Here is a 68,324-nt window from a genome sequence, read left to right as displayed (position 1 = left end):
AAATATGAGGTAAAAAAAACTGGGTTCGGGCCAAATTCCGAGCTTGGAGCACTCCCCCTGATTCCGAACTTGAAGCTCTCCCCTTGAACAGCACGGCAAATATGCATAGTCTTTACTCCACACGATTATACTGTATATAAATGTGAGCTTGTGAAAAGATCAATAACATGCATAGAAAAAAGAATTTTAATTTTGGACTGTTGATAACAGAATGTTCAACTTCAGTATCTCAGAAATGAGAGTGAAATTTCATAGGCAAATGTCAGTGTTTTTATATTCTCTATTATCATTAATGGTTATCAAATTGCAATTGAAGCAAGAGAGAGTCAAAAAGTCCCAGGACTTCAGGAAGGAATACATTAACCCCCATGAAATATAATTAAAAAAGTACATGAAATGCTTTTCAACACCTTTAGCATTTTCATCTTCCCTGTTTTACATGCAAACATAAAAGCCGTGCTGCTATTGTTGGTCAAGTTGAAGTCTGCGAGGGAGCAGATGATTTGCGATAATATCTTCGCCTCTGGCCATGTGGAATGACTTGCATAGCAATGTGTTTTTATAGGAGGAGCAGATCAAAGCATTCTCAGAAGAAACATCAGCGGCCTGCCTTTGATTGTCAATCAAAAGATCACTGTCATATTTTCTCAGACTAAGTTATTGCCATGGAAGCCAAATACACTACCAACAGGAAATATATAACGGGACAAATGCAATTTCCTCCATATTTCATTACTGCTACAAATTTTTTTTTTTTATATCTGAATTTTGGTGTTACCATTCCAGACTTAGGTTGTTTATATTTTAACTGAAAATATTGTAGGTCATAAAATCTGAAACAGAAATGTTAAGGTTCTTGACTATTCAAGTTTCTATGTCTTCTCAAAGCTACTCGCTCTCACTATTACTGTAATCAATACTTGGGTACAATTTTGTGCTCTCAGAGAATCAGGACTGTTCATTTTAAACACATTCTCTATAATAAACCAAACTGCAACATCAAAACCCATAGTCTATTCAGATTAATAGTCTGCATATACACAGTTAAAAGCAGCTTCTTAGTATGAGGAAATTATTTAAGGATTCACTAGCTGACCTCCAAACCGTGAAGCCCTTTATTTGAATTGAATAGTCTGATTAAATAGCATTGGAACAATCAAAAGCAAATTGACTGAGAGGATTTTATTTTGACTCTAAATTTCTTGAAAGAACAATTAGCTGTGATTTGGTCTGTGCGTCTGAAGTGTCTGGAAATATAAAATCACATTAATATTGCTTTAGGTGGCCCAGGGTTTACTGCTGTCAGAGACTGACACTAAACTATTTACGGACACACTTTGGATGAGAAATTCATACAGCTTGTGTTATATAAAAGTCTTCTATGGAAGAATATCAGTTCAGCAGTCACTTGGCTTAATTACATTTAGAATATATTTTTTATTACCTCTGAAAGGCTCACTTTAAATGATTTAGTTTTTGCTTCTGCTCTACTGGAAAATCAAATAATAATACAACATTCTTTTGATTATAAATACAATATGGTTTCACTTCATTTTGATGGTCCCTTTAACATTCTGTTGACTGTAAGTAACGTTGCACCTACATGTCTACTAACTCTCATTAGAGTGTTAGTAGAGTATTAGTAGACAGGTAGGGTTAGAATAAGTTGACATGTACTTGCAAAGTTACTTATATTCAGTATAATGTCTGTTGGGGACCGTCACAATAAAGAGTAAGCAGATATCAAGCAGACAGTCTACTAATACTTTAATGAGAGCTAGTTGACATGTAGTTGCAAAGTTACTTATAGTCAACAGAATGTTCAAAAGGAACCATCAAAATAAAGTGTTACCTATTTGAATCATAAAATCATTATATAAATCAAATATAAGCCATTTGATTGTCCTATATGCTGTATGTGGGTAATGATAAAAGATGATCCTTTTTTGTCTTAGATATACAAAAAAAAGAGGGCCGTTGCATAAGTCTATGCTGTTGCTCTCCTCTGCAATCCATAACGTCAACCGATCAAATTCTTTACTAATTAACCCGCGTCCAATTATCTGAAGATGTTCTGCTGTTTAAACCTTAAAAGCATAACCAAACACATAGTTCACGCGTGTTTGTGTAAGGGGTGAGGTTCTGTCTGGATCTCAAGACACAGCTTGTTCAGGAATAATGACCTAAGAACATGCCCGGACTGGACCAGATCGTACCTGTTCTGTAGTCTCTATATGTGTGTGTGTGTGTGTGTGTGTGTGTGTGTGTGTGTGTGTGTGTGTGTGTGTGATTGAGGCACATCTTTCCTGGAAGGAGTGAGCTTGTGTGTGTTGAAATGTCTGCAGCCCTACAGGCAGCAAATCTGACAGAGTCAGCAGTCCCTCTGGACAACCGCTCTGACAGCATTGATCTATTCTACCTGCTGCACAAACTACAGGCTCACAGAAAAGACTGTTTTGCCTCATGCAGAGCAATTATAGTGGAGGTCTGACTGAATGACAGGTTTATGTTGTGTGTGATAACAAACAGAGTTATTAAAACCAATTCCAAAGACACCTGTTTAGAGACAGAATTTATATTAGCTTTTCCATCCATTTTCCAAACCTATGTCCTATGTCAATTGACTGCTGGAGCCTTTCCCAGCAGGGGAAACACCCTGGATAGATGGCCAGTACATCACAGGTCTATAACACACACACTTTCACTCCTACAGGCATTGTATCTGTTTCCAATTTCCATGTCCTGAAATTCTATGTCTTGTAGTGGACACCAGAGCACCCAGAAGAAACCCTCGACAACACAGAGAGAACATGCAAGCTCCACACAAATAAGACTCAGACCAAAGACCTTACAGTGCTAGCCACCATGGCTCATGTTAGCATTTTTGTATAACTAAATCAAAGATATGAATTAATACATTTCTGCTAAATGAATACTTGTCATGTAAATTTCATTGATCAGTAGTTTTCAACTGGTTGGTTGCAACCTCAAAGTGTTGCAGGCCTGTTTTACACATTCACAGACAGCAGAAAAAAAGAAAAAAAGAAGAAGAAAAAAAAACAGTACTAAATGCACATAATAAAATGCAATTTGAGGGGAGACAATATTTTCTTCATAATTTGTTGTTGACATCCAATAAAACTTGGAATTCCTTATAACTTGGATTTTTTTAAAAACTATTTTGGATTTTAATTTGGATAGGTTTCATGGCATGGCCTCACCGTTGAAAAACAAGAAGAAACCTATGCAAATTCAAATTTCTTCCCTATTGTGACGTATATATACGGAGCCCCTAAAGGGATAAGCTGGTGGAAAAAATATGGGATGGGAGAATTTTTTTTCCAAAGCTTTTGCATTCCCCTGATATGCGTTCTCTCGCAAACTTGATTCAAGTTCGAATCTGTGAACATATTGCCGTACGGAGCTGTATGTAACACTGCCAGCGGTTCATTAAACAGGAAGTGTCTGTCTGAACTCACAACAAGTTTTGCGAGAGAACGCAGAGTTTCTCGAGAGAACACAAAAGCTTGCCAGCGAATGAAAATATCTTTGCTAGGGAACGCAAAATATATGAAAAATATATATATATATTTGATATATATATTTGAAAAATATTATTTCCTCTCATCCCATATTTTTTCCACAACCATGTCCCCTTAAGTTTAGGGGCTCCATATATATCAGAGTGAAACAGCTTCTCGAACAAGAAGAAATTTTTAGGCCGGGACTTGATTGTGTCCATCAGGAATTTACTGGATTGTTGTATCATTGTAGATTGCTATGCTGTAACATGTGAGTGAAAGATACAAGAGGGAGGGGAAGTTCTTTTGTTTGAAGATTATGAGTGCACACAAATAAAAAGATAAATAATTCATAATAAATACTGAAATATTCCATAAAAAATGTGCAGGAGGGAAATGACCAGCTGAATGAATGAATGAATGAATGAATGAATGAATGAATGAATGAATGAATGAACGAATGAATGAATGAATGAATGAGCAAACAAATTAACATATGAACGAAAGGACGGCTGGATGGTTTGCCAGTTATATTTGTGTATGAAATGATCATTTTTCATATAAGGTCAGAGGTTTGTTCTGCTCTCAGTGCATTAAATGATAAAATCTTGCCTGTGTGGTTCAGCTCCAGGTTGCTGGGGCAACAATTTTCACCTTTTCATTACTAGCTGATATTTAGCTGTTAAATATCAAAATGCCAAAAGGAACAGGACCTGACTTTCTAGAACATGGCTTTGTTAAAAGGGGGCTTGATACTCAGGGACATGCCTGACCATGAATGTATAGCCACAGCTAGGGATTAATGTGATGGAAAGTCACGTTACAGGAGCTCTATCAAAACCTTTGAGCTACATCATTTATGTTGATGCACTGACGGACACACTGGTGACAAGAGTTTGCTCTGGAACACATCATTGTACCACACAGATTAAGCAGGAATGCCACATACAGTGTGCTTCTGTGAGTTCTCCCTCACAGTACAAGAACAATCTGGAATATTGATTCAATATCTAAATAATGCACGTGGAAAAACCATAAAAGAAAATCTTTTCTGTGCTGACACGTCATATCAACTGCTGTGTGTTCACACACGCTGAGCATAATGCTGAAGTTCTTTTAATCTATAGATCATTTTTTATTATCTGACCTTTTCTGAGTCTTGGTTTATCACACTCAAAACTCACTTAAAAAAATTTGAGAATTAAAATGTTTTTTTTCCTGTTTGCTGCTTGCAACACTTGCAGGGCTCTAGAAACCCTTACAAAAACATAAGTCTCCTTCTATAGTTCATTTTAAGTATACTTAAGTAAAGTTCAAGCATATTAATTATACTTTATGTAGTAAGTATACTAATATCAATGTACAAGTAGTATACTACTTGGTGTAAGTGTACCACTTATTAGCCAGCTAATAACTACAACCACATCCACAAAGATTGTAATTTAGACAAAAGATTAGTTGTCATAAAATTGTTATTGGTGTCAGTAAAACCTATATAATTGAACAGCTCGATTGTGGTCTCAGCCTTGATAACTTGCGCAAGTAGCCGTGATACACAACTATGCAGCACGATGAAGTCGTTTTGCAATTTCAACATGTCCAAGCATCCAGAATTATAGCCATGTTAATAACGTTTGTAAGAAACCAAACCGTTTGTAAATCCGTCAAGATTTCAGCGAGATAAGAGTATTTGTGTTCGTGCAGATCACTCACCTTACATCAGGTACCACTGTCTGCCAGAAAGCTTGCCTGTGACAAGATGGCCGCCGGTGATGACGTTAGAGACTCCGCCGTAAGACATCTAGCCTTTATTTTGTATATCTATGTTTCTAACCGGCATGCATCTCGCGGTGATCACCGGTGATCAGTTCTGCGCAGATTTTCCTCATCTCAAACCATAGATATATACACTAGATGTTGCCTTGGCTACGGCAGTTCATTGGAACGAATGCGTCAATAGAGCCGCCATCTTGGAACAGGGGAGCTCCTCCTCTTTAATGCATCAGCGTCAATGTAGGCAAAGGTCTAACGGAAATAAATTCACCATAAATCGTCATGAATGCGATTTTCTAGTTTTTTTGGTTCATTCCAATGGTCAGACATGTATTTATCATTGAGTCCAGAGAAAATTTAAGGTTTTGATATTAAGATAATCTACTTCTTTTTCAAAATATAATGCATAGTGCTAGTAGGCCTAAGTTTATTAGTCACATTCTTCCACTTGAGTAAACTTAGAATGAACTATCGCTACTTACCTTAGCCTACTGCATGCAAAATGGCTACAATGGTGTGACTATACATGTTTAAACATTTAAATTGTATTGGTTTATTAAATATGATACACAAAGCAATTTGCCGGTGGAAGCAAATCAAAAATTTTAGAGGAACATAATGTGAAAGTTAGATAGTTGAGGTGCCAAAGACTTTTCTTTTCATCTTTTCTTTATTCCTGTCCAGCAATACTTTTGCCACATTAAATAAGTATGTACTAAAGTAGTAAATACATCTTAAATAGCTAAACAGTTGACATTTTCACAAATTCCAGTGTCCTTCCACACCTCCATCCCCAGTTTGCAAGGAAGAAACAAGCCCTTGAGCCCACTGTATCCTTGTGCAAAACTCACACATACAAAAAGATTTGTGGAATTCTATGTATAATAATCATGGATGTACTGATTGAAGATTGACAGGGAGAGGACAAGCATACTATTAGGACTGTACTTACAGGTTACAAGCGCAACACTGTTTTTTTTCCATTAAAAGGTTTGAGTACAATCGGTAAAAAATCGAGTGCACATTTCATACGGATTACATAAGCAGAGAGCAGAGCAGTCTGTTTTCTTTCGTTTTGAATTGTTCTGTTTAAAAGTAGGCTAAACATTTCAAGCTTTCTATATATTTATGAGGTCTGTGAGACAAGTAGGCTACCTTATACGCTGAGTTTCAGTTCATTTATGAGACGAGCTCCAGTTCACACGCCGGCGCCTCCGTGTCGTGATTATCTATTGTCTGCTATATTTACTTCTTATTTATTAAATCCAGGCAATTGGTTTATGAAACATTGATTAAAATTAAGATACAATTAATACAAAACGAAATTCACTTTAAAGAAAGGCTGCTGTTCTGTTTGAGGTCTCTGTGAGAGTTTTAAAGCAGTCTTTTAGTGCCGCTTTCAGAGCGGTCACATCCATAACCGAGAACTGACACGTTGTTTTTTCCCTCATAAATGCACACACGAAAAAATTTAATAAAATGAATATTATAATGGATTTTTGTTGGGTCAGACCCATCTGTTAGCGATGGGGGGGCCGAGACTGAGAGAGCTGCATGGAGCTACATGGACAAATATGCACCAAACAATACTTTTTTTAGTCTAGGGGAGGGTCACCTGTTGAAATCAGCATTACCTAGCTACTTCCTATGACAAGACCCATGTTCCAAGATGGCGGCGGTTTTGACGCATGCTTAGAACCTCAATGCAACATCTAGTGTGTATATCTATGATCTCAAACAAGCCTGCTATTTTCAATGACTCTCTCGTCAAATGAATCAATCTATCTAAATCCCTCCTTTCCGCGATATACTCTGCTCTGATTGGCCAGACAGCTCAGTCTGTTGTGATTGGCATACCGTGTACAGAGCGTCGAAAACAAAACCGCCCATTGCCATAACAACGTCAGCTCTGCTTGTCCTGAGGCTTCCTACACCGTAAACTAAACACAGTAACGAACACTGTCGATTTAACCATATCAATGCGAGCGCGAGTCCGATGATGAAACATTGGAAGAACTGTTATTCGACCCGAACAGGACGTTTCTCAGTAAAACACTACTCAGTTTGAGGTACATTATACGAGATGTTGCAACTGTAATTCCTCACCATCAGGATTAACAAGTGCATGTCCATCAACAAACCGATTATTTTACTTGTACTAATTTATTTACTGAGTATTTTTCGAATATATTATATTACATACACGTACATGCGGTGAAACTGTATCAATAACAGTGCATGTATACATTAGCCGAGCTCTAGAGTGAATGATCTGATGTAACATAAACGTTGGTAAAACAAATATTTCCTCAAAGTAGTGAGAACGACAGACAATCTGCATTAATAGACACAGTTATAGGTAATCGTGGCCCACAACTGATTAGCAGAAGTATTTCCGTAAGACAGTAATGTGAGTTAGCCAGTTAGCAGGAAACCTACACAATATAAAACTCAAAACTAAGTATTTTGAATATCTTTCAAGAGCAAACGGTTTGCGAATCCTACATTGAACTTCGAGATTTGAGGAGCAGTCGTCAGTGAAATAAAAGGAACACAGCAAAAGTTTAGGATTATACTGCTGTGATATCGGAGTAAAGACTTTAACCACCGATTCTTCACATGCTCGGGCAGTGAAAAATAAAAATTGGCTTTACCTTCACATTATAGAGCACAGCGCCGTCTTCTCGACATGATGCTATCCAGTATCCACAGGAATCAGCTGCTGGTTTGAGGTTCAAGTTTTCCCTGGTGTCTGCACGCGCAATATGCTAATGTTTCGTCTTGACGTCTCAACGAAACGGCTTATAAATGACTCGTTTGAAAAACAATTCATTTAAAGGGATAGTTCACTTTGAAATTAAATTTTGGTATGTTTTAGCTTACCTCAAGGGCATCCAAGATGTAGGTGTCTTTTTTTCCGCAGTAGTTTCAATTTTGATATTTTTAGGTCAAACCGTTCTTGTCTGTCAGTCATATAATGCAGGTCTATGGTCACTATCTCAAAGAGCATGCACAGAGTCCAAATTAAATTACATATTGCAGCCCTTCTGTCGTGCCCTGGAGGATGTCTGCTGCATTACTCCAAAACCAATCACTTATACCAATAGCAATAGGTATGGAGCTCAACCCAGCCATGGCTATGTGTCTGGTTCTCAATTGTTTGACGGGCGTAGTAACAATAACTAGGGGGCGTGGCTTTTGCGAACGGTCAAATGACTCAGAGTCGACTCTTACTTTTGAAAGACAATAACTTTATATACGGTGCACTTTCAGATTTAAAACTTTGCAGGATGTTTTCATTCACTTAGAGCTATGTTACACACTACATGAAAGGTCATTTTCAAAAATCCATACTTATAGATTACTATTTATTTATTATTTTTGCACTTTAAGTATACTTCTATGTTCCTGTTCCTAAGGCCGAAAATACTTTTCTGTAAGTATAGAAGTACATAAAAAGTAGACTGAAAGTATGCTTTCTTATTTTTAGTTTAAAGACGTATAGCCTACTTGTATAACCACAATACATTCTTTCATCCATTCATTCTTTCATTCATTCATGTGAAAACTTCCTGCTTCAAATTCAATCATCTAATTTATAATATGTTTCCTTTTGTTACTGTTGTGTCGGGTCAGAAATTAATGGGGGATTGTATAAAAAAAAGTCTCAAATTACTACTAATACAATTTAACATATGATAAAAAAAAATTATGAAAAAAAGCATACCGTCTGGTTGTTAACCATCACAGAAGTCATGAAAATACCAGGTATGAATATTATGCTCTTGGACTGCGAGTGCAAGAGACCGCTCAAACAATGAGAATCGTTTCCGACTGGATGCAAATACATTAGGTATACCAAGATGGTATTATTGTGGAATAAGTCCCACCTTCTAAATAAAAGAGTCAATCGCCAGTTGATAAAGTCATTGCATTAATGCATTGATTTGTCATTAGAAGCTCCAGTTGCTATAGACTGGTCAGTGTCCTGAAACATGCGCTTAAGACATGGCACAGCCAGTTTTTCAGAGAACATTAAAAAATAGCGTTCCCAGAGGCACTTTGATTGGATGTGTGTTATGAGTGATTGTTTCTTATCACACTTGCGTTCGGTTAATTTCTTGAGTCTGTAATCTTAGCCCTGGATTTTGTGTTACGTCTAAATTATGTCTATTTTATTCCCTGAAGAACTCATTCTCAAGTACCAGCAGCACTCAATGAGTCTCACAGTGCATTGCTGTCCCAATTTTCAGGCCCCAATTATCTGTTTCAATGAATCTCTCACTTTCTCTCCCCCTGCCTTCCTCTCTCTTTGTAGGACTCATATCTATTTCTTCCTTACCTTTTATTTTACCTGTCCAACTCTTTGACTGGCAGGTCATTATCTCATATCCCATTTTTAGAGGCAAGACAGTGATCCACTGTAGGCGTCTTGTGGCAGCTCTGTGAACTTCCTCTCTGTCACCTGTGGAGAGTTGCGATCTGCCCTTGGCGTCATGCTCAGAGAAGCTGAAAGAGAAACATGCTCCTGATTCTTATCACAGTATCTCAAAGCTGATGATTCTTTCTCTTTCTCTCTCTCTCTCTCTGGCTGAAGATTGATGGTTCTACTGAGAGTAACAGTAGTGGAATTTATCAGAGCGACGAGAGGCTAAAAACATGTTATTGTTGGTGGAGACGTCAGGCCTGTGACTGTGTTTGGAGGTCTTGTCTATTGACAGTTTGGAGTGTTACTGAGCAGACAACACAGGGATATAAGGAAACAGCATGTACAGTTAAACTGATCAAAAACAAAATTGTGTTGGTGGCTTGCTTACTATTTCTACTTTACTTTCTATTTGTCCTGGTTGCCCCACCTACACAGAAAACTTATTGGACCAAAGTACTTGTCCTCATGCAAATAAAAAATCAAGCATGAATGCAGAGAGACTGATTGTAGAAGTTTATAACTGGATATTACATAATAATAAATGAGCATATAAAGAGGTGAAATTTATCAGACCAACGAGAGGCTAAAAACAGGTTATTGTTGGAGGAAATGTCAGGCCTGTTGACTCTTTAGTGGTCTTGTCTAATGATAGTTTAGAGTGTAAAAGAGAAGACAACACAGGGATATAAGTAAACAGCATGTACGTTCAGTTAAACTGATCATTACACTATGGTAGCTTCGCTACTAAATCGCTTCATTATATTTCTCAGCAATGAGGGGGTAATATTGCTGTTTTTGAAGTAATTAAACTCGCAGCTTCATTGTTAGTGTAGAGAGACACTGCACAGATGCAGATCATTCACACACTCATCTCTCATCTCTCTCTCTCTCTCTCTCTCTCTCTCTCTCTCTCTCTCTCTCTCCTGTGACACATGTGGCCATGTTATAAGCGGGATAATCCACTGCCAGCTGTGCACTGAACGATTTGAATGCACTCCGCTTTGGTTCTTTGACTCCATGTCGTGCTTTAAAATAGTTTAATGCACAGCTAGCCATGGATTTTTTGTTTCAAACATATATGACTTGGGCAGGGCCCATTGGGAGGTTTCAGTAAACTTTGAATATTGTGTTAGAGAATGGGGGGGGCCTTCAAGTCAAAAAGTGTACCACTGTTTTAGACATTCGGCTAAATTTCTCCTTTTGTGTTCCACTTCCAGAAAAAAGTCAAATGACAAAATGGTGACAAAATTAGAAATTTTGGGTGAATTATTCCATGTATTTAAATGTGGATGATTGTGGATATGATTTATATTTTATGAAAACAGTAGTACGCCACATACTGTGGCCTGAAAAACATCCAAAACAAAAATCTGTTAACATCTTTTGTACTTCTAATGAGTCTTTATTTAAAGCAGTCATTATTTAACCTACAGGCTCTGTTTAACCTGGCTTGTCTCTTGTAGTCTAACACTTTATTGATTTGTGTACTCATGATTGGTTGACATGAGGGTAAATAAACAGCCTTTGTGTTTGGCAGGCCTGGCTTCCTGTGCTGTTGTTTGCCTAGGCATGGGGTTCCTGTATTCTGGGCTGTGCTGTGTACAACAGGGCTCTTGTTCCATGTCCCCTCATGACCACACGGCCTCATTTGTCTCCGTCAACACATTAACACATCAGAGAAGCCCCCTGCTGCTCTAAAATGCTGGAGAAAGCTCTCCTGCTCCCCCTCCTCCCTCGCTCTCCAGTCATGTTATTATACTGTGCTTTATGGTGGTCATGTTTACTGTAGCCTCTCTGCAAGATGAATAGGAAGTTGTGTTAAGGTACTCTGAGGCAGTCTCCCTCCCTTATCTTGGGCTGACAGATCATTTGGCTATCCACTCTTATGTAACAGTCGGGGTTGTTGGTTTTGTGTCCCACCCAGAGAGACTCCTCAAGTCTCTCATTTAAGCTTGTTCATAAATAATCTAAGTCTGCACAGTGACGCAGTCAGACAGAAATATAGTTGTGTGGTTTTTTCCCAGCGAGACACTCGCCCATTACCCGCACTCACCCCAATGTCACGCCCACTGACGCTTGTGTGCACCAGGCTTGCCAGCTCACAGACAGAGGGTTTAGGAAGTCGGATGTCTCAGACATAGTCACAGCTCTCTCTCTCTCACTTTCTCATTTGGTCCCAGAAAGAGTCCAAAATGCAATTTCCACTGTAGAATATCTTTATTATGTATAATATCCCCAGGCTGTATGGGATTTTCATTTTCTCTTTAATATAGAATCATAAATTTTTAGCTTAATGGGATTTTGTCATCATTTACTCATTTGCACAATTTACGTTCCAAACCTGTATGACTTTCTGTTTTCTGTGAAACACAAAAGAAGATATTCTGAAAAATCCCTCTGTTTTTCCTCAATCTTGCTTTGGACCCCACTGACTTCTTTTGTGTTCCAAAGAAGTAAAAAAGTCATACAGGTTTAACCCGATCTCACCGCAATTCGTACGTATTTTACGAGGTGGCTAATTCGTACGAATTCATACAACCTCCCTCCCTCGTAAGAATTCGTGTGATTTTTTGCTAAATCGTACATATTTTATGAGTTGCCCAATTCGTATGAATTCATATGAATGACCTACCCCTGACCCCGCCCCTAAACCTACCCATCACTGGGGTTTAGACAAATCATGTGAGGTCATACTAATTTATACGAGTTGGTCGTGAGATAGCGTTGGGTTTGGAACAACATGAGGGTGAGTAAATGGGAATGCAATTTTGGACAATTATTTTTTTGGTGAACCTCTTTAAAATGACAGATTTTTTTTTTCACAAAACTTGATTCCATTTAGGATTTGTGGATTGGATGGAGGCAGATCTGAGTACAATCAACTGGCAGTTGATTGTAAGAAAGGGGTGGGGTTTAAGCAAACTAAATGATTGGAGAAGTCTGGAATACGTCACCAGAAAGAAGTCTGTTGTCTCACAGGTAGATCCAGCTATGACAATTTAATTTAAATTATGAGATCAAAATAAATAAATAAATTAATTAATTAATTAATACATATATGAAAAAAAATATGCATGGAGGAACTGTTCACATTAAGATCAATAAGATGCATTTAGATTAGAAAATAAATAGAATTTTCATTTTATGCCAACTTTAAGACTGTCTTATTTGCCTTAGAGTTTGTTTTAAATAATTTGTGTGACTTATTACAGCTGAGTTGAATAAATCATATAAAACTGTCTTTTAGATATTCAGATGATAAATATATCACAACCATAAATGATTGAATGATCTGATAGTTGTTATTGAAGTGAAAAGCTTCAGTCGTTCATACATTAACTGTCATGAATCATCTAAGTGACTTTTTTTTTTGTCAGTCAGTCGCTGCACTCTGCATATCAGATCTCATTTACAAGGTCTGACAGTGCGGTCTGGATCTAAAGACGTCTCAGCAACAGTCATCTCACAACAGGAAAGACCTTTATGTTACATTCACTTGCAGTGTTTCTCAGGATTTCGTTTAAGGTCAGCGCTTTCCTGTTCAGACATAAACAAATAGAGTTGTGTTGTGTATTTGTTGGTCTGACACAATGACCTTTGGAATGCTAAAACATATAATGTCAACTTTGCTATTGTGTTTCACAATGTAGTGCAACATAGATTACCTTTACTCCACTCAACTGTATAGTTTTTGATTCAAGTTTTAAACAGTATGAGAGGTTTTGGTCAGTTTTATCGATTATAAAGTTCATGCCATTTACTAATATGTAGCGTGTGCATTAAGTACATAAGCTATACATCAGCAAGTTAAAGTCTGTAATCACACACACACACACACACACACACACACACACACACACACACACACACACACACACACACACACACACACACACACACACACACACACACACACACACACACACACACACACACACACACACACACACACACACACACACACACACACACACACACACACACACACACACACACACACACACACACACTTGTATCTGTAGTCTAATAGTGCCAGAAAATTCTAGTGTCCATATAATAAATTTTAACTTCAAATAATTAGGCACAGAGTGATTAGACACAAGCCACACCCCCACCTCATTCCCCAGTAAGCCTAATCAACAGCACAATAAAAAACTTGCTTAATTAAAACTCATTAATCTGCCAAATGATGCATCAATGGTTCCAATTAATTATGTAAGGAACTGATGCAGTGTAAATAATGAATGGACGGATCATCTGGAAATACGGAAGTACAGCAGTGCTTGGGGGCTCAGCAGCCACTGAAGCAACTTACACCATTTTTATTTGATAAGACAAGAAACACTGGCCTTCTATCAGCTTAGGTCAAGGGTCAAGCAAATTATTCTCAAAGTCTGTCATCTAGTATTTAAGTCTGCTGTAGTGACCGCTCTAGATGCTGTAAAGCAATTCATTCCTTTTTTCTTTGAACAAGTGAACGTGGGGTAAGATGTGCCAATGGGGAAATTGAACCACTTGTAAAGAACTGCACAGATTTTATTATGTGACTATATAGCCAATTTATACATATCTTTCAGTGACTGAAATGGGCACACGAGAAAAAGTAAAATGTAAAATTTTAATAAAATTATTTATTTATGAAACACGATTATGGTGTTGATGATTTGCCAGCGTATGAAATCTTAAATAAATAGTTTAGCTAGTGATTAACCCTGAGTTAGATAATGAGACTCCTTTATACAAACAATAAAGGCAATGGAAATTGAGTACATTTTGCCAACATACTTCATACATATAATTATCCTGTGTAGTGCTGTATTGATATTCTTTGAACATTTGATAGGACTTTGTTCTAAAGTTCAACCCCTAACAGCAAGTTTAAACTCAATACAACTCTGTCTATGCCTACTTATACTTAATACTTAAGTATTCCAATTAATTCAGATCGAACTACCAAAAATCAAGACTCAAATCAGACTTTTGCACACTTAATTATGATTGGTCTTGTTCCATATATTTAACTATGTATAGCTACCTTTAGGCTTACTCTGTAACTTTTGCTGTGTCCAAATTTTCAATCTAATGAAGTACATTCCTTTGGTATGGAGGTGTGTAAGAACACATTCTTGGACACACAACATCTGCTATGGTAGCATTGTCCTTTGACCCATGTGTTCTTTGACATATGGTGTGCTAACAACAACCATGAAAATAATTTACTTGAGTGAATGTACTTTAAACAAGTACATTTTAACTACAAGGAACTTTCTTGCTACAGTCAGTGATTGAAAGGGATCACAGTTCACCAGTTTTTATTTTTCAGCTTTTCAAATCTGACGGCTCTTCAGGTCTCATGGTCTTATGGGATAGCAAAGAGTCTCTGATGCAGCATTTAATTTACACAGAACCAGAGGATAAAACCTACGCTTACCAAAAAGCTACATAAGCTTGCATTTAACACCATTCTTTTTCTGGCTTGCAAGCACTGGTATTTCCTTCAGAAAATGATAATCTAGTAATCTTATAGTACTTTACAACTGATGTTGTACAAAAACATTGTACAAAAACACATACTTCAGATTGACTGAGAGCTCAGAGAAAGATGAATGTGTCCCAACTTGGACTTTTTTATAGTGAAATTTCAAATGAAATATAGGAAAAACCTTTGCATTGGTTTGGCTGAGAAACCTGAGGGCAAATGGGGGGAACAGATTTCTTTGAAGAATCTGAAGAGGCTTAACTGGAAAAAAGAGACCCACCTTTGCTTTCAATTAGAATTCACATGCTAAAGAAAATACTGCAGCATAGCAAAGCTTTTGTTGATTTTCCCCCAAAATAATCCTTTTAGTCTTTTTGTCACTATCCATACATTTCAAAAAAGGAAGAAAGAAATATTAAAACAATATTCTGAATAGTCAACCCTGAATATCTTTTATATATCTTTGAATAGGCCTATATTTAATAAAAGAATATGAAGTACAGTGAAATATTTGTAATGGCATATTGCTTTTGTGTTTTAGCATAATTTATATTTTTTAAAAGAAATCTGTTCAAGTGTCCCTCTGCTTACCCCTAACTTGGGGCAATTTATCTTTATCTCAATGTCTGTTTTATTGAAGCTTGCCTGTTATTTCAGAAGATAAGAAACCTATGAGAAATATTGTTATTATGTCTCATTTGTCCTTGCCTATAAGACAGCTGAAATACAAACTCGGCCATTTTAGCTCATTCATTAACTTGACAAATGACAACATATTTATATTTCCCTATTTCCTGTTTTCTCTTTCTTTCTTCATTTTGCTTACTCGCATCAAAGCAATACAAACAGTCATATTTTTCTCATGTCTGGGCTGCTCACCAAGATGGAAGACTGGTCCTTTAATTTATCATTAGAAATCTCCATAACAATGCTTCCTGATTCCCTGTTTAAATTATGATTGTGATGTGTTGGTAGAATAACTGTACAATTAAACACACTCCAGATGAATGAATCCGCTGCTCAGATGTCTTTGAAACAATTTTGTTTGCATTTTCAGGTCTCTGCCTTGATTGTTAAACTCTCTTCTAGTCAATTTCAGATTCACAGCACTGGCTCAGAGGTGGTCAATGCAGAACAAATCATATTAGTTTTTAATTCAGCTGGCCCCTCATTGCCTCAGCAGAAAGATAATTATTTCCTGTAATATTTGTTTTTGAATTCAAGTAACTTTTATATGACCTGGGGTATATGATCTCTTCTTGCCTTACCACTATGTATTTTTAAGGTTCTCAATAAGCCATTCTTTTTAATGTGAGTGAAAGACCTCCCAGGGTGATTCAATGAGATGTATTGATAGTTCCTGTATTGATGTATCCACCTTGGCTCCTCGCTCCCTCAGCTCCATCTGGGGGGGAGGGGGGAGGGGAATCCATATAGTTATCTAAGTCAGTCACACCTCGACTTTCTTCCAAATAACGCACATTTCATTCATAATATTATAAATACAGGCCTCTATATTTCCTGCACATTTTTGTTTTTCTGAATTGTCTGAATGGCTAAAAAAATAGGTACTACAAAACGATTACTTGGTCACCACCACCAAGGTGAATTGGTTTAGTCTTGACTTCTGGTCGTGACTCGTTGTGAGTGACAGTTGGTATGGGGGGGATAAGGGGAAATCTGTTGATTGTCGATGTCGAGTGCCAAATAAGAGATGGACAAGAAAGGTCAAAGCCATCAGGTGCCCAATTTAGAAACGAGCGAAAGATAAAGGTATGCAACTATGTTTTCTCTGTATGATTACGGTATCCATGTCATGAATGAAGGGGCAATATTAATTGGTGGGTATAACTCTTATTTGTTAGCCTTTTTGCTATGATTCTTGCTATTCTTAACAATAATTTGGTTTTAACTCAAACACAAGATCTAATTTCCCCATAATATTGTGCTTTGCAACAAAACTGTTACAAGTTCAGTTATTACACTGCAAAAAATGCTTTTCTTACTTAGTATTTTTGTCTTGATTCCAGTCCAAATATCAAACATTTCTTAAATAAAGATGCATAACATTATTTTACTAAAGTAGTAAAATGACATAAGATATTAAGTCTTGTTTTCTGGGGCGCTCAAAGGGGGTCTCGCCCAGGGTGTAATTCAATGTAGAACCGCCACTGGCTTTAGCGTAAGTTCTGCCAGGAAGACTCAATTGTTACGTCACTTATTACTTTATCATCGTGTTCTAATACTTGTAGTATAAAAGATCGGTACTTTCACATGTCTGAATTGGCAGATGCTGACGCCAGCATTCAGTTTGCAGAAACCTCGATTGCAACCATAACAACACAAAATCAAATCGTTGATTTTGGATGTCGCCAACTCTGGCGGACCTTAAAGAGGTGGTATAATGCCCTTTTCACAAGATGTAAAATAAATCTCTGATGTCCCCAGAGCATGTATGTGAAGTTTTAGCTCAAATACCCCACAGATATTTTCATAGCATCTTAAAATTTCACTTCGATGGTGATCAAAACGCATAGCTTTTGTCTGTCCCTTTAAATGCAAATGATGATGATAAATGCAAAAAGCTGCTGATCCCGGCACAGAGGGCAGAGCTTCAACAGCTTGTTCTTTGCAGCTTCTATTACCTCTCACAGATACATTTTAAAAAACTTTTAGCCTTTTATGTTCAAAACGGAGTCAGACAAAGATGGAGAGACTCAAGAAGCGTCAAGTCACATTTATTTGTATATCGCTTTTTACAATACAGATTGTTTCAAAGCAGCTTTACAGAGATAACACGAAAATAATGCAAAAAAGTTTGTTTCCAGAAGAAAATAGCATCACAGTCATGCTTAAGTAAGTTCAGTGATATTTCATTTTTGTTTAAAAAAAAAGTTATTAAAAAGTTATTAATTTTAATATATATATATAGCCGCTCTGGAGTAAACCGTGATGTCATCGTCCAGCTCAGTTCAGTTCTTGTATAATAGTGTCAATGCAGGCAGATCAATATTATTGTTGAATATTAAATTAAATGTTAAATGTAATGTCCCCAGCTAAGCAAGCCAAGCCAGTGGCAACAAAGGTGGAAAAAGGTCGTGTCGATGAGGCCTTCGATGAGAGTCTAGTTGACACAATCTCTGCTGACACTTCAGGAATGCGTTGTGGTCGTGTCTAGGTGCAGGTCCTCCATCTGGTCTGGATACGGCCCGGAAAAATAAGATAACTTATTTTTAGTTTCTATGTTTTAGGAACTGCAGGATACACGACTGGTGGGTATACTTTTTTCTTTACAGCTCCGTCCTGGTGGAATTATCTCCTCCACCTATTTCTGGGGGTCGGCTGCACCCCTGCCTTCGTCCTCAGGCAGGAAATGCAGAATCCGTTACCCTCGGATTGCGAGTTACAGACGGGGCCTACGCCAAAGAACTTTATGTCACAATACTTGCTTGCTGGGCTGTTAATAAATTGATGCTTTACGTCATTTGCTGGGCTGTTAATAAATTGATGCTTTACGTCATTTTGCCTCCCGAGTCTTTCTGGTAGAACTAAGCTGGATGATGACATCACTATTTTCTGCAGAATTGCTTTATAGATTAAATTGAATAATTGATCTTTACAACGAAACTGAATCAACACTGAAATGACTTCAGCTGAACAATGACACTAGTTTTCTCTTTGAGCTGCTGTACAGTTGAGTTATTATAAATATATAATATTTATTATATATGTCAGGGTTTACAGAGGAAGCAGACAAGATGGTAAGTTTAACTCTTTTAATTGCAGAATGAACGGAGATGCAGGAAGATGGTGAGTAACAGCAACACAGAATAACAGTGAATGCTTAGCTGATTGGTAATGACTCTCTATTTCTCTCTCTCGTAGAAGCCCCAAGATGGAAGGCTGAAGTGGAAGGCGGGCTGGCAGAAGGATGAGGCGGGCTGGCAGAAGGATGAGGCGGGCTGGCAGAAGGATGAGGCGGGCTGGCAGAAGGATGAGGATAGCGTCAGGTAAGTATCCAGGTAAGTGTGTAGGGAGTCTGTGAGTCATGTAATGACGAGACCAGACAAGTGACTGCAGGGAGAGTGCACCTTATAAAGGGAGTGCTGGTGATGGGACACAGGTGACAGTGATTAGTAGTCCGGGGATAATGAACGGGTGACTGGATGAGAGGGCGGAGAAAGAGAATGAGTGGGCGGAGGTGATGATGAGCGTGGTGGTGGAGATGGAATCCTGACAATATAACTATAAATTGAAAAGGAGGTTCTCTGCGCTTCTGTAGTCCACAACAATCCGGTGCAACCAAGGCAGGACAAATCAGAGCAGAAAAAAGGGAATCGCCGGTGCAGCACAGATGTCTCCTTGATAAAATTTTTATTTAAGGTGCATAACAATGACTAACGTTTCGATGTAGTTACATCTTCATCAGACTCTGGACTCTGATGAAGATGTAACTACATCGAAACGTTAGTCATTGTTATGCACCTAATATAACTATAAAGTTTGTATCATTGAATCATTTTCCTGTTATCAATGTAAAGCTGCTTTGTATCTATTCTGTATTGTATAAAGCGCTATATAAATAAAGGTGACTTCAAAAGAAGAACATAATGATTCCATATCTAATAATATGGAATTAATCATTCAAAATGATCAATTTAGAGAGAGTTACATATCTGTAGTGGTCACCATGCATCAGAGGGTTAACATATATTCATTTGTTATTTTTTCATGCTTAACTATTTATCAACCCCACAAAATGTTTTCGGTATGAATCCCATCATAGTTACAGAAGTTCAGAATATCCTAACATATTAATTTTTTTAATAATATAGTTAGCTACAACACCTTTATCTGACAGATGGTTCAGCAGCATGTTTACATGTACAGTTTGAGACAGAACTGTATGTTTGCAGTTATCATCATAAATCATTCTACTCTAGCACACAGCTCTCTGACTTTATACGCAGTGTGGTATCTGTGCCGTTTCAATTAAAAGATAAATATATAACAGGTGTTGTTGGACAAGAGCTTAGGCAACTGCCACCATGATTGTGAGTGTTTGAATAAATAACGCAATGAATTTCAGATTACATAACTCCCTTGTGGTTTTGACATTCAGATTAGATGGGCTGCAATTACACTTCTAAGTCTTTCTTAATTGTGAGGTTACATGAGCCTTTAAAATCGTGTGTAGTTTACTTTCCCTTGATATTATTTGCTTAGTGGTAATTTCCTGTTTTAATGTGGTCTGTCAAATTTAAAGATCTTTAGCCTATAATAGATTTACTTTATTTAAGGTCTATTTAAGAGCCAAGTTTAGATGAGTGCTCAAATTTGCTATAACAATCCCTGAAAGGATGTGATGTGCAATATACAAAAGAGTGTATTCTGAACAGAAGGTAATCACAATACTTTTGGCCTATGAGGTAATGAGGCTTCATTATATTTGCCATTTTGAAAAATACATTTGTGTTTTCTGTAACATTATTTAAACATTTCATTTTATTTCATTATCTAGGCATAATATGTATAATTTATTTCATAAATCATAGATGAAAGTAATGTTGGATTCAGTGGATTTGTTCTTGTTTCAGAGATAATGCATCTGCACCTGAACTATGCATTTGGGCATTAGGCAGAACTGAGTTGTTACTATGGCAATACCAGACATTGGTATTGCTCTAATTATGCTGTTGGTCTTGTAGATTGTGATTGCAGTGAAACACTCTTGTGCCCAAGCAGAGATGTTTGTTCACTTGCATTCACTGTCTGACCATTAAACATTTCACAACTCTGTTTGTGAAATGCGTCATGCGCAATTTTTTTTAACATGTAATTTCATTCATGCAGTTATGACAGCTTTTAAGTGCCATGCTAAAAAACAAAAACAAAGATTTAAAGTCAAATGTAATGAGAATTGGAACAATACAAGAAAAAAGTCATAATATTCTCTTAATACTTTATTTTCCTTTTCATAATTAGGGAACCTTTTTCATAAACAGGGAATCACTATATGAAAAGTCATAATATTTTCATAAAAAAATATTTTATGAGAATGAAGTTGTAATGTTTTAAGGATAATCTCAAAATAGGCTTTTAACAAGAATGAAGTTGAAACATTAAGAGAACAGAATCATAGCATTTTAAGGTGCAATTATAGTGCGTCTTTGATCTCCTTTTATTTACGTAACATTACAACTGTTACAGTTATCTGTGTTTTTTCTGTTTATGGCTGGGTTTTGTCCGTTTAGTTCTTTTTCCTTTGTTTCTACCCAGCCAACATTTGTATGTGGGACCCATATGGGTATGAAATGGGCTGAAAAATGAGGATTGTCTGCGGGTTACATAATGGCCCCATGTTAATTGCCCATATAAATTTCATGTAGGATTGCACTTGGTACTAGGGGGGCCTAAGTGGGCAACATGCACAAGACCCATCTCGGTCCCAGCTTTAACCCAGCCGACATTTGTATGTGGGGCCCATGTGGGTTTGAAATGGGCTGAAAAATGGGCTCTGTAAGGGATTGTCCGCGGGTTACATAATGGCCCCATGTTAATTGCCAAGATAAATTTCATGTAGGATTGCACTTGGTACTAGGTGGGACCCAAGTGGACAACATGCACAAGACCCATCTCGGTCCCAGCTTTAATTGGTTTTCTTGGAATCCCTTTGCTTTGATTTCTTCATTGTTTGATTATCAGTCACACCTGTTGCTTGTTCCCTTGACTGGTTTGAGTTTGTATTTCAGCCCTGGCTGTGTCCAAAATCGCACCCTATACCCTTATTCACTTCTTCCTACATTAGTCCACTAATATAGATCACAGACCGAGTGAGTGAATTCGGACACTGAGTGCACCGGAAGGACTGCCGCTTTTGCATAGTTTGTGCTTGCTGTGTAATAATTATTTGAAACTTAGTAAACTGGCAGCTCCAGTAGTAATGAAAAGATTTGTCTTGAACTTGATCATGGAAACTATAAACCTTGATTTATTAAATTCCAACATTGTTTGTGAAAGTCCAACAAAGTTAAATGCGGCAAAATAAATATATAAATAAATACTCAAACCTGAAAAGTTGTGTGGCTCCCTGTTTTCATTTCATTATCGTTGTACATTTGGCGGCTTAGTTGTAACACTGTGCTACAACTAACCCCGCTGTGTAAAAAATATTTTAAGCCTAGCTAACAGTTGCTAGGAGTTGCTGACATGTTCCAAAATGGTGCTATGTTTTAGCCAACAAGAGAGTGATTAAGGTAATATAAAGTTAGATTTGGTGACGTACACACAACTCAGAAACCGAAAAAAAAAAGGAAACGTATGATGAAAAAATGTACTTGCATGGTGTCAAAACACACTTTGTCCAGTATCTACACGAAATCTTTTCAAAATGTTCTACAAATCAGCGGGAGACCGTCTTCTGGCAACGAGAGAAAATAAGCAGAAACACAACCTGCTTGACCCTGACTAACTATGAAAAAGGTCCATGTTACATTTAACCCCGCGTTAGGTTGTGCCCCGCGCTCCCCTAAATCATGGGCTGATTTTCATTTTTGGGTGAACTATCCCTTTAAAGCTACAATATGTAATTTTTTTTTCGCTGCTAGGGGTCGCTAACCTCTTGAAATAACAAAGGCGCAGGTTGATGACACATAAGCGGAATTATGGAACTTGTCGTCATGCTGAAGGATCTAATAATGTTTATGGATGAGTGAGTACATTGATGTTTTTAACATGACTGTGGTATGAAGCATGGCACAATTGCTATTGAGAGACAGATATCAGCGCCACACGCGAGTCCTGCGGATATAAAGGAATGAGAGGACATTTCATTCTACCGAACTACCTGCAAGTGCTGAATTACTACTCACACAGGTCAGTTTATTTGACGAATTAAACTTGTGAGGTAACGCAGCGCTGTTCACTTGGTCTACACTATCACACTAAACTGCATTTGAGTGTGTTGAAAGTTATAATGTTATTCTATGTGTTATTTTGTTGGCTGTATGAGACTAGCAGTAAGATAGATTAGAACATTAGAATAACATACTGATCATACTCTAACATTTCATCATGTTGAGCTATTTAACATTGATTAGTTTTATGTACATTTGCTCACCTGTCTATAAAGTACATGCAAGAGCAGCGTCTCTGTCAAGTCGAAGTTAGTCGCGGACGTGGAGCTCTCGGCATCTCGAGAACGCCACGCTGATATTGATCCTCGTTTTAGTTCTCCTTTTGTCCGAAAGTCTGCTTGCCATGGTCCATAATGTTTGAACGAAACAACAACAGCGTGAGCGTGCCGCTAGACCTAACACAGTTGTCAACGTCTGTCTCCATGGTTACTATGGCAGTACGAGCGGAAACCAGGGATAACGCGGCTATTCGGTTGTTAAGTCGTGACGTAACCACTCTCCGATAATACTCTTTCCGGGTCCAAAGTCCAGGTCCTCTCTACCTACCTACCGCTTTCGCTAGTGTTTTGGTTATTATTGAGTGTTTTTACAATGCCGCAGTGCTGTGTCCCGTGTCCCGAGCTAACTCACTTCAACCTCGTAAATCTTCTTTTTCATTGATGCCTGGACTCTACCCTTAATTATGCCACCTGAGTGATGAGCTACACTAACCACTCTGTTGGTGTTAAAGGAATTTAAACCCTTTTTGACCGCCAAGGGTGCCTCACTAAGAAGGACGTGATCGTAAATAAATTTACAGGTTCCACCATTGTTATTTCTGGATGAGAGGAGCGCTTGGACCCGGAAAAGGCTAAACGTCACGCGTGACGTCAGACTTAACAATCGGATTACGTCATTGACAGGCGACAATGACCAGGGACGAGCCATTATTTAAAATAATTTCTCTGAAATTAAAAATCTTTGGGAACTTTTGGGATATTGTAAGTACACAACTACAGGAAATATATCACACTGTGCAAGTGATTTTTGGATATTTATATAGTGCATTATGGGATTGAATGAGTGCACTCGGTAACATCCACTATGGTTTCGGACACCAGTACAAATGGTTGTCCCCTCAAAATGTGCACTATTTAAGGGTATGGGGAAGATTTTGGACACAGCCCGTGTTTTGTTCAGTTCGGCCTGTTCTCGTCCATGTGTTTGATGGTTGTTCTGTTCCTGTTCATAAGTTACTTGTCAGAAATCCTGAGTATTTTGTTATCTTTGTATTTTATAATAAAATCTGTACTGCAGCGGCAGCAGCGCCTAAATCCATCTCTTTAGTTCACCTGCTGCAGCCTTCAATTTGTGACAACAACTTTTATTAATTATTAATTTTTTCTTATCATTTTAACATGGCAATAAACACTTAGTGCCTGGGAATATAGTTTTTTTTATATTCAATATGCAGGAAGATACCCCCTTCCAAAGCTATGAACTTACTAATATTCCTCCCAGTTTTGGCTTGCAGTCTTAATAAAACTGATTTCTTATTTATTTATTTGAGCAAAATTATTTTGTGAGAAAATAACTATGTATTTAAATAATTAGAGCCAGAGAAAACCATCTTTTGTCTGTGCCTGTGTAATGAATATTTTCTATTGAGTTTTGCTACTCTACAAACTGTATCATGAAAACAAATCAAGGACACAAGTCTCATTCCTGCTGATTGGGCTCTAGGCAGCTGTTTCAGTGCTTAAATGAGTGACAAATTATGATAAGGAAAGGGCAGTCCCCCTTTGAGTTTTTTGTTGAATCTACATAAAGAAAGTAGGACTAGCATTGGAGGCTATTTGAGCAACCTTGGGTCTTTACTTTGCTAAAACATCATGATGTTTTGAATAGTTTTGAGTCATTACGCTGATTCACAGTTCTCACTGTGATATTATGCAGTATATGGAGCATCTGCTGAAGGAATTCAATAATTGTGCGTTGGAGTAAATTGTCCTTATTTTACAGTAAGCACAGAAATATTGGCTTCAGAGAAGCTCAGTTAATTGATGTGTAGTTTGTTAAAGGGAAATTGTCAAATTGACCCTTATGGATTCAGGGTCTGAATTACCAGAGAGGATATTACACAAGAAGGTCCACAGGAATTACAATGAAAAGGAGAAAGTGCAATGCTCAATTTGTCCACTCTAGTGAAGAAAATCCCATCTTCAATAAAATGAGCCAAACGTCAATCGTTAAAGATTTTATAATTAAATTATATATAGATTATAGAGTATAACGGGGCTAAAGGTGCACTGGGATAAAAGTCGCATTTGACCTTACTCTCTTTTAAGCCACTATATGCCACAAAAAAATCAGCTCAGCAATTTTCTTAACAACCACTTTTGATGAAAGTGGAAATTTGGCTGATTCTTGACGTGATCGAGGACAGCAACGCTAAGTCGATTCTGATTTGATCTAATATGTAATGTTTTATATATATATATATATATATATATATATATATATATATATATATATATATATATATATATAGTAGATTTATGTAGCAAATGAGAATCGATAAAATTAATGTCTATTAATATTTTGAGAAAAAAAGATCTTATTAATGTTTTTCAGTTTTGTTCAAGGAAATTAAAGCAACAGTTTTTCAATAACAGAAGAATATGTAAAAGTATGGTATTTGGGGTAAAAGGCACCCCTTGCTGTTGGGGCTAAAGGCATAATAATTAACATGATAATAAATAGCTGGTTGACTTTTCCATTTGTTGACATGACATAGTTAGATTCAGATGGTAAATATCATATATATTTAGAGTATCCACTTAGTATAACTGCGCAGCGCTTCTGTGTTGTACGTCACACGTAGGCTCACTATTGGCTGACGCTGGTCATGTGTGTGATGCGTGTGACGTACAACACAGAAGCGCTGCGCAGTTATACTACGTGAAAAAACTCGAGGCCCAGAGAGAAGGAAATGAATAGTGGAATAAAGTCGTTATTTTTGTTTGTTTTTGCGCACAAAAAGTATTCTCTGTCATTGCCAGTGGCCCATGCATATCGACTGTCACTAAAAATCAGTGGTAAAACGTGAGGAAATGCTAGATTTTTTTTTATAGCTGACAAAGTTAAAGTCTAATGAAATACACTGACACCTTATTTTTGTCCTTTCCAAAGTAACTGAATGCACTGCTACATATATTAGCCTACAGTAATCATTATTCTATTTAAAACATATAAATGTACATGCATATGTATAATTATGTCATTATAAAATATTTATTTGTTTATAAATATACACACTATAAATGCATATAATTTGAAAATAATACATTTTCCGGAAAAAAGAAAAGAAAAAAAAAGTTCAGTGCATAGCCTGGATCTACGCGCCCCCTAAACCCACATAGGCTAATAAAGATGGACAGTGACATAGACATTTTCACAAATTAAGCATACGTTCCATACAATTATCGAAATATCTACATTTTAATAACGAGTGATTATTTAACAAAAGGCAAGTAAAACGGTCAGGGTTACATTTTAGACACACACACACACACACACACACCTACCTCTGAAGCGATAGAAAAGTCCTCGGGACCGCATCACTCGCAAGACGAAACCTGCATTGGTGTACAAGGCCGAAGTCCACCATTCTCCAGTTGAATGGTTGCTACACACACATAGTTTAGATGTGACCGTGGTTGATGGCCAACCAACCGCCCGCAGTCAGAGTCTAGCCCTGACAGCATCGCAGGGAAAGATGCACTGGAACTTTTGCACCACGAAAACAAACACACGTCCCATCATTGCCTCTCTCATCTACTACGCGATATCACAGTTTGACATGTCTGTCATTGGAAAGTGTCATGAATAATTAAGAGCAAGTGTCTTCTCATTGGATAAGAAAACTCAGTCATGAATAATTATGAGACACTGATGACGTGGACACGAACCCGGAAGATGAAAATAGCGGAAAAAAACCTCAAATTTAACCATTTACCCCCTACTATTAAATCTAACAGATGCTAATATTGTCTTCAATGGTGTTCAACACACATACCTCTGTTAAAATCTCAGAAAATTTGGTTTAGGGTTTCATGACCCTTTAAGGGCCCTATCTTGCACCCAGCACAATTGACTTTGTACACCGTATATGTATGATGTATCATTCCTATTTTGCACCCGACACACAGCGGACTTTTCCCTCCACAGACACACGTCGGTAAATTAGGGAATAAACTTCCCTCGAAAAGAGGCGGCGTGTTCCGGCGCAAACGTTCCCTGGTGCTATTTTACAGTGTCCGAAAACAATTCCGCCACAGACCAGGAAAAACCTAGTCTAACCGCGTTATTCAGATGCTATTTTAAGGGCGCATGCTTAGCCATAATGTAGCGTGTGCACAACCACTACACTTTGCTTCTCTCATCTACACAGATGCAGCAGTTCCCATTTTTTCAAACCATACATAATTACAAGGAAAAACATTACCACACGAGGGAAATCAGTGTGATTTCCATGAAGATGTGAAAAAATAGGCAGAAATCTAGCTTACACATTTACCCAAATTATTCAGGCTAATTGTAGTAATTGACGGATCAAACCTGTTTGACCAATAGTGGCAAGACACATAGGTATATAAAGACACCTGACAAAGTGGTTTCTCCCATCCCCATACAATGTCACTTCTCTGTCTTTTACGGCCCTGACGAGAACGTCGGTCTCCTCGGCTGTGAACCGCTCCTGGCGTGCGCCTGGCAAATCCGCCATTATAATAGCCATCCATTTGCCATGGAACAAGCGCGCCTGCTTTTAAAGGGAATGTGAGATGACGCTCTGATTGGTTTATTGCACGTTACGCCCAAACCACACCTATGAGTGATGTAGCTACTTCAGACCAACCCATTTTAGATTTGTGTCAGGCGCAAGAGTCACTTATCCCACCGGTATAATAGCAACAGCGCCCGAGATCCGCCAACAAAGTTACTTACGTTTCGCGTACACCTGATAATGCGCATACACTCTGCTTATTAAACACACAGGGATGCACAGCAGCACACAAACATGCCAAATATTAAAAATAAAAGGATTACAATGCAAAAGATTATTATTGTGTACATAAAGAGTGCGCACGAGCAGTTCCATTTGTGCTCTGGAGACGGTCTTTCTACTATCAAATTCCGTCATGTAAATAGCGAATCTGCCATGGCGCGAGCACAGCTGGCATTTAAAGGGAATGGGAGATGAGACTCTTATTGGTTTAACCATAGACTGTAAAAAAATATGGACGTAGTGTCCGTGACGTCACCCGTAGGTTTCTGAAGAGCATTTTTGAAGCCTAAAGTGGGCGGAGCCGGCCGTCGCCATCTTGGCCTCGCGTCACTCCCGGATAACAGAAAATGAGCAAAGGGGCGGGTGGGGAGGTAATGCTATGCTATATGCTATACTGACAGTACCAAGTCTGCGACTGCACAGGGCCTCGCGCTAAAGTGACAGTTGATGATGTAAAGCCAATTAAAAGTTCCTGTTTTTGCCCTTCGAAATATTATAATAGTTAAAAGACATGGCAACAAGTGAGACTGTGTATCGTGATTCTGTACTATTCTGCTAGTTGAAAATGTATATGCAGTAACTAAATATTACTCTGAGAGAGTGTGTGTGACAGTGATTTATGTGCATACATGTCAGTCACTCTTTTTTTATAGTCTATGGTCCGTCAGCGCGGCAGCGCTCGTCAAGTTCGTAGAGAGCTTATTCAGTCCATTTTAAATTCTGATTTTGGCCGCCTCTCAAATGGGTTAAACCATAGATATATTAACGTTACCTATGAAGTTCAAGTAAATGCGCTGGAAATCCGCGCTCATGTAAGGATGTGCATTTATTGCATGGACGGAGAAAGCGCCGACACCAGCAGGATTTCATCTGACGGTACATAAGCATATTATAATCTGTTCCGTGAGAGCAGAACGAACGAGCCTTTATTGACGTTTTAAAATCTGAAAACTCCAAAAAGCAACGAAATTGTCAGACATCCATTAGTGCATGTTCACAGAGGAAAACAACTGAAATACAGCGCTGGTTGTTCTCTTGAACGATACTCGACGACAACGACAGAATCCAAAGCCATGGGCGAAGTAATGGGTGTATTAAATTGTATGAAATAATCCCGAAAAAAAGCACAAACACTGCAGAGATGGCAAGTTCAGCAGCTAAAATTTGCTGAGGTGAAGTGACGGCTAGTAACAGCAGACAAACGGCTAGCATTGACATCAGCGGCAATCCACCTGTCACTCAAGTGGACAGGACACACCCTTAATTATGCAGAACTTTAAATATTAATCAACTAAACTTAATCAACACAGTTGTCATGAAGGGCAAAATTAGCTGTATAGACCAAAGCCACATACAGACACCAGGCTGTAAACACGTTTTTTTCTGCTGTAAAATTTGCCATTTTAACATGGGGGAGATACAAATTTGACTCACTTTTGACACCAGCCTCAAGCGGCCAGTCAACGAATTGCAGTTTAACTCACTTCCGTGTTGGTTTCAAGAGAGAGACGGGGAGGTTGCCGCTTGGGTTTAACGCACATAAATCTCAAAATACACCCATTACTCATTATGAGAATAGGGACAACCCTTTTAGACCATGCGCCTGGCATGCCGACCATTTTTCCCGTCGGTAAACTAGCAAAAGTGGATTCGGACACGCCCTAAGTGAACTTGTGCCGTGCGCTTTAGACCATGCGCTTAGATCGTTAAAATAGGGCCCCAAGTGTATAATTGTTATATTAATCAAATCAGTACATACAGTGCCAAAAAAAGTCTTAATGATTTTTTTATTATTCTTTGTTGACTAGTTTCCAAATAAAAATATTCTTAAAATCTTTAAAACTTACTTGAGAAGCAACACTATTATGATTTTTATATGTTGAATCCAAGTATATTTTGTCTTACCACACATTTTCATATTTAAAATACTTGTGAAAACATCTGTGCAGTAAGACAAAATACAGTCATATTCATATGTTGCATTTTTCATATTCCCCACACAAAATATTTCTGCTGTAGGGGACAATAAAGTTGATATAGCAATCAATCTTCACAACGCTGTCAATGGCTCCCTTGCACAGGGACTGTGCTGATACAGCAATGAACCCCTTTAAGTTTTCCCAGAAATACAGACCGGTCCTCACTGTTATTATTTTGTTGCCATGACAGAAGCAAGAGCAAGAGTATACTGTGTTCTGATTGGACCTCCAGAGGATTTCCCATCTATAGGGAGGATCTGGGATTTTGGAAAAACTTTCACAATGGCACATGTCAGCTTTTTAAAACGCTTTTACTGTGCTTGAGCTTTTACTGTGGTTGAGTTTAAACAATCTCAGCATTTCTAATGTTTCAGGTTACTGAACTTTATTTGACAACCCTTATTAGTCAAGTGTATCAGTCTTGTTTACATAAGAACTTTTAAAATGTCCAGTGCAATCAATATATATATATATATATATAGATAGATAGATAGATAGATAGATAGATAGATAGATAAATGTATAAATATACACTCACCTAAAGGATTATTATGAATACCATACTAATACTGTGTTTGACCCCCTTTCGCCTTCAGAACTGCCTTAATTCTACGTGGCATTGATTCAACAAGGTGCTGAAAGCATTCTTTAGAAATGTTGGCCCATATCTTGCAGTTGATGGAGATTTGTGGGATGCACATCCAGGGCACGAAGCTCCCGTTCCACCACATCCCAAAGATGCTCTATTGGGTTGAGATCTGGTGACTGTGGGGGCCATTTTAGTACAGTGAACTCATTGTCATGTTCAAGAAACCAATTTGAAATGATTCGAGCTTTGTGACATGGTGCATTATCCTGCTGGAAGTAACCATCAGAGGATGGGTACATGGTGGTCATAAAGGGATGGACATGGTCAGAAACAATGCTCAGGTAGGCCGTGGCATTTAAACTATGCCCAATTGGCACTAAGGGGCCTAAAGTGTGCGAAGAAAACATCCCCCACACCATTACACCACCACCACCAGCCTGCACAGTGGTAACAAGGCATGATGGATCCATGTTCTCATTCTGTTTACGCCAAATTCTGACTCTACCATCTGAATGTCTCAACAGAAATCGAGACTCATCAGGCAACATTTTTCCAGTCTTCAACTGTCCAATTTTGGTGAGCTTGTGCAAATTGTAGCCTCTTTTTCCTATTTGTAGTGGAGATGAGTGGTACCCGGTGGGGTCTTCTGCTGTTGTAGCCCATCCGCCTCAAGGTTGTGCGTGTTGTGGCTTCACAAATGCTTTGCTGCATACCTCGGTTGTAACGAGTGGTTATTTCAGTCAAAGTTGCTCTTCTATCAGCTTGGATCACTCTGCCCATTCTCCTCTGACCTCTAGTATCAACAAGGCATTTTCGCCCACAGGACTGCCGCATTTCACACCATTCTTTGTAAACCCTAGAAATGGTTGTGCGTGAAAATCCCATTAACTGAGCAGATTGTGAAATACTCAGACCGGCCCGTCTGGCCCCAACAACCATGCCACGCTCAAAATTGCTTAAATCACCTTTCTTTCCCATTCTGACATTCAGTTTGGAGTTCAGGAGATTGTCTTGACCAGGACCACACCCCTAAATGCATTGAAGCAACTGCCATGTGATTGGTTGATTAGATAATTGCATTAATGAGAAATTGAACAGGTGTTCCTAATAATCCTTTAGGTGAGTGTATATCAAACATATTATATTATGTATACAGTAATATAAATGTTTTACCACATAACTACAGACTGATAAATTAGAAAATACAAAATAAACAGTTATTTTCTCTTGTTATTAAATTCATGTAATAATAACAGTCTACATAAAGTAAAGAGTAAGAAAGGTAAGAAATAACCCCAAGAAACACACACAAACACACACACACACACACACACACACACACACACACACACACACACACACACACACACACACACACACACACACACACACACACACACACACACACACACACACACACACACACACACACACACACACACACACACACACACACACACAAAAGTCGGTTGTCCCCAAAGTATAAGTCGGTTGTCCCTCATTGAAGCAGATAGTGAGTAGCCTATCTCACAAATGCAGTTCATCATTTTGAAGCCCAATCTCTAAAAGAACAGAAACATTCATCCAGTTTGACTTTAGGACCAGAGTTCAATTGACTGTTATAATAACTTTACAATGTAATTGCTAGTTAAGGTAATTTAAAAGAGCTGGATGAGAAATAGGGACTCTTGCAGAGACCTGCATTGCTGTGGAGGTGTAAAGGTGTGCATTGCTTATTAGTGCTTCCTCAGATTCAGCTACATCAATTTCTAACGAAACCTCTGCACTTGTTGAATCTGTGATTTCCCTGGCGACCATCGGCATAACGCCAAGAATCCATGCAATCTGAGGCCTGCATTTTTTTCTGCATAATTTATTTATTTATTTATGTTCAACACAATTATTCATCCATCTCTTGTATCTTGTTCTTCCTCTGTTTTCCACCTTTCTGCAAGTCTTATTCTGGAATCACGACGGGCTCCTCATTACACCCATATAGCAGCTACAATTCTTCATAATTGTCAGAGTTTTTTTATTTATCCGAGCATGTGCTTGACATTTCATACAGTGATATTAGAGAATAAATTAGAAAAGCAGTAAAGCTTAATTGAATTTAACCCATCTGACATGATTTAATATGCAGCATTCTGAATAAGATTAGTGGTCAAGCTACTTAACATAATAATCCATATTCATATTAATATTAACTGGAAGACATGACACTAATATATGTACATACTAGAGCCTATAAATATAAGCCTGGAAAGTTATAGAGATATATTTAATGTGTGACCAAATATGTGTGACCACTTAGTCCCCTGAGGAAGAGAAAATGGGAAAAATCTTCAAATATATAAGCTTAAAAGGATAGTAAATTACAATTATGTCATCATTTCTTCACCCCAATGCCATTCCAAACCTGTACATAACATAAGATATTTTGAAGAATGCTGGCTGCTGTTCCACCACATCCCAAAGAAATCTGGAGACCTGGAGGCCACTGAAGTACATTGAACCCATTGTCATATTTGTGGAACCAATTTGAGATTGCATGTGCTTTTATGACATGGTGCATTATCTGTGTCCAGTTCTTAGCTGGCATAAATGGAACCTGGCCTAGTCTTCTGATGCTATAACAAAATCACTTCAAGGTTTGACACTTTGTCCATTCACAGGTACAATAGGTCTAGGACCATTGTAACATGTCTTAGTTACTTCTGTCTTCCTGTCAACATGAACCAGTCTGGACATTTCTGACCTCTCTTATTGCCAAGATTTTTTTACCCACAGAACTACCTTTCACTAAATTTGTTTTGTTGATCACATTCTTCCCCACATTTCTTCTGTATGCTTATACTTCAAGTTCACGAGTTCACATCTACATATGATTTATTATGGTAAGGGTTATGCGTATTTGGCGTGCTGTCCGGAGGGAGGGCTACGAGCTCGGAATTCGGCCCGAACCCAGAGTACTCCCCCCGGTAGGGGTAGATGGAACTAGAATAGGGTAGATGGAACTAGAAGAGAGGAGCTGGGGTGGAGGTGGGATGCTGCTGAACTGTCGAGGAACAGAGGTAAGTTCAGCTGTTATTTATACTGTCCTGGGTTGATTACTGATTGCACTCCACTTGCTCTTGTCAGGTTAATCATCTGCACCTGTTCCTCCCGAACCTTGTTTAATTAAACATCATTTGTTACCGTAAGATTTCCATACAGGTATAACTCATAAAATGGCCAATGGGTTTAATGATTTGGTTGGTTTAGCATTGTCTAGTTAGCTCCTGCTGGAAGGTGTTGTAACATTATCTAGTTTTAAAAAACATGTTTCCCCACTGACGGCTATTAAAAAGTAACTTAAATGCCTAAAAGGTAAAGCCCAATTTTTGGAGGGCTCTTAAATGGATTAAATTGACTTTTCATTATGTATTTTTTACAGACAGTAGTATTTTTCGTCAATCTATGTGTTTCGAGTGATAAAATATAAAGAGTAAAGGGCCTGAAACTGTGGCATCAGCCAATCAGTATTGTGGTGATGTAATTTACTTGCAAGTCCAGACTAATTAATCATATTGTATTTATAGCTCAGGTGACTGACCTGAAATTGTCTGTGGCTACCAATTATGGCAAAACAAATAATGAAAAAGGAAAAATGGTACTAAATTAGAGAAGAAAGCAAACCAGATGAATTTTCACTAATGGTCTGATACCAATATACTGTACATATATTAAATCCAGAAATCTACAAAAACAGTATGTAAAATGGCACATACTATATGGCAGGTCATATCTTTTCAATTTCAATTCTTTTTTCATATCATTCTTACTGTGAGCAACGCATGCCTCCTGTTTGCATTATATGACATTTCTCCTTTCACATGGATGTGAAAAAGTCAGGTGATGGAAGAACAAAAGCGTGTCAGTCAAACAGTGTAGTACAGCCACTTAAGATTCTCAGGGAGTGTGAGGAGCAGGGGCGTATAGTCTCAAGGGCCAAGGGTTTCTCTTCAGACATGGGCAGAGGAGAACATGACTGGGATAAGAATGGAACTGAAAAGGTTGCTGCATTCACAAACTCTCATGGGTTACTCAGCAGAGATAGAGAGCTTAGAGTCAAGTCAAGTTGCAGTAGCATTCCTTTGCTCAAAAGCCCCCAAAAATGTTTCAAGTAGTTGGAAAGATTTGTTTTGTAAATGCTTTATTTATAGCCTGTGTACGCATAAATTCATCAGCAGAAAGGCACTTTTAGTCTGTCCTCTTTTGTCTATTTTCTGCAGACTCCTACTTCATTATAAATCTTGGCACATGGGTTTCATCTCTGCCTAGCATAAATTAGCTCGGTATTAATTCACTAAATTCCCCCTGCATTGAGGATTGTAAAGGTGCTCTTAGATGTTTTGCCTTTATTTCTTTCTCTTTCTTTCTGCTTCCTCGTTGCTGTCCCTATCCTCTCTCTTGATGATTTCACTCAAAAAGAAAGTTGTAGTGATGAACTCTGAATTCAAAATGTTGATTGAAACATTATATGCACACATACACAAATTGCATGAAATACTGCGACATAACCACACCACAAGGCACGTCACAGAACTAAACATTGAGAAAATCACCTTTGAAGTTATCCATTTATGTTAACGATTTTGCTGCACCCACTCAGAAAAATATATATATTTTATATATTTATGGTAGGAAATTTACAAAATATCTTCATGGAACATGATCTTTACTTAATATTCTAATGATTTTTGGCATAAAAGAAAAATCGATAATTTTGACCCTATACTAATGTTGACTATTGCCTGGTTTTGTGGTCCAGGGTCACATATGGACAAAAACAGCTGAAATATTCTTCAAAATATCTGCCTTTGTGTTTCACAAAGGGTGTCATAAGAGTTTGGAAGGATATAATGGTGAGTAAATGATGTCAAGACTGACCTTGAGTCAGTGCTTGTCAGCAAACAACAGATAATCTGACAGTCATCCTATGAAAACCCACTTAAGGTCAAGGCGAGGACTCTTTAATAGATCAGAATAATTTCTAAAACCATCTGAATCTTTTTTCAAGAGCGCAGAGCCCTCTATATTTGGAGACAGTGAGGAAAAGCCACGGCCGAGGACGGCAGGGACTCCTGACAGCTGTGTGCAGCGGGTGGTGACATTTAAAGTCCAGCTGATATCACCGTCTGCCTCATGCGATGAATGCCTTCATGAGACTATCGCTTCAGGCAGAGACTGCCTTTTTGTGCTGATATTGGGCCAGATCTAACAAATACTTGTCAAAACCTTAAGCATTAATATAATGTGCGCTGATCTGTGCTCCTTTCTGTGTGTGTGGAGGCGTGAAGAGATGCCCACAACAACTCAAAGTCCATTTAGATGGAAACTTTACTTTTAGTAACTAAGGCATATAATTACACTAGCGGGGGTGATGATCTTGCACATCTCTGATGGATTTCCCTGTTACCATCCAAGCTGGAGCCTGCGAGCAGCTGAATGACTAAAAGAGGTAAACACACAATTAACTACAGACAGTGATACCCACATTTAAGACTTAGTGACATTTGATTGGCTAACTATTGAGAAGAACATTTGGTTAATATAATGAATTCTACTTGTGTAAACATATGCTCAAATATAAACTTGAAACCCCATAACTGCCTCGGTACCATTTCTCAAAGTGATTCTTGAGTGTTTAAACACTCAGTTTGAATTAGTTGTGATAATCTACACATTCATTTCTCAGTAAGCTAATTTGTTTTAAAGAGAGGTATTTCCTATGTTGTATGACTTTATTGGTTATTTGTAAGGAAAGTTCATAATCTATCAGTGTGTTTTGCTTTCTTTGGAATAACCCTACTTAAAGATTAATATAAAGAAATAGCAAAAGTTTCCTTGACAGCAGGCTTAATTTAATATCATGCACATACACCACACAAAAGTTTATAGTCACTAAGATTTATAAAGAAATTACGGTTACAGTTTTTTTTGATGGGACTAATACAACTAATAGAACCAAACTAATACAACATAAGGGCAGATCCTTTGAGCGCAGATGATGAGGCTGTGGAGTGACGCTCGAGTGATCAAGTGTTCCAATGTGTAAAAAAGCTTTCATTCGATTCCTTGGTCCTCATTTTCTTTCCTTGCGTCCTTCCCTCGCGTCCTACAGGGGGTGGAGCTGAAATGCGAGGAAAGGAAACGAGAATGCACAAATAAGAATTGAGAAGCACCCAGGGACTAAATACATGGAGCTAACAAAGGAGCTTGATTAGTAAATTAACAGGGCACAGGTGAAAGGCATAAATAATTTAACAGACTGGGGAAAACTAGGTCACAGGGACTGAGGCTACGTTTACACATGGATGGCTATTTTCATAAACGGACATTTCACCCCTCTTCGTTTTCAAAAATAACATCGTGCACACGAACCTGTTTATATGCTGTCAAGAGCATGCCAAACCTGTAGGTGGCAGTGTAACGAGAAGCCCACCTTAGCCAATCAGAATCCCGATAATAGTCACATTCTGTGACGTCGCTGCCTAAAACTCAGTTTTTCTCAGTTTACATGCAAACGTGCAAACGAAGATTTTCAAAATCTCCACTCTGACCGGAGTTTTTAGAAAGAATCGGTTTCATTGGCGAATCCTCCGTTTGCGTGTAAACGAAGGGCGCAAACGAAGGGAAATGTCTCCGTTTTTCAAAATAACCATGTACGTGTAAACGGGGCCTGAACCAAAAACACAATGAAACACAGGAGACAGACTAAACATGTAACAAGTTTACTGTAAAAAAATAAAATCCGTAAAATAACAGAAAAAGACGTGGCAGCTTATTACCTGGACATTATCCAGTAATCTTACAGAGATAATCTTTTGAAGTTCAAAATTCAAAATACAGGTAAAACGCCTGTAAAAAATGTATATGGAAAACTCCGTAAAATTAATACAGTGCACTGTGCCCTATTTTACGGCTTTTCATTAGTAGACGGTTAGGGTTAGTAGAATAATGTAATTGCAAAGTTACATATATAATTTTTGCTGGGGGACCATCACAATAAAGTGTTAGCAGATATTAAGCAGACTACTAATACTCTCAGCTTTGCAGTCAGTTGACAGGTGCAAAGTTACTTATAGTCAAAAGAATCACTAAAGGTGACCATCAAAATAAAGTTACCAAAATTAGTACTTTTATTCAGCAAGGATGCATTAAATTGATCAAAAGTGACAGTAAATATTTTTACAGTACTTGTTGCAAATATCTATTTTAAAAAATGCTTTCTCAGTTTCCAAAGAAAATATTATTTTATATAATTTTAATATATTATTTGAGCACCAAATGCAGCATATTAGAATGATTTCCCATGACACTGAAAACTGGTGTAATTGCCTCTGAAAATTCAGCTATGCCACAACAGGAATAAATTACATTTTCAAAAATATTAAAATAGAAAACGTTTTTATTTTTTTTTATTTTTTTTTACAACGCTTTGGCAGCACATTTTAAACCCACAAGAATCTGAGGGGGAACTACACCATTAAAATAATTAATGCTCATTAAACGAAAGATCATATGTGAATCTGTTAACAAGCTTGATAATGAGGTTATATCAAACATTTTGTATCCACTTATGAATAAAGAAGACCCTATTTTCTGCCGGAGGGTTCAAAATAGCTGTTGTGTGTACTGCTCTCTCCTGCTATTTTTGAATTATCTAGGCCTTTTCTTCTTTTATAGGATTCATCATTAGGGATGCTGATCCCAGCAAAGCAAAGAAGACCAACCACTAGCAGGAAGCAGAGTGGATAAATGAAGAAGGATTCATGTTTTTCAGGTGAGGTGAATCCTGCTTGTTTACTGCTTATAATTAATATCGTACCATCTGTCTGTCTTCACCTCACACTGGGGGAAAACCAGCTGCTGTCTCTTTGATCTCACGTGTCTGTCCTCACAGTCTCATTTTCTATCTGTCTTAAAGAGGTCCTCACCTGAAACGGCAAACTCCTCTCATAATGAGTCTGAAAGTCAGATGAAAAGTACTTTGTTTTTGTAACCTTTGCAGTTAAAGTCACTGGTGGCCAAAGAGTCCAATGAATCCTTTAAGAACCTTTGAACAAACTAATATAACCTTCAAATAATTTAGATCAATTCCACTCGCCTCTCACAAATCAGAAGGATTTATTACAACTCTGAAAGTGTAACTTAGTTAAGCTGCAAATTGAAATTTCTCTCTCCCCCTATGCTTCCAAATGATGCCACCAGCCACAAAGTGTCTCATAAGTCAAGGTATTATGTGATTTACTTCATTTAACAAGAGAAGGTGAATCGTCATAGATCACGAAAGCTCATGTCTGCAACGATGCTGAAATACTGGTCTGCATTTAAATTATTGTTTCCTTGAGAGATTAAAGAAAAAATGGTTACACTTTTAATGTATCCTTGTTATTCCACATCTAAGTAGAGTATTATTAATAAAAAAAAATTCTTACTTTAGGGTTAGGGTTAGGAATAGGATTTGGTTTAGGGTTAGTTGAATGTAATTTTGATTAACTTACTGTTATTACAACAGTAAGTACATGTAACATATGTAATAAGGACACTGTAAAATAAAGTGTCTAAAAATTCTCTCTAAAAAGAAAGAATGGTTATGGTTCTAATTGGACTATTTGTATTGCACTTTTCACAATACAGTATTTCAAAGCAGAAATATTGAACAGATTACGTTATTTAATGCCTTAATGCTTTAACATTGAGCAGTTTTAGTGCTGCGGACGTGGCGGACAGAAGTGTGCAGACCCGTGCCCAAAATATCTGTCGTCGGGTGACACACACGAGCTGTGCTTTTTTTGTTTGGTAGAAGAGCACGCACAGGCAGTTTTTGAGGGAGCTGCCTGTGCAAACTGTGAGCGTTTTCCCTTGAGAACACTTTGGCCCTCTTCTCGAGCGAAGAGGGTTCAGTGTCTGGACATCGTGGTTCGGGTACCGCTCGTGTTGAGGCAGAGCGGCGACGCGCATCTAGATGGAGCTCGCCGATCGCCTTGAGAGGGGGGATAACCCTCTCAGACGGCTCGGCGGCTGACGAGGGTGAGCTGCAGGTGGAAGATTTCTCGCCCCCACCTAGCCCAGTGAGTGCTCTTCAGGATGAGCAGGAGATGGCTGATGAGGGTGGTGATATTCAGATAGATTCCGAACCCCCTCAGCCACTCTGCCCCGTGTATGCAGAGCTGGTGGATGTGATGGATCGCGCTGCGGGCAGGCTGTGGTTGCCTTGGCAGTGCGTTAGGGGAGAGGTTGCTCGCGGAAGGCTTGACGATCGGTTTCTCCCTGGCCATAAGCCACCAGCTCAGGTGAGCCTTCCATTCCTTCGAGATAGAGGCGAAGACGCGCTCAGCTGAATTTAGGACATGCATCCACGCCCAGGCAAGCGGGAGGACCTGGCCCTTCACAGTCCAAGGACAGTAGACAGGGCCAGAGAACCAGTGTCGCCTCTCGTGCGCCCCCTCCGTGGAGGAGTAGGTCACAGAGAAGGCGAGAGTCCCGCAAGAAGAGGGATCTGAGGGAGGTGATCCAGCACAAACGCACACAGCGTCGGTGATGGATCACCTTCCCTGAGGGCGTGATTATATCGCATAGAGTAATGACTGTATAGACTGTATAGAGTAATGGGGTCATGTCAATATCATAAGGTAAGATAAAAAAAAATTGGTATTAGGGCCATGAAGTTCCCTTGTTAGGTGGCTAGAACGATAGAGAGAAGCACCAGTTGTATGGGCTTCTTTTGTGAGTATGTGATGGCTTCCCTTGTTGTCATATGTAAGATAAAGCGAGATGTGCCACCGCTCATTCTAGTTGTAAAACTATGTTTTAGCTTAGGCTTCCTCTCATGGTGAGAGCATTTGAGGCCGCCGCTCAGTCATATGAAATATGTTATCAGCGGAGAGTTAAGTGGCATAATTCTAGAAAGAAGAATGGGAATGTTTATGCTACCGCTTGTTTTTTCTACTCACACCTGTGTAAGCCCTTGGGCTATTAGCCACCTTAGGGTAGAGTAGTTTGTCTCTCTCAAAAAAAATTTGTTTTTGTTTTGTTTTGGAGTATAGACTGACGCTAGAGCTTCAAATAGATCTTATGTCCGGCCCACAGGACCGTCTGACATTTTCTGGTCCTGAGTACATCGCCCCCTTGAGCTCTGTTTGGGTTCCCTTTCAAGGGAACTCGCGTTGCGTCGAAATTGACGCTATGGGGAACGCTTTGCGTGATGACGTCTTGAAGCACATGTAAAATCAGTCCAATGGTGTGGCGGAACGTCAGAGGCGGGTGACGTCACGTACCAGGAAGCTATAAAAGCCAGCCCGAAACAGAAAACGAAAGCTTTCTGAGTCTTCAGTTGCGCTCTGTGTGAAATCTGTCCCTGTTATTTGGTGTTGTCTGTCTATATTATATTATTATATTTATATATTCAGTATGGCGAGTAAGCAGCAGCAGTTTAGAGTGTGTGTTCACCCCTGCCCGCGTTATTTAACGAGTGGGGACACTCACACTCTTTGTGTTCTCTGTTTGGGTGAAGAGCATGCCCAGTCAGCACTCGAGGGTGCTGGCTGTGAGCATTGCGATGCGCTTCCTATGCGTACGCTCAGATCCCGCCTGGCTTTATTTAACCAGGATCGTGTTCCCCAGGGCTCTGGTCCCGCCGCTGCCGAGGCACGGCGTCGATCACAGACCTGGGGTTCGAAAATGGATCTATCAGTGGATGTTGAGACGGGCTCTGCCTTATCTCAGCCTCTTTCTGATAGATCCAGTGCCTCTCATCAGGGTGTGGAAGCACGCGCTGCGGTTTCTTCCCCCCCGATGGAGGCACCAATACTGCAATTGTCCAGCTCTGAGGAGTTGGACGTTGTTAGTATTGACGCTGAGTCTGAGGATTCGCCACCTCAGTCTCATGCGTTTGAGGAATTGCTCGATGTTGTTACAAGGGCTGTCGAGCGATTATCTATTGAGTGGCCAGAAGATTTGCAGGGCGTTCGTTCGAAAAGCAAGCTCGACGAACGTTTCCTGCCATCTCGTGCACAGCCTCAGCGCAGAAGCCTTCCGTTTTTCCCCGATCTCCACACCGAGGTGTCGAGATCGTGGGGAAAACCAGTATCGTTCAGAGTTTACACTGCACAAACATCCCACTACTCCACTATACATAAATATAAAGAGCATGGTTATGGGGAGATGCCGAAGGTGGAAGAGACGCTCGCGAGCTATCTCTCTCCAGCAACGGCATCTTCTATGAAGGCTCCTGCACTACCATCCAAGCCAGTAAAATTCACATCTTCCCTGGTTCATAAGGCTTATGCCGCCGCCGGCCAAGCTGCAGCGTGTTTACACACAATGTCACTAATGCAAGCGTACCAGGCTGAATTATTGGGTGATTCTGAAGAGGGCGGGGGTATTGGTTCCGAAACTGTGTCTGAATTGCGTAGAGCCACAGATTTGTCTCTCAGGGCCACCAAGGAGACGGCTAAATCCATCGGCCATTCTATGGCAGCCCTGGTGGCCACTGAGAGGCATCTGTGGCTCAATTTAAGTGATATAAAGGACAAAGAGAAACAAGTTCTTTTAGATGCACCGGTTTCCACTGAAGGTTTATTTGGAGATGCAGTTAATAGTGCTGTAGCTAAATCTCAAGAAGCTTCAAAACAGGCAGCTGCACTTCAGAAACTTCTCCCCCGCCGTTCTTTCATTGAGGCTGCTGAGCGGGAGCAGCCTCACTCATCTAAAAAGAGCGCTGAGCACCGTGCCACTCAGAAACAGAGCGTTTCCTCCCATGCTCCCCCACAAAAATCTCGGGGACACGGAGGGCGCTCTCAAACGCAGCAGTCTTCGAGGGGTAAAACGGATCTGCAGACCGTTATTACCGCCAAGAAGGCTGCTGGGAAAAAGTCCTGATGTCTGAGGGCTCAGGACAAATGAGGGTAGTCCCCCCCGAAGTAGAGCGGCCAACACCTCTTTTTACGGTGCCCATCTCTCTTCGGTGCCCTCAGGGGACCGGTCTGCCAACCCTGCCGCCTCCGGTGTTTCAGGGCGCAGCGGTCTCCGGCGAGCACATATCTCAAGGACCACCCGGAAACGTAGTGGCCTCGGGATGCCCGCCCCCTCTGAGGAGGGTGTTAGAGCAGTCTGTTCAGTCGTTCCCTGCCGGTGCGCCGTTACAGGGCGACGAACCGACTACTCAACAGCAACACAATCCAGAAACCAGTCTCGAGAGGCTGGTACCTCTAGTAGAATCTTTGACAGCGTGGAAGCTACTGTCAAATGTTTCTCGTTGGGTCCTGCAGACCGTGGAAAAAGGGTATCAGATACAATTCTAGAAACGCCCACCTCGGTTTATGGGGGTCCTGCCCACAGTGGTGGGCCCCGAGCAGGTTCTGGTTATGGAACAGGAAGTAAACACTCTGTTAGAGAAAGGGGCCATAGAATATGTACCTCCCTCCAACAGGGAAACCGGGTTTTACAGCCGGTACTTCATAGTTCCAAAGAAGGACGGGGGATTGCGTCCCATTTTAGATCTTCGAGTTCTGAATGAGTCAGTCATGCAGCTCAAGTTCAAAATGTTAACATTGAGACAATCGTGCCACAGATCAGGTCCGAGGACTGGTTTGTCACGATAGACCTCAAGGACGCATATTTCCATCCGTCCGTGTCATTGGAAGTTCCTGAGGTTTGCTTTCGGGGGCAAAGCATACCAATGTCGAGTTCTTCCATTCGGCCTGGCTTTATCACCCCGCACTTTCACCAAATGCGTGGATGCAGCTCTGGCGCCTCTGCGCCTCCAGGGTATTCGCATCACGAACTACATCGACGATTGGTTGATTTTAGCTCAGTCGCATCAGTTGGCGGTTCAACATCGAGATGTTGTTCTCGCCCATATGAAAGAGTTGGGGTTACGGCTGAACGCCAAGAAGAGTGTGCTTTCTCCATTTTAGAGGACCACTTTTTTAGGCGTGGTTTGGGATTCAGTGTCGATGCAGGCGCGCCTGTCACCGCCACGCATAGATTCCATCCTGGCAGCTGTGAAAAGTGTAAAGCTAGGCCAGCTACTCACTGTCAAACAGTTCCAGAGACTGTTGGGTCTCATGGCAGCAGCTTCCAACGTGATACCTTTTGGACTGCTGCACATGAGGCCCCTGCAGTGGTGGCTCAGGACCAGGGGGTTTCCCCGAGGGGCAACCCATTTCGCACAATCAAGGTCACGCGGCGATGCCTACGTGCCTTGGTTATGTGGAAGAAACCTTGGTTCCTGTCCCAGGGCCCAGTGCTGGGAGCTCCTTGTCGTCGCAAACTGCTAACGACGGATGCTTCCCTCACGGGTTGGGGAGCGATCCTAGAGGGTCGCTCATCTCAAGGTCTGTGGGAAGACCATCATCGTTCCTGGCATATCTATCGCCTAGAGATGTTAGCTGTCTTCCGGGCTCTGAGGAGCTTTATCACAGGTCTCAGGGGACACCATGTGTTAGTGCATACGGACAACACGTCGGTAGTTGCCTATATCAACCACCAAGGGGGTTTGCGCTCGCGCCCATTATCCAATCTGGCACGCCATATCCTCTTGTGGTCCCAGGGGAAGTTGCTGTCACTCAGGGCAGCCTACATCCCCGGGGTCCAGAATATAGGAGCAGACACTCTGTCGAGACAGGGGCCGAGGCCCGGGGAATGGAGGCTCCACCCCCGAGGTGGTGGAGCTGATTTGGAGGGAGTTTGGCCAAGCATAAGTGGATCTGTTTGCGTCTCGAGAGATGTCTCACTGTCCACTTTGGTTCTCCCTCACGCATCCAGCTCTTCTGGGACTGGATGCTATGGTACTAGGGCTGTCCCCGACTATGGATTTTCATAGTCGAATCAGAATCGTCATGTCTTGCCTATAGTCGACTAATAGTCGAATCATGTGTATGGGGGTGGGGCTGGGGGCGGGGCTTTAACGTTTCAAAGCCGCGATGTACAGAAAATCACACAAAGATATAGAAGAAAATGTATAAAAACATTTTTGATCAATAAAACTAAGAAATAACATAAATAACTCCAGAAAGGCCACACTGCAGATTTGCATTTCACATGCAAATCAAATTAAATCGGCTAAATTACCTGTGCGAGCAGGCCAGCCTACAGCACAACATCAATGCACCGAAAAAATAAACAATTCATTTACTAAATTAAATTAGAACAGAATATACCTTTCTAATAAATAAAAATACAAAACGAAATAAATCAGAATCAAGTCACAGGATGAGGAGCAAATGTATGCAAAATGCCTAAAGTGCAGGGGAACATATATTCAAAACACAAGCCACAAATAGTTAGATTAGATAACCCTGACAGATTAATAAATAAAATAAAAATAAAATAAAGAAATTATTAAAATAACGATAGTAGCCAGAATTTTCAACTTTGTCTTTTTAACTGCAGAAACAACAATAAATGCTAAACTGGAGTCGCAGTCTTTTTAGCTAAAAATGTTCACAGCATCCAAAAATAAAATTAGAACCGGCTGAAAAGTTTTGAAATCACTTGTACCTGATCGAGAGAACAAATCCTGAAAGTCTTTCACTCTGTCTGTCCGTTGGAGTCTTTTCAAATTGTGCGCGCGGATAAAATACATTCTAACGTGAAACCCAGTCTATGCGTGAAACATGTTAACGTTGGCCGGCAGAAGTGCGATCATGGTTTTCCTGATGCTAAATCCAACCTTGGAGAATATCCTTTCTGATGGTGTACATCCACACTTTAGATTTTCTTATCCCAGACATTGTTAAAGATTTAAATCCTTGCCGCGAAGACGCTCCTCTGTCGGTCACGGATTGAAAGTGAAACTTAAATCTGTCACGGGGTGTTTGGATTTATTCACGCACGTTAAAAAATATTTATTAAAAGCTTCTTTCTTTGCACATTTTTATATAGGCCTACAGCATTATCATAATAGGCTGAATATTAACGTAGCCTATTGACATAAAAGCTAGTTCTATGTGAAATCAGACATTGAGCGCCCTCATATAGCCAAAGTGGCATGATCCTCGTTTCATAACACCTCTGCGAAGAGTCGACCGTGAGATCGGTAGTCGAATCAGGCTCCTCCTATCGAAGCATCGAATCTTCGACTATTCGGGGTCACCCCTATATGGTACAGACGTGGCCGAGGCTACGTCTGTACGCCTTTCCCCCAGTTGCTCTGCTACCGGGAGTTCTGGAGAGAGTTCGCAGGGACCGGGTTTGCCTGCTTCTTATAGCCCCGCGCTGGCCGGGCAGAGTATGGTTTCCCGATCTTGTGTCCCTCCTCGACGGGCCTCCTCTGGAGCTACCCGTCAGGAGGGACCTTCTGTCATAAGCAGGGGGCTCGATTTTTCACCCCCGACCGGAACTGTGGAACCTGTGGGCTTGGCCTCTGAGGGGGCCCAGCTCATAGAGTCAGGTCTCTCAACTGAGGTTGTTGAGACCATTCTACAGTCCAGAGCTCCCTCCACGAGGAAACTTTATGCCCTGAACTGGAGAGTATTCACTTCTTTGTGTAGTGACCGTCGGTTGGATCCAGTCAACTGCCCAATTGGTACAGTTCTGGAGTTCCTGCAGGACCGGTTCACTGCAGGTCTGACCCCGTCCACTTTAAAGGTTTATGTGGCGGCCATAGGTGCTTACCACATTCCTTTGGGTGGAATGTCTGTGGGGAAAGACCCTTTGGTATCTCGTTTCCCTCATGGCACTTGGAGGCCTTCTGTCCTCCTCCCTTTCGAAAAGCGGACCAGGAGGCGAATAATTTGCTTTGCCCTGTTCGGGCGTTAGACGCGTATGTCCACAGAGCTGCCCTGTGGTGTAAAAGTGATCAATTGTTTGTATGCTTTGGGTCCCCTAACAAGGGAGGTCCAGTGTCTAAGCAAAGGATGAGCAAGTGGGTGGTTGAGGCTATCTCACTTGCTTATGAGGCGGCTGGGCAGCCTTCTCCTTGGGCTATCCGGTCGCACTCTACTAGGAGTATGGCGGCCTCTAAGGCCCTTATATCAGGAGTGTCTTTGCAGGACGTTTGTGATGCGGCAGGCTGGTCCTCACCGCACACCTTCGTCAGGTGCTACTCTTTAGACCTAGACTCTACTCCAGGGTCTCAGGTTTTGTCTTCCTAGTGCTGCTCACTTGATTTCACACAGGACAGACATTTGTAGCTATGGTGGCGTTGGTATAGACGTTCCCCATAGCGTCAATTTTGACGCAACGTGAGTTCCCTTGAAAGGGAACGCCTCGGTTACGACTGTAACCTCGGTTCCCTGAAGAGGGAACGAGCGTTGCGTCGCCTTGCCATATCTCCTTCATGCCTGTCAGCACGACTTCAGACTCTACGAAGCTTTCGTTTTCTGTTTCGGGCTGGCTTTTATAGCTTCCTGGTACGTGACGTCACCCGCCTCTGACGTTCCGCCACACCATTGGACTGATTTTAAATGTGCTTCAAGACGTCATCACGCAAAGCGTTCCCCATAGCGTCAATTTCGACGCAACGCTCGTTCCCTCTTCAGGGAACCGAGGTTACAGTCGTAACCGAGGCGTTTTTAGTAGGCTGAGCGATTCTGCAGCCCCTCGTATAATTTTTTTTTTTATAAATTCTCATAAGACTGTAGCTCCTCCGAGCCCTCTGGTAGATCTATGCTTACAGGCTGGCCCTCACCAGGGCCGCCTCTGTAGCTGGCCTAGGCTATGCTAGGGATAGTGGAGGCGTTCTGCTAAAGCATTTCTGCCTCTGGCCCTTCACTTTGTGAATGTAGGTTTTTAGCATCCCTATATGACATCCTCCTCCAATGGGAGTCGTTAGGCCAAAGCCCGCCCCCTTTTCTGCATTCTGGGGCGAGAAGAGTAATGCAGCTTGGTGCAGATTCATGATTTATAAAGACCCTGAATTAGGCCTCAATAAGGCCTCCCCAGTACAATGGGTCTTTCTTGAGCAGGGTCAGGCCGTCTTTCACCGCATGAAGAGACTGGGTTTCGTCTGCCCAACCCCGCTGTGCAGAACTAGCATATGGATTTGGGCCGCCAGAATAGGCTCCACTCCCCTCCCTAAGCTACTGCTCAAGCATCAGGTTGTAGGTGGCTGGCTTACAAGCAAGCTCCACTCCCCTAAGCTGGGCGCAGATAAAATTATGTCACATCTAGAGCCGCTGGCGGTCCCGCACCCTGTTAAATCTCAGGGTTGAGTGGTAGTATTCCCCTGTGATACAGGGTAGGTCTGAGTACTTCACTTTCAGTTCTGTATTATCCTACCTGGCACCATTATGGCTCGGGTCGAGCGGAAAGTTCTAACCTTCAATTCTTTTTGGTTTTCGAAGTACGCTCCCGTGAAGCCAGAGCATTGCCATGAGCTGACGCCCATGTGTACAGATGGTAGGCCCCTGAATCTGGGGGTGGGGTGTGTTGTACTCCCCTTGCTTAACCCTCTGAGGTCTGAGCTGTTTTCTGGCCTTGGAGGTGTTCTGACATGCTCTGACATTTGTGCTTATTTCTGTTCCTATTAGGAGCGATCAGGCCCTGTCATTCAGAGCAACCTTGCACAAAGAATGAGGAGATTTAAAAAAGAATGGCTTTTAGATTGTTTGGATTTATTTACAACACAACATAATCCAAAAATACACAACAAATGACAAAAGAGCACATTGAAAACAATGATCCAAAGACAGAGACCTTTGTGCCATTCCTAAAAACATTGTACATACCTTTCATTTCCAAGGTGTTTGATTTTCACTTTACCATGTTCATGTACAGAGACTCATGTGAATGTTGAAGTCAGCAGGACTCAGTTGCATCTGGTCCCTGAAAGAAAAGAAAAAAAGTGAACATACTGGTATCAAGAGAAACTAGGCCTGCACGATTTTGGGAATACATTTTAGATTTTTCTGGTTAAAATTGCTTTTTAAAATTCACAGAATACACACACACACACACAAATGTTTCCAACAATATATAATATAATGAACACCATGTTTGTTGTGCCTTGTAGGCATAAGCTATGTGCAGTACTGCATAAAATAATTATAACAATAACCAATAGCAGCCTATAAATCTTCCAAAAGATTTCAGTAACAATGCTAGAGAAAAATATATTGATTATCTTATGTTACTTCAAATGTTTATTCGTTATGATGATATGAAATGAGATAATAGTAAAAACATAAAGCCTAATGTTTGGTGCATTTTTCCTTTCAAACGCAATCGCCCCAAAATATGATACATTCAAACCCACAGCGCGCTCCAAAATATGATACATTCAAACCCACAGCGCGCTCCAAAATATGATACATTCAAACGCACAGCGTGCTCCAAAATATGATACATTCAAACGCACAGCGCGCTCCAAAATATGATACATTCAAACCCACAGCACGCTCCAAAATATGATACATTCAAACGCCATCGCGCTCCAAAATATTAAACATTATGGTTATACATATCTATGTTTGAGCAGATATCCACAAACAGTATTTAACAGTAAACACGGGTCTAAATAGTATAATATTCACCATATATCTAGCAACAGTTCAACTGCAATGTGAAGTTTATGCAACAATACCATAAACTAATAAGTAAGAATTTCTTACCTTACATCTTTCTTGTCTTCAAATCGCGTTCTTCTTCTTCTGGGGGTAAATCCAATGTAAGCTCAGACGTGTCTTCCAAACTCGACGAAAAGCAGAGACTTGTGAAGTTTTTTGGTGTTTTGTGTTTGAGGTAACGAGGGCGTTCGCGTCCCATGTGGACGATTTGCATGTGAATCACTTTTGCGCGAGTGGGCGTGGTCGAATTAAAAGTAATTAGCAAGCGTTTGAGATACTGGACATCCTGTTGGTTTTATACAAATTACTTAAACAGAGAATATTTGTTTTCAGTTTGAATCCGATCATTTAAAAGTACACACTTAAATGTGTATAAAGGTATATGGCTCATAAATGTGTGACAAGTATTCGCTGAGTTTTGTTTCAGTTTATAGACGTGCTCAAGAAAAAAAAGTTCACCGCAACGGAGAGGCAGAACGCACACCCTGTTTATTTTCTTTATTTTACAAAAGCACAATGTTTTAATTTGATTGTAAGTGGACAGAGTCTTTTTTTATATTTCTTTTTTCTGTATAACCATAAATGACGGAGTAATTTAAGTTTATTGTACTACAATGTGAAGAAAATCCAGCAAAACGCGGGGGCGCGTTTGCCGACCTCAGAGGGTTAAAGGGTGCTGCGTTTTTTGCTGAGTACACTGCCATGGGCAATGTGATTAGGTACCAGGATGCTGTAGGCGCTGTGTAAACAGCTTATCTGCCAACGAAGGCTGCGGCGTTAGTTAGTAGGCCTCAGCAGGCCTCCTTGAATGGGCAGCCCCCAAGAGGGCACGGTAGGCCCGCTTACCTCAGGTGGTTGGCCTTAGTAGTTCGGGCAGTAGACTCACTGATGGGTAGTAGGCCTTAAACAGGCCTCCTCAGAAGGGAGTCCTAACGTTGTGGGACATATATTATAGCTGCGACCATGTAGCTAGCTTTATTAGGCCTCTTGTGGGTGGCCTCAATATTTGTGTTGGTGTAGTATGGTTCCCAACGGTATATGTGTGTAGTAGAGATGCGCGGTTGGCGGTTACAGCCGCGGACTCCGTGGATCTGGCGGGTGACGTGACAAATTTTTTTATTTTAAATAAATTTGGGCGGGTGGCGGTTGAACCAATCAAACAGTTGTTAGGCCTGCTGATATAAAATGAATTGCACTGTCTGCCTGAAAAAGACGCGCTCTCTTCCCATGCAGTCAAAATTAACGGGAGTCTTCAGAACAGGCTTGTGACAGTGTGACAGAGACCCTGACATGACAGTGCGTAGAGTTAATTAGCCTATATGTGAATGACTTGTTTTATTCAAGCTTTCTTTCTTTTTGCAAAAAAATAAAGTGCAATAGGCGTTAATTAGTAGTAGGCTAAATAGCAGAATGTTGAAATTATGTGCCAAATTGTGTTTTTTATTACACTGATAAAATTGTACAGTAGCCTAGTCAGGTAAGGTCAGGTTTGCTGATGTGTGTTTTATGTAGGCTATTTATTTATGTTTTGTCCCTGTGCGCTGATCGGAGATGGAGTTCACTGCTGATATTCTGGGGAATGGGGATACAACATAGCCAATAGGCTATACTAGTAGGGATTTTAGCCTTTAAATATCTTTGCTGCATTGGATCAGTATCTTTTCTAGAACTTGCAAGAGCTTTCTAGCCTCGCGGCTCGCTTCAGCAGCGCCTTGCATCGCCCATAGACCTTAAAACAATCAGCGGATGGCGGGTGGGTGCGGCTTTGAAAGTTGGTCCAAAAAAATTTGGTGCGGATGGATGATGAGTTTTGTGATGCGGTTGCGGATGAAATAATAGCACATCCGCGTATCTCTAGTGTGTAGCAGAATAGACTGGCTATCAGCTAGTAGGCCCAAACAGGCCTCACTGATGGCGAGTCCCCGGCAGTATGATTTTGGCTGACAGCACTGACTTGCTTCAGGCCTAGTAGGCCCCTCAATCTTCTAAGTGAGTCTTGAGTGATGGGGTATACAAACAATGGTGGCCAATCAGACAATTGGCTTCAGTGGGCCTCTCTGGAGGCTAGCCCCGATTATGATCAGCCGTATAAGATTGACCACTGTCAGGCGGTTGGCCTTATCAGGCCACCATGTAGCTCGGTCCCCAACCTTACGGCCATGGCAGTCAGTTTCTTACCTAAAGAAAACTTTCAGGCCGCTCCGAGACTGAGCCCCAAGACTGGCAGGCCTTAGCAGGCCGCCCTGGGACTGACACCTGGAATCAGGGTTCATAGCAATAACCAGTTTTAGCTTTCTATCGGGTAGTAGGCTTCTCCAGGCCTCCTTGAAGGCAGGTAGTAGTCCTCTCCAGGCCTCCCTGAAGGGGAGTTCCCACGGATGCTAGCTATCAGGTAGTAGGCCTCTCCAGGCCTCCCTGAAGGCAGGTAGTAGGCCTTATCAGGCCTCTCTGAAGGTGAAGCCCCAAGGATGGGCAACTGCACAGCTAGCTGTACTGGTTGCCAGGTAATAGGCCTCACTAGGCCTCCCTAAAGGTGAGTTCCCAAATACGGGCATTAGGTAGCCAGCCCTCTGGTTATCAGGTGGTAGGCCTCACCAGGCCTCCTTGTAAGTGGTCTTCCAGCTAGTGGCTGCTTGCTATCAGTTCAGCTGGCCTTAGCAGGCAGCTTCTGAAGGCGAGCTGGTGCCCTAGCATGACTAAATGCTAATTTTCTGCTACTGGTTCCCTCCCAGAACCTTATTTATCTAGCCTACAGCCTGGTTTGCCTACTAAGCAGACCTTGTGCTCCCCTCATTGAGGGTCACTATGAGTACTCGGCCTCCTGAGTCTGGTCAGACGATTGTAGGCCTCTCGTGAGGCCTCCCAGTTAGATCAGTCCTTAGGCCTTTGCAGGCCTCTTCAGTGTTTTGAAACACAAACGTTTGGTAGATCCGTGGATCGAGCAGAGAAACTCCCCTCGCTAGCCAGAGTTGTAAGCACAATGCTGAGTCATATTCTCCAGGATACCCCCTCACTGAGATCCAGGCCGAGTGGTTCACTGTCAGCTTCGCAGTCCCTCGGGTTGGATGCCTTATCTAAAGGCAAGTGTCCAGAGGCTCTGTCTTCGGACAGACAGGAATTTGGCCAGACTGAAATGTCCAATGTGAGTGACACCAGCTCAGGCCTTCCAGGTGGCATTGTTCCACTGAATAGTGATTGGCTGGGGCTCCTTCAGGTTCCCTAGCCACATTCCCTAGCCACATTCCCTAGAAGGACCCCTTCTAAATTTGAAGCTGTGGTCCTAGGCCCTTGAGCAGGCCCAGGTAGGCCTTTCATTAAACAATGTTTATGGAGGTTTTCCTGTGGAACGTATAGCATGGGCTATGACCGTAGGGAATGCTGTCACTGACAGCCCAGTGTGACCTGAGGGTGAGTGATTCTGGCATTTCATTTGAATTTGCTGGTTTTGACAGTTGTCACTGCCAATGGGTATGCACTCCCCTTAGCATGGAGGGCTTGGTATATCGTTCCCCTTAGCGCCAATTGACGCAGTGCGAGTTCCCTTTCGAAAGGGAACGTCTAGGTTACGACTGTAACCTCTGTTCCCTGAGAACAGGGAACGAGACACTGCATCTTTTCGCCATGCCTCAGGGCCTGCCTACCAAACAGTCCCTTCAGACGAAAAGGTGATTATCATGTTTGAAAGGCACCCTTATATACTTCCAGGTCGCACGTTAATGATTCATGGGCTGTCACCAGTCAATAGGATTACCGTGATTTGATTGTGATTTCAGACACCTGTCACACCTGAGGCATTCCCCTTAGCGTCAATCTATGCAGTGTGAGTTCCCTGTTCTCAGGGAACAGAGGTTACAGTCGTAACCTAGATGTTTCGTTTTTATCCATTGACATGATGTGCTAAAAATAACCAAGTTGACCTTGACATTGAATATTAACAGTTTAAGCTCACCAAAGCTGCAATGATTTGATCAAAATACAATACAAACAGTATTAAATGTACAATTTTAAAGTATTTTAAAATTTAATTTATTCCTGTGGTGACAAAGCTGAATTTTCAGCAGCAATTACTCCAGTTTTCAGTGTCAGAAAGCATTCCAATATGCTGATTTAGTGCTCAAATAGCATTTCTAATTATTATCACAATTGAAATCGGTTGTGCTGCTTAATATTTTTGTAGAACAATGTAACATTGTAATAAAAAATAAAAGTATTTAAAAAATACTTGCTGCAATATTTGCAATATTTACAATTGAAAAACTAATTGTCTCTTTGAACATCTTATAGTGAACTCAGTATGATTTATTTTTTTACTTCAGGGATTCCATTTGTTTTTAAGTGATATTTTAATTATTCAAAGTTCTACAGTCATCATACAGCCATCAGTGCCATCAGAGCACTCATCACATTGGAAATTCAGAGGAGATCCAACCTCTGTGCATTGACACAGTACAGAAGCTTCTAACAGTCTGTTATTGAGCTTGGCAGCTCTTAGCTCTCAGGAAAGTCAGAAGAGGAGACTCAGAAACCTTCATTTACTCATGTGCTCTAAAAAGTATAAGGGGGCAATAAAGGACATCACTGCATAAATTCAGTTTTAACAGTATTTCTAATTAGCTGTTTCTGAGTATGTCCTTTTTTCTTATCCCATTATGTGGATTATCATAATTAGCCAGCAGGGAAAATTTGATTACATATGTTCTCCAGGGTTGGAGGACAATACAAATCTTCAGCAAATGTTAATACAGCAGTCTGTATGAAGGCAGAAATTCATAAATTTATCATGGAGGATTTGATAACTCAAGCAAAGCTTATGTATCCTACTGTTGTTTAGTGAAGGATTAAAGTATTTGCATTGGATCCTTATGGTATCATTTATGATGGCGGATCATTCATATTCTTGTTGCCAGAAATGTACAGTCTTACTGTGGCTCATGAATGTTAATCGCGTAATGTGATGGATTGTCTCACAGAGACAGACTTTTGACTATTGGCATAAAGTCTCTCCACATTGTAGCTTATTTTGGCCAAGAATCAGCTACAATGACAAGAAGGAAAAGCCTGACCATGTAACATCCAGTCTTTTATGTGATGATTAGGGTTTGTATACAGGGCTTGACATTAACACCCGCCAACCCGCCAAATGCGGGTGGATTTTGCTCGTGGCGGGTAACATAGTCACTCCAACTAGCCACTTTGGCGGGTTGAATAATTGTAGTCTTTTCAAAAGGCATCTGAAATAAGTGTGACACACTACGACACTACAACTCCCATGAGTATTAGGGCTGTCAACGAATATTCTAAATTCGAATATATATTCGAATAGTTTTAAAAAACAGAATTTCGAAGGTGAAAATGTATATTCGAATGTGGAAAAACGCCCCCGGTAGCAGAGGCGCGGCTGTCTGCTTTGCGAGTGGGCGCGCTGAGGGGTCAGGGACAGGTAACAGGAAGAAGCGTTAACGTTAAACAGAAACAACATTACTAAAGTGTAGGCTACTGTAATGACTGAATAGATATTGCATGAATAAGGTAGGTTAGATACAGCAGTTTCATGCACTGCAGGCTTCCACTGGTTTGATTATTTACCGTTTCATGTCAAGGAAAAGTTCCATGTTTACCACAGCACAGCTCGCTCAGAGCGTTCAATGTCGGTTCTATATAGGCTAAAAACTTCAATTATTGTTAATAATATTTGTTTCAATCACTGAATGAAGCCTGCTATATAAGAGTCGCGACCTTAAATTGCTTGCACAAAACTCTTGATCAGCACTCAACATTTGCTTATTGTTGTTGTTCATTTAAACCGTTATGCACAGAGAGCGTGACGCCTCATTCGCGCCGCAAGACCTCCAGACGCGCGTAAACGCGTCTTTACACTCGCGCCAGACGCTCTATTCGCGTTTGGTGTGAACGCAGCATGAGGGTGAGAGAGAAAGAGTGCCTGCGAGTGAGCGAGCTAGAGTGAGGTCCGCGGTCTTGGCCATTAGTTGATTTACTTGTTTTTGTGTAGGTAATACGTTCTCAAATGTGTTTAAACTTAAATAAACTACCTATACAAGTAGTTATGTCTCTTTGTATTACTTTGCCCTGTTATTGACGTAATGCGAGTCATTGACAAAATGCGCAACCATGTTCGAATAGTTCGAATATAGGCTATGTGGTTTTTTTTAGAGAGAATATTCTAACGTCATTTTTGAGCAATTTTGACAGCCCTAATGAGTATTACATGCACACAGTGTATGCCGGTGGAGCTATGTGGCGATATGTAATATAATACGGTTTTATTTTAAAAAAGGAGCTTTACACACAACCTTATCAGAGCTAATGATAATGACCTGTTTTGTGTAGTCTTGATTTGGGTGTGTACAGTGGGGTTTTTTTTTACATTTAAAAGGGTTGTAAATCTAGTTCAAGTAAATTTTAGCACGCCATAGTCGACTTTTAAAAGGTAATTTCACAAAAACAAAAATGTGGCTAGTAAAAATGCTGTGTGGCTAGTAACTTTGGAAAACCACTAGCCACATTGGCTAGTGAGCAAAAAAGTTAATGTCAAGCCCTGTTTGTATATAAGTCAGCTGGAGAACATGCAACAGTTTTTACAATTATAACACAAATAACCAAATGAATACTGTAGACCAACATACTAAAATGCTAACTTTTGAAAATGGGTTTCAAAGTGCAAGTTTTTGAAAACGAAAGCTTTATCGTCTCTGTGTAAAAAAACTAAACACGAATCTGTGAAACCGGTGATGTCATGCGTATGTGTATTACGTGTTTAGTCTGACAATACTATAGGCGTGCGCGTCTGCCCCAAGTCTGCTCTTTAGAAGAATGTGTATATGTGCAAGCGTGCACACAGTCTGCTCTGCTCTGGTCCAGACAGAGTCACGATAGCACAGAGCGGATCATGTACACGAGTTGGCGCAGACCACAAAACGTATCGGACCCATTTGAAACATCTTTAAATCAGAAACAAGGTTGATTTAAAAAATGTATCTGGCATCATGACAGACATGGTCACTTTGAACTGACGTACAGAAAAGGACCATTCATTCTTCAGAATTAATGGTGTATATCAATATTAATTGGCATTGCTAACAGCTGGCCTGGCATGATTAATACAGCTTTTTTGGTTGTTTTCGCAGATCAGTGTGAACAGGGATCGTTTTGATAACGTTGCCATCTGTACCAAGAAAAAAACGTTTCTGTTTTTAGCACATCGTTGTCGTGTAAACGTACTCTTAGTCTAAATATCAATGCCTGACTCCTAGAAGAGGACCAAGCTAGTCATATTGGAAATGCCCATTTTTAATGTACAATATCCATCAGAATTTTATTTGCCACTGAATGTGATCCAGAATGAATTGAATAGCCCTGGAAATAGTATAGTATAATAAGTATATGTATCTTCAGCAAATAATCTGGCTCATGATAACAGTCAATCGCTAGATAACCTCATACAAGCTAATGCAGACACTAAAGGTGATAAGGTATCACTTCCATTTTTCCTGTGTCAATCTATATGGAGATGTATTGATTTTCAGAGAACATCAAATATTTGTAGTCTCTGTATTGACCTTGCATTCATAGACACAGTCTCATGATCCTCATCACAATTGTATTTATCTTACAAAATGGGTGATCATTGTTCAGGAGGTAGACACAATTGTGAAAAACAATATTGTTTTTTGTTTTTTTACTCCACATCCATCTACCTCCCTTTCTTTAGTACATTAACGGTGGCTATGTTTACCTATGATTTCTCATTATGTTCGCCTTGTATTTATACTCTGTTATGTTCAGTACCTTGTCGGTTCTCTTTTATGATTTACATAGTAGCGTTTCTCCTATGTTCCTGTGATCCCCTGAGTATTTAGCATCGTTAATAAAGACTATATATTTGTATCTTCTTCGTCTTTGTGTTTGCTGACTACATTATATATCCCTACAGATAATATAATATTAATTGAAATAAAAAGCCACTTAACTGTACTTGAAGAGAATACACCTTTATGATTGTTTCTTATCGCACTTACAGTAAGTATCATTATATTTAAAAAAAAAATAATGTGTCGTGCTTTAAAGAAGCACTCTTATTTTGATGTTGACTAACACAGTAAAACACATGTAAAGTACTTGATTATAAATTTTGATTTTAAATATACTATATTGCAACTTCATCATTACAAATGTGTGATTACAAATTTATTTTTAAATACATGACAGAGGTGAGTTTCTAAAGAAGTAGCCTGGGTATGTTTCTATAAAATATAAATAATTATGAAATTGCATTACAACTTAAGTCCTGCACTTTAAAGTTCAGCTAATTGCATTTAATATAAATTCAAACAATAATACAGTTGAATGTAATTGCAATTGATATGTAATAAGTCTAAAAATTTTCAGTTGGCATATTCTTTTATAAAGTATTATTTCCGTAATTTTATATATATATATATATATATATTTTTTTTTTTTTTGTACGCTAAAGTGTACTTATAGGAATAATATGTGTGAATTCCATTTAATTCATTTTTGAAAAAATAGGATAAAATTACCCAGACAGTGATAAAGTGTCGGCCCAAGACCAGGGCCACATCTGGTACATGTAGATTCCATGCGTACCAGATGTGGGCCGGATGCTGTCTGGGTAGGGATAAAATTAGAATCCCATCATTGATCCAAACAGAGATGGAGGCTGGCAGATAAAACCAGAGGTTAAAGAGATTGAAAGTGAAACATATATGAGTTGCAGACTCTTCTCAAACAGATTTAAATACTATACAAAAGAATATAATTAACATATTTTAAGTTAAATTAAATTAAAACAATTCAACTTTGAGATCAAAGTGTATGATATGTCTTCAGTGGACTACACTATGACATTATGATGGCACTAACTGATTGCAGTATCATTATGCATTGACTTGAGACAAGCAACCCTTTTTAGGACTCTCAGAATAAATCGATTTCATTAACTTTGACAGGAATAGATTAATGGCTCTTTTAGGAGCAGCACTGAGAATATACTTGTGGAAATTGGTTGTGTCTGGAATTACCTTGCTTGATGAGGCTATTCTTTCTTGGTTTCTGTTGAAGAGATTTCATACTGGCTTGTGTGTATGTTATTATGATGTCAATGATTTTGTTTTGTGGAAGGCAGGAGATAATTACAGATTACAGAAATAAAGGAGGAATAAAGGTGTTTGTAATATCTTAAGGACAGGCCAACAAATGCCACTGATCTTCAGGTGATACTTTAACCATTGTGCCGTAGAGACATCGTATTCTTGGGATATATGCCCAGTTGCAACAAAGCCCTAAATTAAGAAAACATATCACTGGATGCCAAGTAAAACATTTCATTACATTTGACCCCTAGCATAGCCTGTTTTGAAACAGCAGCATGAAACCCTGTGAATGCATAAGCCCTCTCTGTGGATGAACAGGCCCATCTATTCAAGCAAAACACAATCATTAAATGTTAAACTAACCAGCGCTAATGGCACCCGCAGTCAATGACTTTTACAACAGCACTGTTTAATTATCTCTCCTGTACAAAATATATGGATTTCAGGCCAATTTTGCATTTATGAAAGAAATGAGTCAAAAGAGTTTAGAAATGGATTAGTTCCTGCTTTTTTCCCTGCCTTTCTTTGGGGACCTACTCTTGCCAGCTCTATTTACTGTCATTTACCTATTATGCTCATTGGTCTAAACCACAGCTAATGCACAAATTTGGCATAAGCCATTTTGCCTCCTGCTCATTTCCTAACCTGAATGTTAAATTAATTCTGATCTGCTTGTGAAGTAAATGTGTCTGTCTGTGGATGTTACACATGAAGTCTCAGACAGGAAGTCAGTGATCAGTCAAGAGTGGCTGGAGCGAAGAGACGGCGAAATGTTGACTAATCGCTGATGTTTGACGGCTGTGATGCTGTTCAATCATACCAATGGTTTGTTGAAGAGAATCTTAAATATATGGGATTATATGAATCTAGCTTGAGGTGGACTTATAATACATAACAAATTGCTATGCTAGAAGTCTGCTGCCAATTATTTTTATTCTTGTGTGGTTTTGCTTATTAGAGGTAATAATTTGAGATGAAAGCTGGGAGTATTCTCTCATAGTCATTACCAGTCGCTTGGATGTAAATGGATTGTGAAGTTCGGTCAAAGTGTCTTACTGAAGGAGTTATTTAGTCTAGTTTTTTTTTTTTTGGTGGGTGAAAAACGTTTAAAGTTTTTAAAAACCACCTTGTTACTGATGATAAAGGACAACTCTATTTTTGGTGTTTATGAAGCAGGGTTATAACACCAGTGATAAATTCTTGTAAAAATATTTTGCATGCCATTAAAAATGTCACAATAACACAATTGTTTTTTTTTTACTTTTCCAATGTGGTAATGTGGAATAACATCTAGGTTATGACTGTAACCTCTGTTCCCTGAGAACAGGGAATGAGACACTGCATCAATTGACGCTTTGGGGAACACCTCAGGTGTGACAGGTGTCTGAAATCACAATCAAATCACGGCAATCACATTGACCGGTGACAGCTGCTGACATCATTAACGTGCAACCTGGAAGTATATAAGGGCGCCTTGCACAAATGACAATCACCTTTTCGTCTGAAGGGACTGTTTGGTAGGCAGGCCCCGAGGTATGGTGAAAGATGCAGTGTTCTCAGGGAACAGAGGTTACAGTCGTAACCCAGACGTTCCCTTTCGAAAGGGAAATCGCACTGCATCGATTGACGCTTTGGGGAATGATATACCAACGCCACCATGCTAAGGGGAGTGCATGCCATTTGGCAGTGACAACTGTCAGAACCAGCAAGTTCAAATGAAATGCCAGAACCACTCACCCTCAGGTTACACTGGGCTGTCAGTGACAGCATTCCCTATGGTCAAAGCCCAAGCTATGTGCTTCACAGGAAAACCTCCATAAGGGGAGACACCCCAGGTGAATAGAAACCAGCATGAAACTTCCCCAGGTGATTACTGACATTGACACATATTTTGTATTACAAGTTTTTAGAATGTTTTTAAATATGCAAATTAGGTATTATCTCATTATATATGTGCTAATTTGCATATATTTCCAGAAGAGAAATCTGAACATTGGATAAAGCCAGATTAAAAATTATTGGTTCATTTTGTTGACATATTAGAGTCAAAGGTTTTTACAGAGGGGATTTTGGATCTCTTTTTATCACTCCATTAATCAGAAAAAACTGTCAACAGCCATAACAAATCAATTTTCACCCCGTTTTTTGGTATAAAAAGTGGAGTGGAGTGGAGATTTCTGGCTCAGAGTATGAGGAAAAAAAACATTGAGAAAACGACCTTTAAAGATTTGTATTGTAAAAATTCATACTTTTTTTAGTGGAAACAACTATTTACAGACACAATATCTCAGACAACAATACAAACCACCAAAAACACATCAAAACTTATAACACAGCATTTATGGCCTTCAACTGAACAGAACCCCAATAAAAAAGTCAAAAACACACACAAACGGTCCCATGTCAGATATCAGACCACGCCACGTGATGCATCTGAACGAATCACGTTGTCAGAAATTGACATCAGCCAATGAGATTTCGCTTTTTCGAGTTAAATGCCTCATTTTACTTTCACGATTGGTTGCTGATAAAAAAGGAAATGACCATATTTGGATCCAACAACATTGTACAGGAGAGAGCTTTCCAACTGTATATGTGATGAGAGGTTGCAAACAGCGATCGCGGAGCAGCATGTTGATTTAGAACGCCAACTTTTATTGAATTTAGGAGAAATCTACAGATGTAGTAAAATAAAGACCTAAATGTGTGTTTTGGACTTTTTTTCACCACAAGTCTGAAAGAAGACATGTTATTGAAGACAAATAACCCAAAATCTCAAAATTGACCAGTGAAAAAAACCTGGATGTTTTTGCCTGCCGTGTCTCCCCTTAATGAGAGGCCTACCTTGGCCTGCTCAAGGGCCTAGGACCACAGCTTCAAATTAGAAGGGGTCTCTTCTAGGGAATGTGGCTAGGGAACCCGAGGGAACCCCAGCCAGTCACTATTCGGGGAACGTACCACCCGAAATGCCACCAGGAAGGCCTGACCGGGTGTCACTACATTGGACACTTAAGTCTGGCCAACTTCCTATCTGTCCGGAGACAGAGCCTCTGGACACTTGCCTTTAGGTAAGGCATCCAACCCGAGGGACTGTGAAGCTAGCAGTGAACCCTCTGCCCGGATCTCAGAGACGGGGTATCCCGGAAAACATTGACTCAGCATAGTGCTTACAAAACTTGCTAGCGAGGGGAGTTTCTCTGCTCGATCCATGGATCTACCTGCACCACTAATTTTTCAAAACACTAAGGAGGCCTGAGAAGGCCTAAGGACTGATCTAACTGGGAGGCTTCACGAGATACCTATGACCATCTGACCAGACTCAGGAGGCGGAGTACTCATAGTGACCCTCCGTGATGGGAGCACATGGCCTGCGTGGTAGGCAAACCAGGCTGTAAGCTAGATAGAGAGGTTCCAGGAGGGGAACCAGTAGCAGAAAGTGAACACTTTAGTCGTGCTAGGGCGCTGCCTGCTAAGGCCAGCTGAACTGATAGCAGAGCGGCCACAGTTGCCAGAACCCAGTATCACTGGGAAACCACTCACAGGGAGGCCTGGTGAGGCCTACTCTGGCCTACAGCGCCCTCTTGTGGGCTGCCCTGTCAAGGAGGCCTGCTGAGGCCTACTACCTAACAGTGCAGCCTTCGTTGGCAGATAAGCTGTTTACACAGCGCCTACAGCAACCTAGTACCTAATCACATTGCCCATGGCAGTGTACTCAGCAAAGGCGCAACACTCTTTAAGCAAGGGGAGTCCAACATACGCCACTCTGCCTCAATGGAGGCCCCAGATTCAGGGGCCTACCATCTATACGCATGGGCGTTAGCTCATGGCAATGCTCTGGCTTCAAGGGATAGTATTTTGTAGACCAAGACAAAGTGAAGGTTTGAAATTCCCTCTCAACCTGAGCCATAGTGGTGTGAGATGAAAAGATACAGAGCTGAGAGTGGAGTATTCGAAACTACCCTGTGTCAACAGGGGAGTACCAACCACATGCCCCTGAGGGTTCAACAGGGTGCGGGCCTGCCAGTGGCTCTAGAGGTGACAGACATTTTTCTGCGCTCAGCCTAGGAGAGTGGGGCTTGCTTGTAAGTCAACCACCTTCAACCCATCGCATGAACAGAGGCTCAGCGAGCTAAGTGGAGCCAACTCTGGCGCCCCAAATCCATATGCCAGCTCTGCATGGTGGGGTCGGACAAACTAAAAACAATCTCTTCGCAGAGCAAAAGACAGCCTGACCCTGCCCAAAAAGACCCAATGCACTGGGGAGGCTTTATTGAGGCCGAGGTCTTTATCAATCAAACCTCCACACCAACCTGCCTTACTCTTCTTACCCTAGAACGCAGAAAGGGGGTGGTCCTTGGCCTAACAACTCCCATGGGAGGAGGCTATCATATAGGGATGCTGTAGAACCTACATTCACAAAGTGAAGGGACAGAGGCAGAAATGCTTTAGCAGAACACCTCCACTATCCCTAGCATAGCCTAGGCCAGCTACAGAGGCCAGCCCTGGTGAGGGCCAACCTTTAAGCATAGATCTACCAGAGGGCTCGGAGGAGCCACAGCCTTACGAAAATAAAAAGTAGCAAATTTTTTCCGAGGGGCTGCAGAACCGCTCAGCCTACTGAAAACCCAAACAGAGCTCAAGGGGACGATGTACTCAGGACCAAAAATGTCAAACAGTCCCGTGGGCCGGACATAAGATCTATCTGAAGCTCCAGCATCAGTCTATACTCCAAAACTAAAAAACTTTTTTTGAGAGAGAGAGAGAACGAACAAGCGGTAGCATAAACATTCCCATTCCTATTTCTAGAATGACGTTCTGCCACTTAACTCTCCACTGATAACATATTTCATATGAAAGAGCGGCGGCCTCAAATGCTCTCAACCATGAGAGGAAGCCTAAGCTATAAACATAGTTTTACAGCTAGAATGAGTGGTCACCTCGCTTTCTTACACATGACAACAAGGGAAGCCATCACATACTCACAAAAGAAGCCCAAACAACTGGTGCTTCTCTCTATCGTTCTAGCCACCTAACAGGGGGACTTCAGGGCCCCAAGAAAAACATTTATTACCTTACCGTACGACATTAGACATGACCCCATAACTCTATACAGGGAACAAGGTCTGTAGAGAGATACATTTTAGTGTAAGTTGCACACACAAATGACTCCTAAAGAAGACCAACTCAGCTCACCTGCGGCATGCAAAGTGAAGACTCACCAAACGGTTCTTTGTGAACATACCTGAAAGAGGCGCTCTCACTAACCAAGCCAAGGCGGGCCATCAGAACATTGTTCTCATCATGGGCCCAACCTCAGGCCTGATATAAGAAGCACCTGGGAGTCGGAAAAGAGAGGAGAGGGCTGCATTCTTTTTAATCATGCCCTCGGGGAAGGTGATCCATCACCGACGCTGTGTACGTTTGTGCTGGATCACCTCCCTCAGATCCCTCTTCTTGCAGGAGTCTTGCCTTCTCTGTGACCTACTCCATGGAGGGTGTGCACGAGAGGCGGCACTGGTCTATGGTCCTCAGACCGTGAGGGGCCACATCCTCCCGCTTGCCTGGGCATGGATGCGGACCTCAGTGGTATGCAGGTCCTAAAAGCCGCTGAGCCGCTCACCGGCCTGAACCACTGCAGTGTATGCTCTGCCTTTCAAGCGAGATGTTGCTTTAAGCGGTTTGAATGGCAGGGTTGGATCTCTCAGTGTCAATGCCCGCCCAGACGCGAGATAGTTCGCAAACGTCTCATTGATGGGCGGCATTGACACATACCCATGTTCCCCTATCCCCTCAACATCAGCGAAACTAGACCGTTGATGTTGATGGATACGGGCCGAATATGGGTTCTTCCATGCCCTCTCAATCTCTGTAATGGAGATCAGGAAGGAATGGAAGGCTCATCTGAGCTGGTGGCTTATGGCTGGGGAAAAAGCGATCGTCAAGCCTTCTGCGAGCGACCTCTCCCTTATCGCGCTGCCAAGGCAACCGTAGCCTGCCCGCAGCACGATCCATTACATCCACCAGCTCTGCATACACGGGGAGAGTGGCTGAGAGGGTTCAGGAATATCACCACCCTCATCAGCCATCTCTTGCTCATCCTGAAGAGCACTCGCTGGGCTAGGCGGAGGAGAGAAATCCTCCACCTGCAGCTCACCCTCGTCAGCCGCCAAACCGTCTGAGAGGGTTATCCCCTTCTTAAGGTGATCAGCGAGCTCCATCTGGGAATCCCATGATACCCCAAGGCCCCCTTATATACTTTCAGGTTGCATGTTAATGATGTCAGCAGCTGTCGCCGGTCAATGTGACTGCCGTGATTTGATTGTGATTTCACACTCCTGTCACGCCTGAGGCGTTCCCCAAAGCGCCTATCGACGCAGTGCGAGTTCCCTTTCGAAAGGGAACTCACCATGTGAAGAAAAAAAAAACACCACTTGGACCCTTTTCACATTTTCAGGGTTCTCAGATTCTTTTTAATATTTTTAAATATGCAAAACAATTTAGAGCCAAAAAGTTTGATAACAATTTATACCATATTTTGGCCCATTTATTTTTCATGACCCATTTAAATTGAACACTCACCAGTGTTTCCTATAGAACCCTTTAAAAATCATCACTGTATACTAATGAAAGAAAGAACCCTCCCGAGAGATTTAGATCCTTCAGAAGTTCCATGTAAAGGAAGAATGGTTAAGCTTTAATCTATGATAGACAGCCCCTACCAATAACACTGGCTGTGTGATGTCCAATGAAGCAAACGCTGCAACACCTTTATAAATAGTATCCTCACTCATGCCACAGAAAGTGAGAACTTGCGTAACATAAAAGGCTGATGCGGAAGATGCTACAGGCTGTAGTCAGTCAGTCAGTCAGTCAGTCAGTCATTGAAATAGGGGTTTAGTGCCACCATCCTAAAATGATACATTCATAACCTTTGATGGAAATGTTCAAAAGAACCACAATCCTCCAATCTGTGCATTTCTGACCTTTAAAACTATAAATCAGTATAATTTGTATTACTATAGTTTTTATTTTTACATTTTACTGTGCAAAACCAATAACTACCCACTTTACCCATTTTTACTCCTGACCATGCAGCATGAACGAAGTCTCCACAAAACAACACATGAGAAAAACAAACATACAACAAGCACAGCAGTGTTTCTTTCTCATTTTTCTTTCTCAGGACTAAGCAGAGGCAGAGGGTAAATGTGTTTTGCACATAAGAAGTTTTAAATGCTCTCATATAATTTCCTCCTGTTCCAGTTATCTCACACTTTTGAACTGAGCACTTTTCTAACAATAGATTTCATAGATTACATAACTGCAGGGCAAAAGTCTTCATTTGTAATTGATCATATACTAAAAATACAATACATATCAAGCAAATGGTAGGGGTAATTAAATCGTCAAGGGAGGGAAAGAGAGGTCTTAATTAAGTTACGAAAGCAGCATACGCTAGAGCCCCAGAGGAATTTCCAATGGAGCTTGACATCCAGTGACTTATAATGTAATTATAGCTCTAATACTGAGCTAAAACCAGTGCAAACAAAATGCTTTGGCTTCTCTGAATCTTTAATCATTTAGACCCGAGGTCATAATCTAAGGTGATAAAGACAACGTTAATCTGGATAAATGTGTAGAAAATCACAATTCAAAAATAATTTTTCCATGTTTCCACTTATTCACCACCGCAATAAATTAGAAAAACTCTCTGTTTATAAATAAGTTCAAGTAAAATAATCGGTTTGTTGATGGACATGCACTTGTTAATGCTGATGGTGAGGAATTACAGTCGCAACAACATCTCATAATGTACCTCAAACTGAGTATTGTATCACTGAGAAACGTCCTGCTCGAGTTGTCCTTGCGATGGAGGTTCGGTTTGAATGACTATTTCTTCCAATGTATCATCATTGGACTCACGCTCAGATTGATATGGTAAAATCAACGTCATTGTTCGTTACTGTGTTTAGTTTACTGTGTGTAGGAAGCCTCGGAATAAGCTGACGTTGTTATGGCAATGCCGTTTTTGTTTTCGACACGCAAGGTGTACGCAGTAGACCAATCATAACAGACTGAGCTGTCTGGCCAATCAGAGCAGAGTATCTCACGGAAAGGAGGGATTTAGAGAAATTGATTCATCTGACGAGTCGTTTGAGAATCATTGAAAATGTGGTGATGTGCAAATGTATATTATGAGAAAATGAAACAGTTTTTTGACCTTTGATGCATGTAAACCTGTTGTAGGAGACTCCAAAACAACATTAGGAAACTTTAAAATAGCATAATGGGGCACTTTAAGTAATCAATAATTACTAAATGAGTGTTTCGGAAGCAGACTCAAGAGAAGGAGATTGAAGTTAATAGGGATTTTGTGACAACAACTGAGCGGATGAACGTAAAGCAGGTAAATGGTAAGTGCAGTGATACTTTGGAGAGCGGGATGCTGACAGTTAATAGTATGTTTCTTAGGTGTGATGATTGGTAGATGATACGGTGGATGGCAGGAACTCTGAACAGCAGTGGGCTTGGAGACATGGAGGAAGGACGAGACACTGGAGGAACAACACAGAAGAGAATGGAGGAGAAAAGAAGCTGAAGATGACGCTGGAGGCTGGAGACTGTAGAAGGATCGCTGGAGATATCAGGTAGTTAGTCGTAGAGGCAAGGTAAGTGTTCTTCTTTATACAATCAAGACCAGACAATGAGGTGTGGTGAAGTGTGTGTATAAATAGTGGCAGTGATGAGGGTGATGATGAGGTGCAGGTGTATGTGATTAGAACTCAGGTGAGGGAGTGCGCTGTGATTGGCTGATGTGAGAGCCAGGCAGATCTGTACATTTACATTTACATTTACATTTAGTCATTTAGCAGACGCTTTTATCCAAAGCGACTTACAAATTAGGACTAATTTAAGCGAGTCATCATAAAGAGGCAAAAAACAAAAACAACACAAGAAGTGCTCAAAATACGAAGTTCAGGTATTATTCAGAGTAGCATAAGCCTGATAAGTGATGTTTCAAAGGGAAAAACATCTGTTTTTTTTATAATTTTTTTATTAGGTTAAGTGCTCACGGAAGAGATGGGTTTTTAGCTGTCTTTTGAATGTTGTCAGGGATTCTGCATTCCGGATGAGGGTGGGGAGAGCGTTCCACCAGCATGGAACTGTGAATGAGAATGTTCTGGAAAGTGATTTTGTGGCTTTCTGTGATGGAACCACGAGACGTCGCTCGTTGACCGATCGTAGGTGTCTGGTAGGGATGTAGACTCGTAGGAGTGAGTGAAAGTAGGAGGGAGCTGAGCCTGTGATGGATCTGTAAGCAAGCGTCAATGCCTTGAACTTGATGCGAGCAGCGAGAGGTAGCCAGTGTAGAGAGATGAACAGAGGAGTGACGTGGGCCCTTTTGGGCTCGTTGAAGACAAGACGAGCTGCAGCATTCTGGATCATCTGTAGGGGTTTGATTGCACATGCTGGAAGTCCAGCCAGAAGGGCATTGCAGTAGTCAAGCCTAGAGATGACCAGGGCCTGGACGAGAAGTTGTGTTGCATGCTCAGTTAGGAAAGGCCGGATCTTCCTGATGTTGTGCAGTGCAAACCTGCAAGATCGAGCTGTCTTTGAAATGTGGTCTGTGAAGGTCAGCTGGTCATCAAACGTTACTCCAAGATTTCTGACCGACCTTGATGGGGTGATTAATGATGATTCTAGCTGGATGGTGAAGTCGTGCTGTAGAGACGGATTGGCAGGGAGGACGAGAAGCTCAGTCTTTGCCAGGTTGAGCTGCAGGTGATGTTCCTTCATCCATGTGGAGATGTCCGCCAGACAGCTTGAGACCCGTGCAGCTACTGTGGGATCATCTGGTTGAAATGAGAGTAAGAGCTGCGTGTCATCAGCATAGCAGTGGTA

At 40.6% G+C, this 68,324-nt stretch overlaps 2 long non-coding RNA genes across 2 annotated transcripts; both read left to right on the top strand.

The window, feature by feature from the left end:
- The first annotated feature begins 28,381 nt into the window (after positions 1 to 28,381).
- LOC309494892 lies at positions 28,382 to 28,936 on the top strand. The gene is made up of 2 exons (XR_014204473.1): positions 28,382 to 28,536; positions 28,574 to 28,936. It is a non-coding gene; the product is annotated as an uncharacterized lncRNA (long non-coding RNA).
- A 7,143-nt stretch (positions 28,937 to 36,079) lies between these two features.
- LOC309494924 lies at positions 36,080 to 67,221 on the top strand. The gene is made up of 3 exons (XR_014204484.1): positions 36,080 to 36,236; positions 38,465 to 38,561; positions 66,894 to 67,221. It is a non-coding gene; the product is annotated as an uncharacterized lncRNA (long non-coding RNA).
- Positions 67,222 to 68,324: the final 1,103 nt, after the last annotated feature.

The sequence above is a fragment of the Leuciscus leuciscus genome, assembly GCF_965113295.1.
Source record: "Leuciscus leuciscus genome assembly, chromosome: 3".
NCBI lineage: Eukaryota > Metazoa > Chordata > Actinopteri > Cypriniformes > Leuciscidae > Leuciscus > Leuciscus leuciscus.
The sequence above is the reverse complement of the archived record's forward strand: the minus strand, read 5'-3'. Positions and strand labels throughout refer to the sequence as shown.